The sequence below is a fragment of the Rhinopithecus roxellana genome, chromosome 2 (assembly GCF_007565055.1).
Source record: "Rhinopithecus roxellana isolate Shanxi Qingling chromosome 2, ASM756505v1, whole genome shotgun sequence".
Classification (NCBI taxonomy): Eukaryota; Metazoa; Chordata; class Mammalia; order Primates; family Cercopithecidae; genus Rhinopithecus; species Rhinopithecus roxellana.
This window is the reverse complement of record NC_044550.1, coordinates 105,742,085-105,814,173: the sequence shown is the minus strand read 5'-3', so window position 1 is coordinate 105,814,173 and position 72,089 is coordinate 105,742,085. Positions and strand designations below refer to the sequence as shown.

The following is a 72,089-nucleotide window of genomic DNA, read 5'->3' as shown; positions in this document are numbered from 1 at the left end:
AGAAAAAGTGCTCCCTCCAGATGGATGAGGCTCCTGGATAGATGGTGCTGAAACAGGTCAGGGTCACTGGTCTCATTGTCTAAGGTGTTATCCAAGCTCATCGTCTCACAACCAGAGAATTCAGGAGCGTGGACACAAAGAATGAGGTTGGAGCAAAAGTGTAATGAGGAAAACCAGCAAGCTCTCCACGTGCACAGGCGAGCGTGAGTGGGTTGCCAGTTTTCACAGTTGAGTCCAAAAGCTTTCAGAAGAAACTCCTCTCATCTATGTAGCTGTTTGAGTAACTTCTCTTTGTGAAAAGCTGTCTGCAAACCCTCCCCCTTGTCTATGTAGTTGTGGGTATGACTCTAGGTAAGCACAAAGCGCCGCTTCTCTTGTTTGTAAAACCGTGGGTTTTGTTTTAGGGAAGCCCCCCGCCTCCTCCCTGCACAAGTTCCCACGGAGCCCACCGTGTACATGTCTGAAAAGAAGCGGAAACTTTTCCCTGGGAGCTCACTAATCACACGAAGAACAGAAGGCTTCTGTGCCGGACCTTGCGTGCTAGTCTGTGCAGGTGCAGCCTGAGTTTTCCCCAGGCTGCTCTATTTTTGCCTGTAGCTATGATTTTTCAGGCAGGCTGCTTCTCCGAGGACCAGCCTTAGCTATCTACCTAACTGATTTTTCCTTTTCTTCTCCCTCACTGCTTCACACGAAGGAAAAGATGCCCTTCCTCACAAGTGTACCTGGCCCACAGCTTGAAGAGCAGAGCTTGGGTTGGATTTGTGAAGGGCACAGTTTGACCATCACCAGGGCAGCCCATCTAAAACTCTCCCAGTTGGCTCATACCAACAAGGAAATCTTGTAGAAGATGTTCAGTAAATTAGAGGCAAGTGTTCACAGGAAGCAGTCTTCTTATTTGCTTTTCTAATCCCTCTGGTGGCAAGAGAGCCTGAGTGCCGGGATTCCGGGAGGCGGAGGGGCTGATAGTGGTGCAACGTGGGGCTCCATTTTCCCTCACTGCCTTGGACATCTGGCCCCTGGTGTCTGGTCTTTATACCTGATACGGTGTTTGCATTGTGTTGTGGCTGAGTTATATCCCCTCACCCAAATTTACAGCAGAAGTCTTAATCCACTGGGCATGCTGTCTCACGCCTGTAATCCTGGCACTTTGGGAGGCCAAGGCAGGAGGACTGCTCTCAAGGCCAGCAGTTTGAGACTAGTGAGACCTCATCTCTACCAAAAAAATAAAAATAAATAAAATATTAGCTGAGTGTGGTGGCACGTGCCAGTGGGAGTGTCGCTTGAGTACAGAAGTTTGAAGTTGCAGTGACCCAAGATTGCACCAGGCACTCTGGCCTGGGCAACAGAGATCCTGTCTCCAAAAAAAAAAAAAGAGAGAGAGAGAGAAAAAGAAAGAAGGAAAGAAAGAAAAAGAAAGGAAGGAAGGAAGGAAGGAAGGAAGGAAGGAAGGAAGGAAGGAAGGAAGGAAGGAAGGAAGGAAGGAAGGAAGGAAGGAAGGAAAGAAACTCTAATCCCCAATAACTCAGAATGTGTCTGCATTTCACAATAAGATCTTTAAAGAAGTAATTAAGTTAAAGTTAGCTCATTAGGGTGGTCCCTCACCCAACCTGACTGGCATCCTTATACGAAGAGGAAACAGGGACACAGACACACACAGAAGGAGGACGGAGTGGAGACACACGGAGAACTCGGCCATCTACAGGCCAAGGAGAGAGGCTGGAGAAGGAGCCAACTCTACTGACACCCTGACCTCAGTCTTCCAGCTCCAGCATTGTGAGGAGAAGCTATTGTGTGATTTGAGCCTCCCAAATTACCAACAAATTGGTAATTTGTTATGGCAGCCCCGGGGGGACTGAAACACCTCGTCCACTCGTTTTTACAGAAAAACTCAGAGGTAAACGCTTGTGAGATTATAGGGAAAGGATGCACCATGATTAGACCCACAAAAGGTCCTCTCCACTCCCCGACTTCCCCTCCTCCATGCAAGTCCACCCACGTTGGCAGCAGTGGGCTTGAGTGGAAAGTCAGCAGCAGCAATGGAGCCTTGAAGCTGGCCCATCTGTGTCAGGCGAACTGTTAAAACAGAAGGAACACTGGGAGAAGGCTTTTCCCATTTCTCCAACCACAGCTTCAGAAAATCTCTGATATGCAGAGAGTGATTATTTCTCCTTGCTCTTTCTGGGAGGTTTGAAGGAGAAGGTACCACTCCTCATGCATTTTTCATTCTACAGCCATTTAAGTCCATTGCTGCCAAGAAAATGAGGGACCTAGTAAATGACTTCTAATTAAAAATATAGGAAAGCTTCAAGTGACTTCATAAAGATGTCATGGCAATATAGCGCATTAGTAAATCACTGTAACTCCCGGATCTAGGCAAATAAGCACAGACCTATTTATTCTTGAATTTTTTTTCAGGATATGAGTCCCCTGTCCAAATCCAAAGGTCTACTTGAACACAATTTCAGTTCTTTTATTCTTTCCCAAATAACATCAGTACAATAATTTATGTTCTTTCTCACCAAGAAGAAAACCAAACCCTTCTGATACGATTTCAACAACTCTTATTCCTCCACTCACAGCCTCCCCTCAGGTGAAGTTTTTTTCTCCCTTTCTCCTAGCCTTTGCCTTCCTTCTGCCTCCTTTGTGGCTAAAATTAATGTACTGCCTAGAACCAGACCTGTCACCTTCTGACTCACATTTTCCCATAAAGGTACTGAAAAGCCTTAAGAAGATTCATGAAGCATCATTAGACACTGAATTAAAACTGTAAATATAAAAAAACTGTGGCCTGGCGCAGTGGCTCACACCTGTAATCTCAGCTCTTTGGAAAGCCAGGGCGAGTGGATCACTAGAGGTCGGGAGTTCGAACCAGCCTGGCCAACATGGCGAAACCCCATCTCCACTAAAAATGCAAAAATTAGCCAGGCGTGGTGGTGCACTCCTGTAATGTCAGCTACTCAGGAGACTGAGGCAAGAGAATCGCTTGAACCCAGGAGTCAGAGGTTGCACTGAGCCGAGATCACGCCACTGCACTCCAGCCTGGGTGCCAGAGTGAGATTACATCTTTAAAAAAAAAAAAAAAAAAGTGTTTCATTATCACTATAATCACCTCAGAGAATAGCTTTGTTGTCCTCCATTGTCTATGGAATGCCAAACACTTGTGCTATCTTAGACTCACAGGGCTTGGAACCGGCCCAACTGTCTTATAGAACTGATGTTTATGGTTTCTTTTGAATCCACATGGAAACTGACCTTCCCAGTCTTAAAATTTGAGAGTTACATTTGTCTTTTCTGAGTTCCTTTTTCAAGAAACCAACCATCAGCCTTCCTAGATAGTATCAAGGAGCTGAAACTCATCAGAACACTGCCTCCAGACAATGAGATGCCAGACCTCTTGCCCATCATGACTCTACCTAAACGGCCACCTGCTTCCTGCTGACCTACTCCTTTCTACGTATCCTTTCCTAATTCCTGTTTTCCCACACAGGGTTACGTTCCTTCCCTGCTATATAACCTCTAGTTTTGGTTGCTCAGGGAGATGGATTTGAAGCTGATCTCCCATCTCCTCTGCTGCAGCACCCGATTAAACTTTTTCCTTGGCATACTCATTGTCTCAGTCATTGGCTTTCTGTACAGCGAGCAGCAGGACCTAGACCAAAGCCCTGGGGTTTTGGTAAGATTCAATGTCTCTGCAACCAAGTTGCTTATTTTCACCATGCAGTAAAAATAAGTACCATAGTCCTGGGTGCAGTGGCTCACACCTATAATCCCAGCACTTTGGGAGCCGAGGCGGGCAGATCATGAGGTCAGGAGATCGAGACCATCCTGGCTAACACGGTGAAGCCCCTGTCTCTACTAAAAATACAAAAAATCAGCCAGGCGTGGTGGCAGGTGCCTGTAGTCCCAGCTACTTGGGAGGCTGAGGCAGCAGAACTGGCGTGAACCCGGGAGGTGGAGGTTGCAGTGAGCCAAGATCGTGCCACTGTACTCCAGCCTGGGCAACAGAGCGAGACTCCGTCTCAAAAATACATACATACATACACACCATATAAGCCTTGTTTAGATAACTTATTTCCTTTAACTCACTCTTCAGACACCCCCCACTCTCAGCTTCAGTCTTTGCCCCATACCACTCTCATTACCCACTCTTATTAACAGCCATTCATTTCATCTTTATTGGATCCAGCTTCTCTATCCATAGACATGGTTTCTACCACACAACTCCTGAAACTTAAACGTGCATATGAATTACTTGGGTATTTTATTAAAATTTATATTTACTTCAGCAATTCTGGAGTAAAGTCTGAAATTCTGCATTCCCGCCAAGCTCCCAGGTAATGTCAGTGTTGCTGATCTGAAACTGTCCATTGGTTTAAAATATTCTATTGTAACCCTTTGTAGGGTTTTCAGCCTCCAAACACTGGCTCTGGAAGTTAAATTGTACTGGTAACTTATATATCACTTCTGCCAAATAGTCAAATCAATCCATCAATGAATATTTGTTGAATACCTACTCCAAAGTCCCCTGTAAAATATATTCTTCTTAGTTTGGTAGATAGTTTTGAAAGCATTTACCCTTTCAAGTGTGTGTTTGTTTTTGCAACAGAGTCTCACTCTATTGCCCAGACTAGATTGCAGTGGAATGATCTCAGCTCACTGCAACCTCTGCCTCCTTGGTTCAAGAGGTTCTCTTGCAGCCTCAGTGCCCTGAGTATCTGGGATTACAGGCATGTGCCACCACGCCTAATATTGTATTTTTAGTAGAGATGGGGTTTCACATGTTGGCCATGGCTGGTCTCAAACTCCTGACCTCAGATGATCTACCCGCTTCTGCCTCCCAAAGATTAGAGGTTTGAGCCACTGCATCCAGCCAACATTTCAAGTTCTAAAAGCTCTAATCTTTTCATAGGCAGTCAGTATTCTTCCCCTTTCTCCTTATCTCATCACCAAGGTTTTTTTGTTTTCTTACAACAGAGTTCCAATCTGTCACCCAAGCTGGAGTGCAGTGGCACAATCTTGGCTCACTGCAGCCTCCATGTCTCAGACTGAAGCAATCCCCCCACCTCAGCCTCCCAAGGAGCTGGGAATACAGGCACTGACGACCACATCCAGTCAATTTTTGTATTTTTAGTAGAGACGGGGTTTCACCATGTCGGCCAGACTCATCTTAAACTCCTGGCCTCAAGTGTTCTGCCCCCTTCAGCCGAAAGTGCTGGGACTACAGGCGTCAGCCACTGCCCTGGCCTACTATATTTTAATATAAGATTTATAATTCAATTATTTGAAGATGGGGTTCAGGGCCCAAGAACCTTTGCAGTGTTTTCAAGCTACATTCATTCATTCATTCATTCAATGTTTATTATTAACACACTACATACTTGGCACTGTTTACTGATAAGCATAGAACACAAGACAAGCAAGGTCCCTGTGTGTCTGGAATTGGTGGGTTGTGTCACTGAGTTCAGCAATGAAACCAGGGAACCTCACGGTACGTGTTATAGTTCTTAAACATGGCATGGCCAGGGTTTCCTCCCTCAGACGTTCAGATGTGTCTGGAGCTTCTTCCTTCGGTTGGGTTTGTGGTCTCGCTGTCAGGAGTGAAGCTGCAAACCTCCGTGCTGAGTGTTACAGCTTTTAAAGGCAGTGCGTCTTGAGTGGTTTACTCTTCCCGGAGGGTTAGTGGTCTCGCTGGCTTCAGGAGTGAAGGTGGGTTCGTGGTTTGGCTGGCTTCAGGAGTGAGGCTGCAGACCTTCGCGGTGACTGTGACAGCTCATATAGACACCACAAACTCAAAGGGTGAGCAGCAGCAAGATTTATTACAAAGAGCAACTGAACAAAGCTTCCCCGCTGCGGCAGCTGACAGGAATTGCTGCTGCTGGCTGGCGCGGGCAGCCTGCTTTTATTCCCTTATCTGGCCCCGCCCACATCCTGCTGATTGGTCCATTTTACCGAGAGCTGACTGGTCCGTTTTGACAGAGTGCTGATTGGTGCGTTTACAATCCTTGAGCTAGACACAGTCACTGAGTGCATCCAAGCAGCTGAACAAAATGTACAACTAAGAGTCTCCCATGAAATCACAACCAGTAACTGCAGGTGGACCCTGAGTCACGGCCAAGAAAGATTCTCGCCAAGCCTCAGAGATTCTCTCTGCCCTCTAGAGGCACTCACCGTGCTTGTGGAGATGCTTTCCGCTTCCTAAAACAACAGTATACTCACGCCTGTAATCCCAGCACTTTGGGAGGCCGAGGTGGGTGGATCACCTGAGCTCAAGGAGTTTGAGACCAGCCTAGTCAACATGGTAAAACCCCATCTGTACTAAAAATATAAAAAGTAGCTGGGCATTGTGGTGCGCATCTGTAATCCCAGCTCCTCGGGAGGCTGAGGCAGGAGAATCGCTTGAACCCGGTAGGCGGAGGTTGCAGTGAGCCGAGATCATGCCACTACACTCCAGCCTTGGCAACAGAGACTCCACCTCAAAAAGCGAAAAAAAAAAAAAAAGAAAAGAAAAAAGAAAAAACCAGAACAATGTATCAGAAGGTGGATCCATGTGGATGTGAGATTAGCACTGGGCACTTAAACATGTGACCGCCTCAAAAAGGAGTGGTGGCCAGTGTCGTCTGAGAGCTTCAGCGGCCGACGAGCTGCCTGGTGACAGTTGTAGGAAGCAGAAAGGTCTAGCGTGAGCAATGGGAACACTTACCGTGGAGGTGACACCCATAAAGAGAAAGCAGCCTCCACCCGACCCTGCTTCAGGGGAAGCCACGTCCTCGGGTCGGTTAGGATTAAAAGATGAAGAATTTAAGGATGCAAAATATTTTGCTGATAACTGCCAAGGGGGTCAGAAGACACAGAGGAAGAATTTGGGGGATTCTGCAGGGTTTTGAACCTGGGTCACCCCAGGAAATGTACAGAACCATGTGAGGATGAGACTCCAGCGTAGGAGGATGACCTGGGGGTGTCTCACCACTTTCAGTGATTGTGATAAAATGGAAGAATTGGCTCAATCCTACTGATACATAACAGCAGAATTTTTGCAAAAAGAGCTAGGCCTACTCATAAGATTGAATAGTTCAGAGGTCTGTTAACTTTTTCAGTAAAGGGCCAGATAATAAGTATTTTAGATTTTGTGCCACAATTCCTCAACTCTGCCATTGTAGCAAAAAATCAGATATGAGATACGAGAATGGCGTGAACCCAGGAGGCGGAGCTTGCAGTGAGCCAAGATTGCACCATTGCACTCCAGCCTGGGCAACAGAGCGAGACTCTGCCTCAAAAAAAAAAAAAAAAAAAAAAAAGCAGATATGGCCAGGCACGGTGGCTCACGCCTGTAATCCCAACACTTTGAGAGGCCAAGGCGGGTGGATCACAAAGTCAGGAATTCAAGACCAGCTTGGCCAACGTGGTGAAACCCCGTGTCTACTAAAAAATACAAAAAAATTAGCCAGGCGTGGTGGCGGGCACCTGTAAACCAGCTACTCAGGAGGCTGAGGCAGGAGAATAGCTTGAACCCGGGAGGTGGAGGTTGCAGTAAGACCAGGTTGTGCCAATGCATTCCATCCTGGGTGACGGAGCAAGACTCCATCTAGAAGTAAACAAAAAAAAAGCAGATATATCTCATAGATAAAGGCATGGGCATGGCTCTGTTCAATAACATCTTATTTGTGGTTACTGAACTTTTAATTTTATATAATTTTTAATGTTATGAAATATTATTTTTCTTTTGATTATGTCTTCAAATATTTAAAAATGTAAAAACTTTTCATAGCTCATGGCAGGCCAAGTTTGGAACATCTGCCATAGATTGAAGACCTCTGGCACAGTTTAATATTTAGTGGGTAAAACGGAAAAGGAGATTGGAACCAGATTAGTGTGGTTGCCAAAAGAAGCTAAAGTGTTTGGATGGGGGGTGTCGGTAGGCATGCTTTAGAATCCATTAAAAATCATTATGGGAGGCAAAAGATACGATCTCAATGTTTTAGGAAAATAGGTGGTTGCAGTAAAAATGATGCATTGGAAAGATAAGAAATCAGATGCAAACAGTCAGTTGAGAGACCCTGGCACTTCTAAAGGGGGACACATAAATGCCTAGAGACCCCTTTGCTTGAGAAAGCACAAGCCATTCAATGTTATTAGAAATAAAGTGGTAATATTGAAAATATATGAAATATACAATTTTACTTTCTCTCTGAACACACTGTAAGTCAGAAAACATATTAACGAAAACAACAATCTAATATCCTGAAATAGACCTGTGAAAAGGCTTGCAGGTAAAAGAAACACAAGGAAGACACAGAGACAGAAGGAATAGAATATTTAGGCACATTAAAGGGATTTAAGCCACAGGACTAGGACTCACACAGTAAGAATATGATGCTGGCAAAGAAATGGGGCTTCACACGGGAGAAGAGTTCACAAAAAGGACTCAGGAGTGTGGTCCGAGATGGAACCAGAGCTGAAATTATTTTCTCTTGGAATTTGAGAATTCTTTTCTATGACAATTTCAAACATCACTTTCCCTTCTTGAAATGTATGATTGATCTTTCTGGTTGAAACCCTAGGGGCTGGGGGAAGGAGAATCACCTCCTAGGGGTTATACCCGGGAAGGCACAAGGGAGACCCATTGCAAGTCCTAAAGAGCTCCTGGATTGGGCCAGCAAGACAAACTTTTCGCATCCTTCCATGACAATCATTTCTTGACTCTTGTTTTTTTTTTTCTTGACTCTTACTTAAGGAAAGAATAAAGGTACACCCAGAACCCCGTTGGATACCTACTCCTTGGTCGCATTCATTAGAGAAAGAACTCTCAGCAGTGGTGACGCTTTATCAGTACCCTGCAGAAAATCCGCTGAAACCGAGGTCCCTCCCTGTTAGTTCACCATAGGCATAGTCCTCTGAGCCTGTTTGCCCCTCTCTTGCATTCTGATTTACTGCTCGCTCCTCACTTAACTCCTCCTTTGTCCTTTGCTGTTCACAGACTGCACTTGTAAACTGGGTACTTTGAGTCTGATCCTGGGCTGCGCTCTCTTCTACCTATACTCATCCCCAACAATGGGGCTACTAATACCATCTATAACGAAAAGGGCCACAAAGAAAATAAGCCAGGGGGATATGGTAGAGATTGACTGAGTCAAGTCAGGCACATCAGCCCCGATGTCATGCTTAAGCTGAGATCAGAATGCTTGGAATAATCTGAGGCATAGAATTTCAGACAGAAGAGAAGCAAATGCAAAAACCCTGTTGCCAGTTAGAAAGATGGAGGTAGCTGGAGAAAATTCTGACATAGTTCATTACTGCTCCACTGCATCACCTTCCTGGGGATGCAGCAGCACGGCATAGCTGAAGAGCTGAGGGGCTGCACTAGTTTTTAATATCAACTACATCACCTAAATCAACCTGTTCTAAAGCATATTTGGTGGATTCTTTTAGCTAAGAAAAAAAAAAAGATGAAATATTTAAGTTCCAAATCAAATACTGTTTGAGTCCCTGGTGCTCACATATTTACTCATATTGATCCATTTCTAATTACACACATAAACACATTCTTCAAACCTTTTCACTACCCACTAATTGGTTCCAACTCATAAGGAAAATCATAGATTTAAATCCTAAAATTAAAAAACAAAAACTATACATAACTGTGTGTCCCACAACTGCTTATTTTATACTTTCTTTTTTCTTTGCCCAAATAAGGTGGCACCTGTATTATTTACATGCCAATATCATTTGTTCTCACCATTTCAAACATAATATAAAACAAGAACCAATTGTTCTACCATTTCCCTATTTAGACTATATATAGACCTTGTAAAATCTGGAGGATCCAAGGTGACTCAATGGTATTTTCCTGGACAGATGTGCATTTTAAAGTATTGGTTTAAAATCCACATTATGGATATAAAAGACATCTAAAGGCTGATGATATGATATAAAATACATTCCTAAAAGCCAAGGTAATTCCACGTAGGAAGCGATAACGTTAAAGTTTCCAAAAGAAACGCTTTCTTACAAGTAGCGATTATTGATTTGAGTCTTGTAAACGTTATAAACTTGGAATGGGGGGTGGTAAATTTTATAGAAAGGGTGGTATTAGCGAGGATATCCCAAGGTATAAATTATACTTTCTAGGCTAGAACTGGAATGAGATTGTGCAGTTTGTATCTGTGCATTAACCATGTCCTAAATGCAAAATGGCATCCTGGATCAAATCCTAGAACAAATACAAAGTACATTAGTGGAAAAGCATGGTGAAGACCAAATAAAGTCTGGAGCTTGGTTGATAGGATTGCACCATTGTTGATGCTGTATTTTGATAAATGTGCACTGGTCGTGTAGGATGTTAATATTAGTGGAAGCTGGGTGAAGTATATATGGAAACTCTCTGTACTATCTTTGCAACTCCTCTATAAATCCAAAAGTATGTCAAAATAAGAAGTTAAAAAAAGACCACACCATCTGAGGTTGACTCAAAAGATTGCGAGGGAAAATTTGAGTGATGATCTAAAACAAGACAGAGCAAGCCCAGAAAATTTACTCCAGATAAGCCCAATTTTAGTAGGTTTGTTAGTACAAAGGCAAGGGATGTTTGGGGAAAGGGAGGTTATGGGAATAGTTGTCTTAGTCGGTTCAGGCTGCTATAACAAAATACTTTAATTTAAGTAATTTTTATTTATTTATTTATTTATTTATTTTTGAGATGAAGTTTCCCTCTTGTCACCCAGGCTGGAGTGCAATGGCACAATCTCTGCTCGCTGCAACCTCTGCCTCCCGGGTTCAAGCAATTCTCCTGCCTCAGCCTCCTGAGTAGCTGAGACTCCTGAGTAGCTGAGACTATAGGCACGTACCACCAAGCCCGGCTACTTTTTGTATTGTCAGTAGAGACGGGGTTTTGCCATGTTGGCCAGGCTGGTCTCGAACTCCTGACCTCAGGTGATCCACCTGCCTTGGCATCCCAAAGTGCTAGGATTACAGGCATGAGCCACAGCCTCTAGCCAAGTAGTTTTTAAACAACAGAAATGTATGGCTCATAATTATGGAGGCTCAGAAGTCCGAGATCAAGGTGCCAGCAGATTTGGTGTCTGGCGAGGGCCCCCTCCTCATAGATGGTGACTTATGTGTGTCCTCACAAGGTGGAAGGGAAAAGGGCTCCCCCACACCTCCTTTATAAGGACACAAATTCCATTCATCAGGGCAGAGCCCTCATGACCTAACTGCTTACCAAAGGCCACACCTCTTGCTACCATCACATCGAGGCAGGTTTCAATGCATGACTTTTGGAGGGACACAAACATGTAAACCACAGCAACAGTCCATTCTTAAAAAGAAGAAAAAATCTGGCCTGGCGTGGTGGCTCACACCTGTAAGCCCAACACTTTGGGAGGCCAAGGAGAGGGTATCACCTGACGTCAGAAGTTCGAGACCAGCCTGATCAACATGGAGAAACCCCGTCTCTACTAAAAATACAAAATTAGCTAGGCGTGGTAGTGCATGCCTGTAATCCCAGCTACTCAGGTGGCTGAGGCGGGAGAATCAATTGAACCTGGGAGGCAGAGGTTGCTGTGAGCCGAGCTGGCGCCACTGCACGCCAGCCTGGGCAACAAGAGCGAAACTCCGTCTCAAAAAAAAAAAAGAAGTAAAAATCTTATGAAACTGCCAAACATAGCATTAACAAATCACTGTCAAAGTCTGAAGAGAATCTGGGGTCTAAAAAACAACCTTTAGGCCCTATACTTAGACCCACTGCTAAATTCTCACAGACGATGAAATAAGACAATATTTATATGGTTATAGCTTTCATCTAAACGGCACAAAATTTTTGAAAATATACAACAGTATGATGACGTCTCATTCTTCTCAGTGTGAAGTACCAAAAAGCTTCCATTTAGATTTTAGATTCCACTTAGATTGTTTTTTGAAAAGCAGAGTTAAATATGCCTTTTAAAAATCATACTCTAATAAGATATCAAATTCTAAGTAGAAACATACATGACTGACTGGCGGGTTATTATTTTTTTCCATAGAAACTCTAAAAATATGTTTAACAAGCTCTTTAGGCCAGGCATGGTGGCTCATGCCTGTAATCCCAGCACTTTGGGAGGGCCGAGGCAGGTGGACCACAAGGTCAGGAGATCGAGACCATCCTGACTAACACAGTGAAACCCCGTCTCTACTAAAAATACAAAAAATTAGCCGGGCGTGGTGACGGGCGCCTGTAGTCCCAGCTACTCGGGAGGCTGAGGCAGGAGAATCGCTTGAACCCAGGAGGTGGGGAGGTGGAGGTCGTGGTGAGCTGAGATTGTGCCACTGCACTCCAGCCCGGGCCACAGAGTGAGACTCCGTCAAAAAAAAACACACACACAAGCTCTTTAAACAATTGACTGAACTTGGCAAATTCGCTTTACCTTTACATTTTGTATCAGGATAGCAAGATTTGGGTTCTAAACTCTGCTCCATAAACTAAGACCTAGAGGGCTTTGAATAAGGCACTTGTCCCTACTGACTTCCCATTTCATCCATAAAGTGGATAATAACAATTCCTAAGGTGCTATCAAGATCGAACAAGTACGTAAAAAGGCATTACAAATGACAGCCAATAATAATGGGAGAGTTTTTTTAATGAAAAATACAACTACAGAGTTTACAAAATACCCTAAAATGTAAAATATTATATTAGACCACAGTGACGCATCTCAAAGGAGCAAGAGCAGTTGAGTTCTTTTTGCTGTTGTTTTAGTTTCGTTTTTTCGTTTGTTTTTGGAGACGGAGTCTCGCTCTGTCACCCAGGCTGGAGTGCAGTGGCGCGATCTCGGCTCACTGCAAGTTCCCCCTCCCAGGTTCAAGTGATTCTCCTGCCTCAGCCTCCGAGTAGCTGGGACTACAGGCACCCACCACCATGCCCAGCTTTTTTTTTTTTTTTTTTTTTTTTGTATTTTAGTAGAGATGGGGTTTCACCACGTTGCCCAGGCTGGTCTCCAACTCCTAAGCTTAGGCAATGCGCTGGCCTCGGCCTCCCAAAGTGCTAGGATTACAGGAGTGAGCCACCACGCCCAGCCAACACTTGCGTTCTAATCTGAGTTTAGACACTTATTCCTGAATAAAGTTTCTTTGTGCCTCAGGGTTATTTTAAAATGCAAATGAAATTATAATAATAGTAATAATGACCATTTTAGAAATTTGATTTCAAAATAAAATGAGACTGTGCATGTATTCAATTAATATTAGCTAATCAAGTAGAAATGAACTGAAGCTCTAATAATGAAATAATGTTTTACAAGTTTAGGGTTAATAAGCATTTATCGATAAGGCATGTTTTCTTACAATATTCCGTTCCCAGGGCTCCTGGACTGAGGACTGAAGTTCTTCCCATGGTCTACAGGGTCCCGAAATCTGGGCCTGCCTGGCCTCTCCACACTGGCCTCCACTCATCTCTCAGGTCCTTCCATAACTATTCCCTCTCCTGTCGGGGAGGCTCTGCCCTCCACGCTGACTCCTGCTGATCAGGGAAGGCTTCCCTAACTTCCCGGCTCTCCTATGTGGCTCCCACAGCACCACACACCTCTCCTTCATCGTGCTAATAACAGCTGCATTGTGACATTTACCAGCGTGATTATTTGGCTGGTATCCTCTGACTCTGTCTTTATTATAATGTGGATATTTTGTTCACCATAAATTTTTGCATTGATTTTGATTCCTTTACATGCCAGGTGAAAATATTACTAACACTGAATACCCAGGGTTTGTTTTTATTTTTTTTCCGCACCCCTCAAATTTGCTGCAGACCAGTGAGTTGCTCACCTCAATCTAGTTCTTACCCTGCTGTTCTGACCTGGCCATTCCACATTCAAAACCCCAGGAGGCCAGGAATACTTATCCACTGGGGCCTAGAACCTTTGCCTGTCTAGCGGAAAACTCAAATCTGTATAGAGTGAATTAATGCATACTTAATTGTGAATAAAAGCATTTGCATTTTAAGGGTTTTAAGGAAAATATTGATGTGTAACACAGATAAAATGGTCGAAATACAAGTTTTTTAAGTGACCAGGATGGTACTGGCAGAAGAATCACTATGACTAAAATTCCAGCAATTGACAACATTTTTTTTCTATGCAAACCCTCTTTGTGGTCAATTTCAAAAGACAGCCCACTTCTGTTTCACAGTTTAATTGGTTCTCAAGCTCATTTAGGATACATGAAATTTCTTGGGCTGAGTTCGTATCACAGCAGATGAGTTCTTTCTTTTTGGCTTACTTCTTCAGGCCCACGGAAAGGAAAGCTAAATGATAATGGCAGCAAAATAATCGATGGAAGAGGTGGAGTGTGAAATGTAAAATTAGATTTTCCAAACGTGCTGTCTCTAATTCCCAAACAGAGCCACATCCAAGCGACCAATGGAATCAGTGGTAGGGGAGGGGATGATAAATCAGTCTAGTTTATGGTATGCCCTGTGTGAATGGTTAAGGAGTGATAAAGCAGCGGTTTCTGATAACCCAAAGAAAGGACCCTCTGCTTGCACTAAGTGTATGTGTTTCCATCTAGTGAGGAAAGGGCCTTTCAAGGACATCCCCACTTAAAGCCTTGTAAGCAAGGTTCTGTTCAAGATTCTTCGGTTCATCTAAGTATTTCTTATTGAAACACAAATGTTAACATTTTTATCTCTAAGGGGAAAAAAAAAGTTGGTGGAAACCTGATCTGAGAATTTAGGCGCCATAGAGACAGGAGGAGGGAAGTTGAGGTCGGTCGTTCTGACTGGTAAACGGACCTTCTGACCCTCGTCTGTAAACAATATATTCTAAGGTAAGGAACTAAGGCAGCTTTATTGAAATCGGATTTCAAATAGAGGGGTCCTGCTATGCCTACTAGAAGAGATCAGGGAAAAATAAATATTTCCTTAATTGAAAATTATATTTTATTGGCCATGCACGGTGGCTCAGGCCTGTAATCCCAGCACTTTGGGAGGCCGAGACGGGTGGATCACCTGAGGTCGGAGTTTGAGACCAGCCTGACCAACATGGAGAAACCCCGTCTCCACTAAAAATACAAAATTAGCCGGGCATGGTGGTGCATACCTGTAATCCCAGCTACTCGGGAGGCTGAGGCAGGAGAATCACTTGAACCCAGGAGGCAGAAGTTGCAGTGAGCTGAGACCGTGCCATTGCACTCCAGCGTGGGCGACAAAGACTCCGTCTCAAAAAAGAAAACAAAAACAAAAAGAAAGAAAATTATATTTTATTGGCCAACTTCAAAATTGAAGCTTATTCAGAAATAGACTTAAAAAAAAAAAAAAAACAGTGGAGAACTGCCCCCAGATATATATGCAGAAAAGCTTCAAGTCAACGTTTAGGAGGTTTTTAAATATCGGTCTGGGTTTTGTTCTAATGGTACGGGTGTACTTACCCGAATTATTATATTTCACTAGACTGTAGCCAATGGTGGGCGGTGACTGACCGCTGCGTTCTGAGTGAGTTGTGTTGCCTTTAGCAGTACAGTCACATTAACAGACAGGAAAAGAAAAAAGAAAACAGAGACGCAGTAATACTTTATCTGCGACTGGAGGTAGGACAGGGTGGGAAAGCCTGGGGGTGTACGTTCGAGTCAACCTCTATTTCTGGGGGTAAAAACTGCCTCCTCCGCTTGTTTTTCACTTCCTCGACCTGCAAAAGCGTTAATGTTTTGTTTTGTTCTTTATTGAGACGGAGTCTTGCCCTATCACCCAGGCTGGAGTGCAGTGGCCTGATCTCGGCTCACTGCAACCTCCGCCTCCCGGGTTCAAGCGATTCTCCTGCCTCAGCCTCCCGAATAGCTGGGATTACAGGCGCACACCATCATGTTCGGCTAATTTTTGTATTTTTTGGTAGAGACGGGGTTTCGCTATGTTGGCCAGGCTGGTCTCGAACTCCTGACCTCAGGTGAGCCGCACCCCCCCCCCCCCCCCCCCGCCTAGGCCTCCCAAAGTGCTGGGATGACAGGCGTGAGCCACCGCGTCCGGCCTAAAAGCATAAATGTGATTACACCTACGCGTATTTGTTCAACAGACATTTATTGAGTGTTCATCACGTGCTAACGCCGGGTGTCTGGGCTCGGGAGGCGCTGCCACGTGATGGATGCGCAGTGCCCGGCGGCCGGGCTGAGGGGTGAACGCGGGGACCGGGGGCCCCGGGCTGAGGGTTTGCGTGCGGGCCGGGTGCCTGGGGGCCCCGGGCTGAGAGTGAGCGCGCCGCGCAGGTGCCAGGCGGCTCCCGGCAGAAGGTGAGCGCGCGGGCCAGGGGCCTCCAGGGCGGCGCCCCAGGGCGGGGCGGGCCACGCCCTCCCTAACCCTGGCGGAGCCGAAGGGTTGGCGTAGCCTGATTAGACCGCGTCAGTCCGGAGGGTGGGTCTTGGGAGGGGGCGCAGGGCAGTCCACGTTTCCACTGCAGTTTCTCCTTTGTTTTACGTTTGGAAGGAGGTGGCATTGAAAATAGCAGAGCGCTTCGCGGTAACAGGGGTGAGTCTTGTCTCATGGAACTTCTTTCCAGTGGGGAGAAGGGGGATGTGTAGATCACTACTTGGAATGTGTGCGTCAAAAGGGTTAGAAAGTCACGGAGGGGAAGCGTGTTCTCATCCTGGGACCAGGGGAGCTGGCCTCGCTGGGAGACTTTTAGCCTTCGCCCTATGGTGACCCGTGGCCACTGACCTCAAACTTTGAAAACGGGCAGATGGGGGAAGTAAAGCGAGTGTCTGGAGGTGATTTCCTAAATTGCATTTTTTATTTTGTTTCAAAACTTCATGTAAATATGTTTCTTTACAATATCTGGCTAGGTCTTTTTTATATTAACATGCGTATATTGTGATCAAGACACCAGTCCCTTCCCTTTCTTCTCCACTTATCCCTGGAGATGGCAATACCCTCCACTCAGATTACTCTAGCAAAAAACCTAGGAGACTCTTTTTTTTTTTTTTTTTTTTTTTTTGAGACAGTCTCGCTCTGTCGCCAGGCTGGAGTGCGAGATGGGGTTTCGTCGTATTGGTCAGGCTGGTCTCGAACTCCTGACCTCAGGTGATCCGCCCACCTGCCACCGCGCCCAGCGAGACTCATTCTTGATTCCTGTTTCCCTTCCGCCCTTCATCCAATCCACCAGCGAGCTGGAGAGCGAGGGGGTGGTTCTTTTGTTTTCCCGCTCTCCCTGAATTTCATCTCCTCTGCCACCATCTGCTCCAAACCACTAGCAGCCCTTCCCGGGATTCCCAAATCTAATACGTTTTTCTGTTCTCCCCCAATCCATTCTCCATGCAGCTGCCCGGCCCATCTTTTAACCTAAGAAAGCGTGCAGTTCGCTTGTTGGAAACGCTGTAATGGTTTCCAGGGGTCCTGGAATGAAATGCAAATGGTCCCGGGGCGCACAGTCAGCCCCGCCGCCTGGGCCACGTCCCAGCCCCCACCTTCCTGCCCGCCGTAGCTGTAGGAGCATTGAGCATGGCCTCCTTCCCCTGCAGCCCCCGGGGAGCCGCCGGCAGCCTGGAACCAGCAACCGTCGCTGGTCTCTTCCCACCGCCGGACACGTTTCCTCCTGCCCGCATCTGGCCCCGATGGCCTCCTCTTTGGGGGCCTTTTCCAGACATTCAGGATCAAGATGGCGCGCTCGGTTACTTCCCCTCTCCTACTCTTCCTTTTTATTGAGACGGAGTTTTGCTTGTCGCCCAGGCTGGAGTGCAATGGCGCGAACTCCGCTCACTGCAACCTCCGCCACCTCGCCCGGCTAGTTTTTTTTCTTTTTAGTAGAGACGGGGTTTCACCATTTTGGCCAGGCTGGTCTAGATCTCCTGACCTCATGATCCGCCCCGCCTCGACCTCCCAAAGTGCTGGGATTACAAGCGTGAGCCACCGCACCGCCCCCGCCCCCACCCCGCCCCGCTTTTTAATAGCATTTTTCTCAATCTGAAGTTTTTTTGTTTATTTGACTCTTAATGCCGGTCCCACACCAAATTGTGTGTTAACGAGGAACTTTGCATCTTTTTCCCTAAATTCAGCACCTAGAACAATGTTTGCTACTAAATCTTTGTCAAATGATTGAATAAGTCAAGGATGCGCCCCTGGAGGTACTTGTGCCCCAGTTCGCGAAATAGAAAATTAAGTGTTCATTTAATGTGAAGATTTTGTCCACATCCGCTTTTACCGGTGTGTTTTCCATGTACAGTCAAGTTCCACGTAAGGACGTTTCCGTCAATGGGCAACCCCATGCACTGTGGTCCCGTAAGATTATAATTAAAGAGCTGAACAGTTCCTATGGCCTAGTGACATCTTGATGATCCTGAATTTGTGTAGGTCTAGGCTCCTGTGTGTGTTTGTCTCCTGGTTTTTAACGTAAAAGTTTTTAAAGGCTAAAAAACTTTGAACAGACAAAATCGTATAAAATAACATAAAAAATATTTTTGTACAGCCGAAAAAAAGTGTTTGTGTTTTAAGCTAAGTGTTATTACAAAAGAGTCAGGAAGTTTGCACATTTTAAAGTTTATAAAGTTAAAGAGTCCGGGCGCGGTGGCTCACGCCTGTAATCCCAGCACTTTGGGAGGCCGTGGCGGGCGGATCGCCTGAGGTCGGTAGTTCCAGACCGGCCTGACCAACATGGAGAAACCCCATCTCTACTGAAAATACAAAATTAGCTGGGCGTGGTGCCGGGTGCCTGTAATCCCAGCCACTCAGGAGGCTGAGGCGGGAGAATCGGTTGGACCCGGGAGGCGGAGGTTGCCGTGAGCCAAGATCACACTTGCACTCCAGCCTGGGCAACAAGAGGGAAATTCTGTCTCTAAATAAATAAATAAATAAATAAAATTTAAAAGTTACAGTAAGCTAAGGTTAATTTATTATTCAAGAAAGACACATTTTTAAATAAGTTTTAAATTTGCCTCAGTGTGCAGCGCTTGTAAAGCCTACAGTTGTCTACAGTGGTGGCCCAGGCCCTCATTCACTCAGCACTCACTCACTGACTCACCCAGAGCCGCTGCCAGTGCTGTGAGCTCCGTTATGGGAATGTACCTACACAAGTGTACCATTTTTTATCTTTTGTGCAGTATTTCTTCTAGTTCGATATGTTTATATGCACAAATACTTACTGTTGTGTTACAGTGGCCTGCAGTACTCAGAACTGGAAACTGCTGTGCAGATTTACCGCGTTGGAGCAATGGGCCCTACCGTGTAACCTGGGTGTGTAACCTGGGCGTGTAACCTGGGTGTGTCACAGGCTATGCCATTCAGGTCTGCGCAGCTGCATTCTGATGTTCACAGATGACACAGCAACCTAAAGATACATTTCTCAGAATATATGCCTGTCTTTGAGTGATACATGACTAGTTTTTTCTGCTAACAGAAATTGGCTTGCCATATAAATCGTTTTCTTATAATAAATTAATAAATTACCATTTCAATGTTATATGTCATCCTCACGAGCTTGTATATTGCTATGAGAAATAGCATCATGCTCGGAGATCTGACAAATAAGCATTTAGCTTAGGAAGGGAAGGACCATACGTGAACCTTGGTAAATTCATAAAGTAAACACCTCTCTTAGGAGATGCCTTTTTTTTTTCTAAGACAAGGTCTCATTCTGTCACCCAGGTTGGAGTGCAGTGATGTGATCTCAGCTCACTGCAACCCCTGCCTCCCAGGCTCCAGCGATCCTCCCCCATCAGCCTCCTGAATAACTGGGACCACCAGCGCATTTGGCAAGCCCACCCCACTCACCACCTCCCTTGGGAATTCAGACCTAACCATCACCGAGCTGAAGTGTAGGCGTACTCTGATTAGACTCATGTTTTTTTGTTTGTTTGCTTGTTTTTGTAAAGATGGAGTTTCACCATTTTGCTGAGGCTGGTCGCCAACTCCTGGGCTCAAGGGATCCACCCACCTCAGCCTCCCAAAGTGCTGGGATTATAGGCATGAGCCACCATGCCTGGCCTTAGGAAATTCCTTTCTATGTAACACCTTGCATCATTAATAGCCAGCTTTTTTGAAACTTCTACATAAGTTGCCTAAACTCTCAAATAAATTCCTAGTAAAGTAATTGTATAGAGTTGTTAAATCAGAGATCAACAGCACAGTGACTAATGCATACTCATGATTTCATCTCGCTAGACAAATGTACTGAGGCTGGAGCCTGTGTGAACAGAACAGAACAGAGGAGGCCTTCGCTGTAGTGGAGGTCACAGTCTAGCAGGTAAGACAGACTTTAAGCAAGGGACACCAGAGCTCTGATGAGTGTGAAATAGGGAGCTAGGGGAACACTTAGCTTTGGGACTCAACTGAGCTGAAGAATGCAGGGAAGCCTGCCTGAGGAGGTGATGCTTGCACATCTGAAGTATGGGTGGGAAGCAAGCCTCTGTGTGTGTGTTGGAGGATGGGCAGTATTTTAGTGAGAAGAAAGAACATTTGTAATGGACTGATCTGACGCTTTATTGGAGAAAGTTTATTATGGCTGAATAGTGAAATACAAGAGCTAGAGATGGCAAGAGGTGAACTTGGAGAGAAAAGCAGCAGTCAATTGCAGTTACAGGTTGAATACTTTTTATCCAAAATGCTTGGGACCAGAAGTATTATGGACATCAGATTTTTTTGAATGAGTATTTGCAAAATACCCAACATGAGCATCCCAAGTCCGAAAATTCAAAATCCAAAATGCTCCAGTGAGAATTTCCTTCAAATGTCATGATGACACTCAAAAAGATTTCATACTTTGAACATTTCAGATCTTGGATTTTCAGATTTGAGATGCACAAGCTGTTTTTTAAATGGACTAACTAGGGAGGGCAGCTCTGTGTTTAATCCTAGTAATTACTCTCCAAAGGTGTTAATATTGTGCTTCATAAATATTTTCGAATCTCCCTGGTTAATTTCACCTTTTTATTTTTATTTTATTTTCTTTTTTCTTTTTTTTTTTTTTTTTTAAGAGAGAGTCACCCTATCGTCCAGGCTGGAGCGCAATGGCAGAATCTTGGCTCACTGCCTCCTCCGCCTCCCAGGCTCAAGTGATCTCCTGCCTCAGCCTCCGGAGTAGCTGGGATTACAGGTGTGCACCACCACATCCAGTTAATTTCTTGTATTTTTGGTAGAGACATGGGTTTTGCCATGTTGGCCAGGCTGGTCTTAAACTCCTGACCTCAGGTGATCCGCCAGCCTTGTGCTCCCAAAATGCTGGCATTACAGGCTTGAGCCACTGCACCCAGCCCTAATTTCACCTTTTTAAAGGACATAGGCTGGGCACCATGGCTCACACCTGTAATCCCAGCACTTTGGGAGACTGAGGTGAGCAGATCACCTGAGGTCAGGAGTTCGAGACCAGCCTGGCCAACATGATGAAATCCTGTATCTACTAAAAAATACACAAATTAACTGGCCGTGGTGGTGGGTGCCTGTCTATAATCCTAGCTGCTCGGGAGGCTGAGGCAGGAGAATCACTTGAACCCGGGAGGCGGAGGTTGCAGTGAGCTGCAGTCGCGCCACTGCACTCCAGCCTGGGCAACAAGAGCAAAACTCCATCTCAAAATAAAATAAAATACACAAAAAATAACAACATTAGTAGCATTTAACATATATATATTACATACTTTTAATACATTTTAAGAAATCTTAAACTCTTCCCTTACAGTTGGAACACATTTTGTTTTTATTATATGTATTTGCTTTTTACCAAAAGTAAATGACATGCTTCTGTTGAGGTGTTTTTTTTTTTTTTTTTTTTTTAAGTATTTTCAGGCTGTTAATCGTCATCCGACAACTTTTACCTCTGCCTCTTTTTTAAAAGCATATAATTTTTCTTCCTACAGAAAGACATGAGGACGATAAACAGGGAGATCTTTTATCAGGCACACAGTTGTAACATTATTCAAGAGACTTTCACAATAGAAGCAATAACATATTCATGCTATACCTTTTATAATGTCATTGCTGTTAGATTTTTAAGGAAATGATGGGAAACTCTTCAGGGCCAAGCTACCCTATGCTTTTATTTTGGCATGAATTCCTAAAAGGTGGGAGCACCATGAATTTCATGTGTCTTATTCTCTGGATCTCTGTCTTCTAGAACAATGAGTGGGCACACAATGGCCATGAGCCAATCTCCCTGTTTTATTGGAACACAGCCAACCTCATTCGTTTGTGTGTTATCTGACTGCTTCTGTGCTGTGCTACAGCGGCAAAGCTGAATAGTTTCAGCAGACACCACAAGACCCACAAAGCTAAAATCTGGCCCTTTGCAGAAAAAGTACTGCCCTGGTCTAGAAAGAACCTGGTATGTAGCAGGATCCAACATATTACTTGTAGAATGAATAGAAAGGTAATAAAATAACACAAGCTCACATCGCAGTCAGCATTTGCTGTGCACCATAATCTGCTAAACACTTTGCATGCATTATTTAATTTGAATTTCATAACAGTATTGCATAAGAAAACAAGAATAGGGCCAGGCGCGGTGACTCACGCCTGTAATCCCAGCACTTGGGGAGGCCGAGGCGGGCAGATCATGAGGTCAGGAGTTCGAGACCAGCCTGACTAACATGGTGAAACCCCGTCTCTACTAAAAATAGAAAGGGTAACGAGGTGTGGTGGCATGTGCCTGTAATCCCAGCTACTCAGGAGGCTGAGGCAAGGAGAATCACTTGAACCCGGGAGGTGGAGGTTGCAATGAGCTGAGATCGTGCCACTGCACTCCAGCCTGGGCGACAGAGTGAGACTCCGTCTCAAAAAAAAAAAAGGAAAAGGAAAAGAAAGAAGACAATATTTTTCTCCCTCACCCCCTTCAGGCTTTTAACCAACTGCCACTTACCACCCTAGTGAAGGTTTGCCCAAGTGCCCTATTTAATATTGCAGGCTTCTGTTTCCTACCAGCCCCTTTGCTTACTCTTTCACACTTAGTCACCTTCTAACACGTGGCATACATTGCTTATTTTCTATACTCGTGAGTATGTCTGGTCCATGGAGGCATAGATGTTTGTGTGCCTGTTTACTGATGTATCACAAACTGTGGAGCCTAAAGTAGAGCTAGCACATAGTCCTGACCAATGCATGTCAGGTGAGCAGTTAGATACAGAGCGTTCCGATAACTTGTGGGAACACCCGGATAAGATCTGTTTATGACTCATGTCTTACACAGAGCTCATTCTCGGTCTCTTGGTTAGTTTATCAGAGAAGATGGAAATGTATTATTGGAAATAATGACTCCTAGGTCTTTTTTTTTTTTGAGACGGAGTCTCGCTCTGTCGCCCGGGCTGGAGTGCAGTGGCCGGATCTCAGCTCACTGCAAGCTCCGCCTCCCGGGTTCCCGCCATTCTCCTGCCTCAGCCTCCCGAGTAGCTGGGACTACAGGCGCCCGCCACCTCGCCCGGCTAGTTTTTTGTATTTTTTTTTTGTATTTTTAGTAGAGACGGGGTTTCACCGTGTTAGCCAGGATGGTCTCGATCTCCTGACCTCGTGATCCGCCCGTCTCGGCCTCCCAAAGTGCTGGGATTACAGGCTTGAGCCACCGCGCCCGGCCGTCCTAGGTCATTTTTTGACAGTAGCTCTGATACTGGAATCTATTTTAACTAAAGGTTGTTATCATAAAGCAGGTGTTTGCTGAAGACAACTTACTCAGATCACTGCTCCCTGGAGGTGGTTGATACACCCTGGTGTAAACCTTCAAGAAGGACACAGGCAGGAAAACATGAACCAGCAACTGAAGAAACGGGCAAAGACGAGGCGCCAGAGAGGCCTGGGTGGAAGAGCCCCCGGCGGGGCTAAGCCCGGGCAAGGCAAGGCAAGCCGAGACCTGCAGGCGGACATGGAGCCTGTGGGCACAGCGTGGGCCTTCTGTGACGACCATGTGTGCTATGAGCCTGGCCCTCAGGCTGCTGGAGAGGATGATTTCTCAGACTGTTACATAGAATGCATCATAAGGGGTGAGTTTTCTCAGCCCATCCTGGAAGAGGACTCACTTTTTGAGTCCTTGGAATACCTAAAGAAAGGATCGGAACAAGAGCTTTCTCAAAAGGTTCTCGAAGCAAGCTCCCTTCTTGAATGTTCTTTGCAATACACGAAAAAAGGGGCAAAGAAAGAGCTTCCTCAAAAGATAGTTGGAGAGAATTCGCTTGAGTATTCTGAGTACGTGACAGACAAGAAGCTTTCGCCTGCAGCGATACCTGGCATTGACCTATCAGATCCTCAACAGCTCGCAGAATGTGCTAGAAAGAAGCCCCCCGTAAAGAAAGAAGATGACGGTCTGAGTGCAATCGCTTGTCCTCAGAGTGGCTGCAGTAAGAAGTTGAGGAACAGAGCTGCCCTCAGAAAGCATCTCCTCATTCACGGTCCCCGAGACCACATCTGTGCAGAGTGCGGGAAAGCCTTCGTGGAGAGCTCAAAGCTAAAAAGACATTTCCTGGTTCACACTGGAGAGAGACCGTTTCAGTGCACTTTTGAAGGGTGCGGAAAGCGCTTCTCCCTGGACTTCAATCTGCGTACACATGTGCGCATCCACACGGGGGAGAAACGTTTCGTGTGTCCCTTTGAAGGCTGTACCAGGAGGTTTATCCAGTCAAATAACCTGAAAGCCCACATCCTAACGCATGCAAATACGAGCAAGAATGAACAAGACTGAAAGTCCTCCGGCAGGATAGGCAGAAGAGTGGTTATCGGTGACAAATAGGCCTCTCCTGATGATCATTTCTAGGAAGGAATTTTTAAATCAATATTGCAACCCCAAAAGCGGTTATGATTTGGTGTTACTACGATGCTCCCACACTTTGTGATACCGTTTTGAGAACATGGTGTATTTTTTTTCTTTTTTGTTTTATTTAGAACTTTGTATTCTTAAAATGTGCTTCCCACAGGAAGGTCAGTGATAAATTGACTTCAAAGCATGACCTTTAATATATTATCTGTTGGATTATTAGATATAAGACTTATTTTCATGTACTATAAATATGAAAATAACTTTGATTTTTAATTGTGTAGTTTTCATTTCTTAGTTTTTGCCTTTTAAATAAATACTTCAGCCAGGCATAGTGACTGACGCCTGTTATCTTAACACTTTGTTGGGAGGCCAAAGCGGGAGAATAGCTTGAGGCCAGGAGTTCCAGACCAGCCTGGGTAACATAGTGAGATCCTGTCTCTGCCAAAAAAAAAAAAAAAAAAAAAAAATTGTTTTTATTTGTATTTATTTTTATTTTTATTTTTTAGTAGGCATCTGGGTCTGTCACCCAGGCTGGGGTGCAGTGGCGTGATCTAGGCTCACTGCAACCTCTGCCTCCCGGGTTCAAGGGATTCTCCTGCCTCAGCCTCCTGAGTAGCTGGGACTACAGGCGTATGCCACCATATCTGGCTAATTTTTGTATTTTTTGTAGAGATGGGGTTTCACCATGTTGGCCAGGCTGGTCTTGAACTCCTCACCTCAGGTGATCTGCCCGCTTTGGCCTCCCAAAGTGCTGGGACCATGTTGGCCAGGCTCGTCTCAAACTCCTGACCTCCAGTGATCCGCCCATCTCGGCCTCCCAAAGTGCTGGGATTACAGGTGTGAGCCACTGCGCCCAGCTCCCCCAACACTTTTAAACTTAGCTAGGCCTGGTTGCACACACCTGTGTTCCCAGCTACTCAGGAGGCTGAAGCAGGAGGCTAGTTTGAGGCTACAGTGAGCTGTGATTGCACCACTGGACTCCAGACTGGATAACAGCAAGAGCCCATCTTTTAAAAAAAGTAAAAAATAAAAATATTCTTCATGGTACATGTCATAGTCCTAGAGAATGAAAAATTTGCAGTAGATAGTCAATAAATGAATGAGTCATTAAACATTTTTAAAAGTCATCTCTGTTTCATTCTAATTTTTGTTTTCTTTTTATCACTGTATCAAACCATATGGAAATCATACAGTTAGATGTGAGTGATTATTTGATAGCATTAGAGCATTTGAATCCATTTTAGATATTTTACAACTAAAGAATATGAAACTTCAGAAATATGCCAAGTCTGTATTTTAAAAAATCAAAGAGTCCGCATTGAAAAGAGATACCATTTATTTGTTCTTAAAATTTAGCAAAGCTGAACAGACTGATGTTCGGTATAGGTGAGGTATGGTGGGAGGTTAGGCTTACATGTGGTTGAGGAAGGTATACATTGTCACAGCCAGTTTGGAAATAAATATTGTAAAGTCTGCTATATTCGTTTTTAGAGCTGCCATAGTAGTACCCCCAAGCTAGGTGATTTAGCAGAAATGTATTGTCTCGGTTCCAGAGGCTAGAGGTCCAAAACCCAGGTGTTGGCAGGCTGGTTCCTTCTGAGGCTGGGAGGGAAGGACTGGCCCAGGCTTCCCTTTTTGGCTTTAGGTGACTGTCTCGTGTTCACGTGGCGTTCACCCTGTATCCCTACATCCCTTCCCTCTGTGCCTGTGTCCGAACAAGGATACCAGTCATGTGGGATTATCACCCATGCTGATGACCTCATGTTAACTTGAGGAACTCTGTAAAGACCCTACCTTCAAATAAAGTCACATTCTGAGGTACTAAGGGTTATTTGCACTGATGTACAAAGGGATCTGTTCAAGAACGTTGACTGAGTAGTATTTTTAATAGTAATAAACCCATAACTTAAATGTCCATTAAGGGGACACGGGCTGCATAATTCATGCCACTTTTGTTCAACAGCAAATGTGCAGGTGTCCTTCAGGGAGAGGGCCAGAGCTGGAGGCAAGCCACAGAGTGAGAGGAAGTTTCTTGTGACTAACAGATGAGACGGGATCTGGTGTATTTACTTGCTGTGGAAGGAAATTCAGAGACAGTAGTTACATATGGATAAAGGGAGAAATTGTCTGAAAGTAGATGGTAAAAATAAAATATAATGTAGGGATTAACTCATTTTTATCAGTATTAAGTGAATCCCTGATTGGAATCACCTCATAATGGCCAAAAATATGCAGCCATCAAACTTGAAATGCATTTTTCCCCAGAATTAATGTGATAATCAGGTATAATTAAAATAACCGTAATTATTTGATTTTAAGATTGAAGACGTCACTGGAGGTAATGCTAAGCATACCATTAATTTAATGGCTTTTCAGGCAATAACAATACCACACTAAGTAAATGCATCCAACTTAAGATTAATCTTGATTTTTAAAATGCCAAAGTCTAAAATATGTCTTTAAAACAAGTAAAAAAATCAAAGGCTTACATTTTGACATCGGTATGAGCTAACTGCTACTATGGACTATGGAAATTATTTCTTAATTTAGTCTAGAATTTCTAGTATCATTTTTACAGGAATGTGGGTACTGAGTGAGGAACATTGGGTACGTAATCCATTTGTAAGTGTGGCATTTCCTCCAAGCCAAACGCGTGAGTTTAGAAGTGGGGATGGGAGTTTGGTATTTGGTCAAGACGCCAGAGCATATTCTCAGCTAGTTTTGCTTTGGTAGCATTGTGCTTGATTCGCTCTGCTGTGGGTTTCTACTTCTGAGATGAATTGGGACAGAGCACCTCTGAAGACCAGGCAAAAGGCAGGAGTAAATAGCAGCCCTCAAGACGAGAGGAAGTCGGGGGCAGGGTTTAGGCTGCAAGCTGGAAAGCCGAGATGCAGGGCACGAAGAGGGGTGGATGGAGATATTTCTTCCTGAACCGTGAGCATTTCTAAAAGGTAGACCAGCCTCTCCAGAGCGGGAGCCAGTCTCCATCCCTCTTGCTGTTCTCAGATGGCTGTTCCTGTTTAGCTCTTTTCTAAAGCTGAAGGGTCCAAAACTCCCTGTTAACAACTCTAAGGCTTAACTGTGTAAGAAACAGCAATCCAAGAAAATGCTTGTGTATCTGGATCCCAAGGCTTAGTCAAATCCTGCCTGAGGAACACGATGCTGCTCAGCCAGCTTCCTTCCTGAGGAACACGATGCTGCTCAGCCAGCTTCCTAGCTGTTTCTGTTTTTACTTTTCTTCCGAAAAGGAACCCTAAAACTGCTAAGTAGGTAAGAGGAAGAAAGCGTGCGGATGTAATGGAGAAGAGAAAAAAAGGAAAGGAGGTTAGCTAATGAGGATATATGAGGATGTGTCACCTGAAATCCTTTGTTTATGATTCCGGAAGAAATGTACATAGGCTCTCCACATTTGTATTTCAAATAAGAACGAACGCAAGATACCTGAACACATACCCAGAGAAAACTGAAAAAAGTCTCAGTTCATCTAGCTTTTCACCTTTCCAGACACTGGCATTTGACAAACCCCAAATCCTGATAAGTGAGTAAATATTTTTCTGTTTCCAAGCTGGCATTTGGCTTCACAGCCCGTAAACAACAAACAGAATCTTACATGTATAGGGTTTTTTAAATTTTTTATCATGTTTGTTGAAGATGTATGTGCTGGGCCAGGCACGGTGGTTCATGCCTGTAATCCCAGCACTTTGGGAGGCCAAGGTGGGCAGGTCACCTGAGGTCAGGAGTGAAAGACCAGCCTGGCCAACATGGCAAAACTCCAACTCTACTAAAAAAACAAAAATTAGCCCGGTGTGGTGGTGTGTGCCTGTAATCCCAGCTACTTGGGAGGCTGAGGCAGGAGAATCACTTGAATCTGGGAGTCTGAGGTTACAGTGAGCAGAGATTGCACCACTGCACTCCAGCCCGGGCGACAGTGTGATACTCCATCTCAAAAAAAAAAAAAAAAACCACCATGAACCACCACGCCCGGCAAGTGTTACTCATTTTTATATAAAATATGATTACTCTGAAATGAAACTGAAATTAAAGTGAACAACTTTAATAGACTGATATATTCTCCTTAAAAGAAAAAAATGTGTTTGTGTGTGCATATACATGTAACACATGCACACATCTATTCCTATTTCCCAAAAGTAATCACCACTAAGAGTTCTTAAACTATTTTGTTTGATCATCTTCATTAATAGTGAAAATAATCTTAAATCTCGTTATCATTCTTTTCTGCCTTCCTTCTCTGTAAGAGACAGGGGACTGAGGGTCTGTTCATCTTCCAGCATCTTGAATAATGAAGAACTCACCAGTATGGAGAATTATCGTTATCTACCAAGGCTGTTCGATGGTGATATCACTTATATTCCTACTTCAGATCAGTGTTGTTTGTTTGATACCCTGTGATACGTGCACAGCTCACCCAGTGATATCTGACTTCCGTATTTCACCATAGCTACAATACACATTTGTGGACATAGGATTTACAGAATTCTATCTGAAAGCAAATTTGTCAGGTGGTTATATTGTTGACAAATATTCTTGTTTCTCAGATTGTTTTTTGCTGGCTATATCCATGTGCAGGAATCTGTGTGTGCTTGTGTTGTACTTACCTAATGCACTGGCTCTGACTGAACACATTGCATGATTACATCCTACACTGGACACAGAACAGTGCACGTCATATTAAAAAGCCATTATATTTGCAGCTCTGAGCAAGAGACTATAATTAAAAGGCAGTTGGACGAAATTAGCTTTGAGAGTACAAGAGTTTAAGCAAGATTTGGTAAATGAACATTAATGGTTAACATGTGTTTTTTTTAGGTCCTTTGCTTCTTCTCTCCCTAACCCCGGAGTTGGATTTCTTAGATGTCAGTGGACCAGACATGGGAGGACACCTGTACAAAGCTATACTTTACCATGTGGCTAAAATTACATTCATAAAGCAAGCCAACATAACTTTTGTGACTTTAATAAATCAAAGGAATTAGACTAGAATGATCCCCGGGCATTAATAAACTATTCTTAATGCTCCTAAGATTTTAGTTATATGTTATTAAAAGCTTGCTGTGTGCTCCGTGCAGCTTAAAATGTTTGTCCTAAAATACACATATACAAGTCAAAGAAGTAATAAAACTTGAGGGAATTTTAATTATTCTCACCATTAAATATAAAAAAGTTAAAGTCGTACGCGGTATGTGTAATAGCACCGCGTTCTTATCTGTGTGCAGACTGCTGAGGACTCGGCATGGGAGTGGTATTTTTGTAGAGGGGAAAGCTTTATGGAGTGTGTGTACGTCCTTACTAGATCTTACACTTAGGCAGATTAAAGATGCCTGCAAATTCTTCGCTGCTTCTCTTAGTGAGAGTAGGGGTCTGTTTCCTTCCCCTTGAGTTTGGGCTGGTCTGTGACTGCTTTGATCAGTAGAACACAGTATGACGTAAATGGTGCTATAATGGTTATGCCAGTTCCAGGTTCAGTTTGTAAGAGGCCTTGCTGTCTTGGAAACCAACTGCTAGTTTGCTGCTGTCTTGGAAACCAACTGCCATTTGAGAAGCATGACTACCCTAAGACCACCTTCCTGAGCACAATCCAAGCCAGCCACGGGCAGAGGCCCTGGAGGATAAGAAATCATGTGGAGAGAAAGGCTAAGGAGCAGTGAGGTGCTGGGCTTGTGAGCGAAGAAGACGACTGGAAAAGCCATCTAGCCCTGATCACCCCAGGTGATGCCACAGGAATTGGTCCCTTTCCAAGTTGCTAACTCACAAAATGATGCACAGTACAAAAAGATCGCCTCAAGCCACTTAATTTCGAGTTAGTTTGTTATGCAGCAATAAATAACATAAACCCCACTTCAGGCTTGTTTTTGAATTTTATAGTCCCTGCTTTATATGTGTGTATATGTGCATACATAGATAAACGTATTTTGAGGTAGATTTTGTCATATGACTATATACATACGTCCATATATACATATAGAAATAAATAAGATTTTGTCGTATATCTTGTTCGTGCCCAAGTTCATAAGGAAGTCTTTATATTTCTAAGTTTATATACTAGATTTATTTTCAGCCATATGACAGTGAAGTAGTGAGTTCCCTCTTCCTTGAACATCAAAGACTGATTCTATTTGATGGGTATCTAAGGAAACTGCAGCTGCCTTTAGTTTACTAATACTCAGTCTCTAAAGATTGGTGGAGGGAGAATCTCCACTTGAGAGGAACCGTTTTTCTTCACGGAACCAGTTCTGAGGCTGGTCCTGGTGGCTTATGCCTGTAATCCCAGCTTTTTGGGAGGCCAAGATGGGAGGATTGCTTGAAGCCAGGTTGAGACAAACCTGGACAAAACAGCAAGACCCCATCTCTACAAAAAAATTAAAAAGTAGCCAGGCATAGTCCCAGCTACTCAGGAGGCTGAGGGGGGAGGATCGTGCGAGCTCAGAAGTTCGAGGGGGCATTGAGCTATGATCACATCACTGCAGGCCAGCCTGGATGACAGAGCTGGACCCTGGCTCAGGAACCGGTTCTACCACCTGGGTGGATCACCTTGGAGGAATGTCATTAATTCCTGTCACCACAAGCATTGTCCATAAAGGGCCACACTGCGCTTCGCACTCTGACCCGAGCCTGAGCACCTAGCTCCTTCTTTATTTATTAGTAAAACTGAGATGAGGTTGGAACATTTAAAGGCTCTATTAACGGCAAGAAAATAATACCACTTGGTTTTTCAGGTCACAGGCTTAAGAGAGGTCCACCTGTTTCAGGATCTAGAGTTAAGAGAAGGGGCTCCAAAGGTTCATTTCTATCTGAGAACTGGTTTAGGTTTCTGGCTGGAATCTACCTTACTCAGTATTCTACCTCACCTGGTATGTCTCACTGACCTCTTCATGGAAGTTTATATCCACGCATTGTGTGACTTCACGTTTCACTTCGCATGTTAACAATGTAAATGTCTCAACAGCCTCAAAACGTAGATAAGAAATGAATACGTTATTTATGAACTTTTTCTGTAATTCTGCTAGTGGGATTAAACTATTAGATAGAGTATTTAACTAGAAGACCCCTTTAAAGTTACCCAAGATGGAAATAGAGAATGGACCAGAGAGAGAACTTTGCCCCTGGCAAGGGGCAGTTTTGAAGGCTTTGTAACCCATCGTAAAGGGTTAGACTTTGCCTTGTAGTCAATAAAGGAAGCATAGAAGGGATTACGCAAGTCAGTGACATGATCAAATTCACTTCTTAGAAAGTTTATGTAGGGTGCAGAGTTGGGAGAAGGAAAAGATGAAGTGGTTGCCACACTCCAGAGGCGAGGTGACATGTCTTACTGGACTTAGTTTCCAGCACAGGCACAGAGCACAGTAACTGATTATGGATGTTTGAATATATGCTTGACTAGACAAAACAAAGGATCTCCAAGCAGTAGTAAACATAGAAAAGTGACAGATGCACTAAACTCAAAGTCAGTGACACATGACAACCAAAAGATAAATACACCCGTTTAAAATGGGCATAGGGCTTGAGTAGACATTTCGCCAAAGAAGATAGATAAATGGCCAATAAGCAATGAAAACATACTCAACATTATTCATCACTAGGAAAATGCAAATCAAAACCACCCTCAGATACCATTTCACACTTTCAAGGATACCTGTAATCAAAACAAGAAGTATTAGCCAGATGTGGAGAAATTTGAGCCTTCATTTGCAGATGGTGAGAATGTAAAACAGTTTAATAGTTCCTTAGAATATTAAGCACAGTTACATAAACCAGCAGTTTCACTCCCAGGTGTATACCAAAGAGAAATGAAAAAAATCTGTCCACATAAAAACATGTATGAATGCTCATAACAGCATAATACATAATTGCCATTAAGAAGAAAACATTCAAGTGCTTGCCAACGAAAGAATAAACAAAATGTAGTGTGTCCATACAATGAAAATTTCAGCACTGATACACTAATACGTGTGATAACCTGGATAAGCCTTGAAGACACGCTAAGTGAGAGAAGCCAGACACAAAAGCACCCATATGGTAAAGTAGCATTTACATGAAATGTTTGTTCAGAACGGACAAACCCAAAGGAACTGAAAGAGGTTAGCAGTTGCCGGGACGAGGGCGTGGAGGTGATAGGGAGTGACTGCTAATGGTACTTTTTGTGGCTGTTAAGAATGCGCTGAAATTAGGTAGTGTCAATGGTTGCAGAATTCTAGGAATGCACTAAAAACCAATGAGTTGTATACTTTAAAAGGGCCAATTTTATGGCATGGGAATTGTATCTCAATAAAGCTGTTTTTTAAAAATCATTTATGCAAACTTTTATAGACTTCTTCACTATTTTACAGTCACTTTCATCAGAAGTAATAACGCAAAAATTCAACACCCAGGAAGTTACACATTTGTTAAGAACACAGACTTTGAAATCAAGCAGACTGAGTGGAAACCCAGTTCCATCACACAGAAACTCCTTGACTTTGGACAAATCACATAAGTTCTGTGAACCCTTTAATCATCTCTAAAATGTAAATGATACTTGTCAGACAGGTTATACAGGTTAAATAGACAACAGAGAGAAAAGCCCTAAGCTAAAGCACGGACAACATGAATTGTTATCCACAGTATTGTTATGGTTTGTAGTGGGGTGTACTGTGCCAAGACGATGAGCCAGCCCCTCGAAGGTATTACAATTTTATAGCACATTCTAGGTGGCTGACATAAATTGCCATGTTTATGTGTCCTTAGTGAGCACATATATTAACCTTTGAAAAGTACGTTGAGGCCAAGCACAGTGGCTCAAACCTGTAATCCCAACACTTTGGGAGGTGGCGGTGGGAGCATGGCTTGAAGCCAGGAGTTCAGGACCAGCCTGGGCAATATAGCAACACTCCAGTTACGCTCCAGTTCTACAAAAATAAAAAAATACGCCAGGTGTGCTGGCACACGCCAGTAGTCCCAGCTACTTCGGAGGCTGGCAGAAGGATCGCTTTAGCCCAGGAATTTGTGGCTATGGTGAGCTTTGATTGTGCCACTGCCCTCCCAGCCTGGGCAACAGAGCGAACCTTATCTCAAAAAATAAGGAGGCAGGGCGTGGTGGCTCATGCCTGTAATCCCAACATTTTTAGAGGCTGAGGCAGATGGATCCCCTGAGGTCAGGAGTTTGAGACCAGCCTGGCCAATATGGTGAAACACCGTCTCTACTAAAACTACAAAAATTAGTCAGCTATGGTGGTGTGCACCTGTAGTCCCAGATACTCGGGGGGCTGAGACAGGAGAATCACTTGAATCCAGGAGGCAGAGGTTGCAGTGAGTGGAGACTGTGCCATTGCACTCCAGCCTGGGTGACAGAGCCAGATCCCTGTCTCAAAAAAATAATAAAAAGAAAAAGAAAAAATAAACAAAGAAAAGTATGCTGAAGATGAAAATATTTAAAGTTGTCACTATGTTATAGTTTTGCTTGCTGAAATTAAAATACACACACACACACACACACACACTGGGTTATACAACTGAAGATTTTCCAAAGACATCTTTTGTTTGTTTTGTTTTGTTTTTTGAGATGGAGTCGCACTGTGTCGCCCAGGATGGAGTACAGTGACGCAATCTCAGCTCACTGCAACCTCTGCCACCCAAGTTCAAGCAATTATCCTGCCTGAGCCTTCTGAGTAGCTGGGATTACAGGTGCCTGCCACCACGCCTGGCTAATTTTTTTTTTTTTTTAGTTTTAGTAGAGACAGGTTTCACCATGTTGGCCAGGATGGTCTTGGAGGGGAGGGGAGGGGAGGGGGAGGAGGGGGGAGGGGAGTGAAGGGGGAGGAGGGGGGAGGGGAGGGGAGGGGAGGGGAGAAAAGGGAAGGGAAGGGAAGGGAAGGGAAGGGAAGGGAAAAGAAAGGAAGAAAGAAAGGAGCTTTGGTTTCTCACATTTAGAACCTAAAGGCATTGAAAGCAGAGCTTTAAGATTGTGTATTATTTTTTAAATTGCTCATAAGAACTGAGCTCATTTTCAAGAAATGCATCAAAGTATAAAGCATAAATAAAAAGCATAAGCACCAAAAATTCAAAAGCTCTAAGGAACCATTCTGGTGAATGCATTCTTCAAAAAAGTAGTGCATTTAATCAGACGAGCAGTAAGTTCAGATTTGCATGCTGTATCCGACCCTATTGTGTGGCCCATGGATACAAGCAGATGTGAAGCAGAAAAGAGGAAAAGACTGGAGAATTGTTAGTTTGGAAATAAGAAATATGGAAAGCCTGGAAAAAGCACAGTTGTCAGGATAAGGAGGAGAGAGGAGGAAGGACATGTTTAGGTTAAGTGATCGGGCTGGGACCATATGCGGAGGGAGGGAGGGAGGAGGAGGAGGAGGAGGAGCAGGAGGAGGAGCAGACATGCAGGAGGATCTTGAGGTTTTCAGCTTGGTAGAGTGAATGAATTGAGATGCCATTGAAGGAGATGGGAACTGGGAATGCAGGCAGAGAAGCCAGAAGGTGAGACTGCATGACAATTTGGGTGAAGATAAGAATTATTCTGAAATGGCAATTGTGCATGTTGGAAAAATAAATCACCGTGGAAATGAGCCTGATCCAATTTGACTAGGGAAACTAAGAGTTGCACAGAACTCTCATTCCAAAATGTTACTGAGTCCTTCAGATAACTTAACTCTGTGTTGCAGAATAAGTAGACATAAACAGAGAGGAAAACTGTTGTCACAGGTTACGTGCAAAATGGTTTCATCACATTTTCAGCTCCCCAAATTCACTGGTTTATGACAATATCAAAGCCTGTAGACAGATCAAACCTGTTTTCTCTCCATCAGTCAAGTATTAGCACAGAGGATGGGTATGATCGAGAATGTTCAGCTAAACTTTCAAAATAATTAGGGATTCAAAGTCCTCCTATCTAGAAATTTCTCTAGCCAATAGTTGTATAACAATAGTTATAAAATAGCTGACAAGCTGTGTATTAAAACAGCAGCCGACTAATGCTTCTCCTTGTTTCAAGGTTACATTATAAATCAACTTAGAGGGGCAAAAACCTCATCGGAGGCCTGTAGGAGGATGAATAGAACAATTTACACTATAAAAAAGTCCTAAAGTGCATATCTCACTTACAGAAAGGATGAGATTTAAAAGGATGATAATTAACAGAAATGAACACAGCTGGCATCCAGCAAGTTTCAGTTGCAAAGATCATAGAAATTGATTTATAGTGTTCCCTTGTGACTAATGAAAGGAGACTGGTGACCATATTGTTCTAAATGATTGTATTAGAGAACGCTATTACTTTAGAGAAGGCCACATTAATAATAAGTCATTATAACCAAAGAATAAACAAAATAATAATTTTCAGGATCAATATTTGATATTTTAACCCTCATATTTTATGATTAACTATATCCTTAGAAGTGATTAAAAAGAAAACTATATATTAAAAAAAAATCTGTTCTGCTCCTCATTTTATTTTTCCCTTGGAAGAAAAGGGAAGCTTCAAAACCTTCCTGATGTCAGCACTTAGAAAGGTTCATTATTCACACAGAACAATGACGAGGAAGTACTGGATTTAATTGGACACATGCTTCTCACATTTAAAGATAGGGGAGGAGATAATGGTGTCCCTTTGTGTCCTTCCCAAAGATATACGGGAACTGATAATGCCTCACGTAAGTCTTAAAGGAAGGAAGTGTAGAGCATGCCCTTTTGCAGATCACTCTCTCAGTAACAAACAAGCTCCGAAGAAATGTGGTCTCAATGAAATGCTTCCTTTCCTGGAGCTTAAATATGGCCAAATCTAAGTATCTAAGAAATCAGTAAGTTTGACATCTTTAACCACTGAAGATTAAGAGGAATTTTTTACTTGTAAAGTTTTATCTGGATAAGGGACTTCCTGATCAAGGAACTAGTTGAAAGGAATAAACAAAAACAACTGGAGCACAGAACGTTCCATCCATGAATTATGATCCACATCTGCATAGAAGTGGTGACACTAATACGACTTTGCTCAGAGCAAATAAACTGCACTGCACCCCACATAAAGAGAGAGAAGCTGTACCTTCTGCTTACCTCTGTTTTCCCAATGCCTAGTGTAGTTGTCTAGCACATAGTAAGTAGACAGAAACTATATATGTGTGATAAATGTACATGGGAAAGATCAGTTCTGAAACGTGTATAAAGAAGTAACAGAGGCCGGGCTGCTGGTGGCTCAAGCCTGGAATCCCAGCACTTTGGGAGGCCGAGACGGGCGGATCACGAGGTCAGGAGATCGAAACCATCCTGGCTAACACGGTGAAACCCCGTCTCTACTAAAAAAAATACAAAAAACTAGCCGGGCGAGGTGGCGGGCGCCTGTGGTCCCAGCTACTCGGGAGGCTGAGGCAGGAGAATGGCGGGAACCCGGGAGGCGGAGCTTGCAGTGAGCTGAGATCCGGCCACTGCACTCCAGCCTGGGCGGCAGAGCGAGACTCCGTCTCAAAAAAAAAAAAAAAAAAAAGAAATAACAGATATTCTTAAAACAGTACAAGAACTCATTCATTCATCAAAGTCATTTTAATATATATTCTGTATTGAAATAGTAGAGACAGAAAATATGTCATAAATGCTCTTATATTCCCCTTAGCTGCTTCCAGACTTTACCCTCCCTACCCCAAAAGATAATCTTTCTACTAACCTCTAACGCCATTTTTACTGTTGATGGCAGCTGAGAAGTCTCCAGTTTTCAGCTATTACTAATAGTGCTGTGATGCTTATTTTGTTTGTTTGTTTGTTTTATTTTAGAGGAAGGGTCTCACTGTCACTCAGACTTGGATGCAGTGGCATGATTACAGCTCACTGAAGCCTGCATCTCCTGGGCTTAAGTGATCCTCCCACTTCGGCCTGCCAAGTAGCTGGTACTACAAGCACACACCACCACACCCAGCTAATTTTAAAATATTTTTTAGAGTTGGGGTCTCTCTTGCTATGTTGCCCAAGCACGTCCTGGACTCCTGAGCTCAAATGATCATCCTGCCTCAGCCTCGAAAAGTGCTGGGATTACAGGTGTGAGTCACCATGCCCAGTCTCTTCTGTATGTAACTAGAATTGCCCATTCTTTGGGTGTATATATTATCAGCTTTAAAAGATATTTTTGAACAGTTTTCCAAAGTGAGAGAAGGAATTCCTCCAAAGCATTTTCTGAAGTGATGAATAGGAGTTTTCTAATGTGTTCTTTGCCTTTTTCACAGTGTCCACATTGACATTCATGGTGCAAAAGCAATAATGGATAAACCAGTTGCTGTCTTAGAACAAATCAAGGCAGTGGCACCAAACTGTCTTAGTGGCCATAACGTACCAGTAGCCACTTCCAGGCATCAAAGAAGAGCCAGTTTTATTTTTTAAATGTCTTGATGATGTCAATTTAAAAATAAATAGAAATTTTAAAAATTGAAATGTTTTAATGAAGCACTAAAAAGATCAATTTTATTACATCTCAGCCCTTGAGTTCACATTATTATGAAGTATTTTTTAATATTTTCTCTGGTGAAATGGACATATGCATAAAGCATATCTGTTACATGCCCAAGGACAACAGATGTCTCAAAGAATAGAATCCATGAAATTGGTGGACTTGAGAGCTGACTTAGCTGATTTTTTTCACAGAACATAAATTTTACTTGAAAGAATGACAAAGATGCTGGGTATGGTTATTCAGATTGGGGTGTTTCTCAAAAATATACAGACATACTCTTAGAAACAAGTGAAATGAGCCTGTGATCTCAAAGAAAAAACTATTTTTGGTCAGGGGTAAAATTTGAGTTTTCACAAGAAAACTAGAAATTTAAAAAATGTTAAAAACTTGAATCTATCACTGAACTTCGCAGCCTGCCCCTACTTCAAAATTTTCTGATGAGATTATTATGTTGTTTATGAATATAATTTTTCAACATTATCTACTGAAATATGTCAACATTTGGAAGATCTGCATAACTCAGTGAACCAATATTTTCAGTGCATCATATTACAAAATTATACATGAGGAGAGATCCATTAAAAGTTCAAGAAATGGGCCGGGCGCCGTGGCTCACGCCTATAATCCCAGCACTTTGGGTGTCTGAGGCGGGTGGATCACGAGGTCAGGAGATCGAGACCATCCTGGCTAACACAGTGAAACCCCATCTCTACTAAAAATACGAAAAATTAGCTGGGCACGGTGGCGGGCACCTGTAGTCCCAGCTACTCGGGAGGCTGTGGCAGGAGAATTTCTTGAACCTGGGAGGTGGAGGTTACCATGAGCCAAGTTCCCGCCACTGCACTCCAGCCTGGCAACAAAGTGAGACTCCATCTCAAAAAAAAAAAAAAAACTACACCCGTAAAGGTTTGATGTATCTGAAACAGCTATTAGAATATAGAATACTGTGTGAGGCTGGCTTTTCTTCATATACTTCACTCAATCAACATATCAAAACGGATTGAATACAGAAGCAGATATGAGAATCCAGCTGTCTTCTGTAAATCCTAAGAGACAATTCCATTGTCATAAAAGAGGATACATAGGATAATTTTTCCAGAAACTCCAAGGTCAAAATCTATATTTAAGTGTGCCTAATGTACTTCTAAAGTAAGAGTTCTTACTTTGATTAAACCATAAAAAAATTCATTCAGATTCAAAATAGTATAAATACATACAAATGTTAAAGGCATAGCCAATTATTGATTACAGAAGTGACATGATACAGTGTCCTGAATGATTTGTCACAAAACTCTAGAGTTGTCTGATAGGACTCAGTACTGCAGTTGGAGTGTGGCTGAAAGTAGGATAAAGCAGGTGGATATGTGCAGATGATAGAAATACGGAGATGGTAGCATCAATAATAAAAATATAACAAAACAAACTCCATGATCCTACTTTTGGTGTTACACTTTTGTTGTTGTTGTTGTTGTTGTTGAGACAGAGTCTCACTCTGTCGCCTACGTGTTCTCAGCTCACTGCAACCTTCACCTCTGGGGTTCAAGTGATTCTCCTGCCTCAGCCTCCTAAGTAGCTGGGACTACAGGCGGGCACCACCATGCCCAGCTAATTTTCTGCTAAACTTTTTGAAGTGAGAGGCCCATGGTAAAGTAGATGTCAAGATAAGGCTTATGGAGTGGCTGATTAATTCTAGATTATTATTCTCATTTATTGCCATAAAAACAACTACACATTGCTTTCTATTTGGTTCCTCTGGAGCCCTTACCACCACTGCATGGTTCCTACGTATGCAGTGATTCTTAACCTTTGGAGTCTAAGTAATTACCCCTAAATCCCTCTCTTAAAAATCTTGGGGGACAGGTGCAGTGGCTCACACCTATAATCCCAGCACTTTGGGAGGCCGAGGCAGGTGGATCACCTGAGATCAGGAGTTCAAGACCAGCCTGACCAACATGGAAAAACCTCATCTCTACTGAAAATACAAAATTAGCTGGGCGTGGTGGTCCATGCCTGTAATCCCAGCTACTTAGGAGGCTGAGGCAAGAGAATCGCTTAAACCCCGGAGGCAGAGGTTGCGGTGAGCCGAGATCGCACCTTTATATTCCAGCCCTGGCAACAAGATCGAAACTCCGTCTCAAAAAAAAAAAAAAAATCTTGGATTCTGGCAGGGCATGGTGGCTCATGCCTGTAATCCCAGCTATTCAGGAGGCTGAGGCAGGAAAATCGCTTGAACCGGGGAGGCAGAGATTGCAGTAAGCCAAGATTGTGCCACTGCACTCCAGCCTGGATGACAGAGCGAGACTCTGTCTCAATAAATAAATAAATAAATAAATAAATAAATAAATAAATAAATAATCTTGGGTTCAGAAGAACACATTAAAGAATACCACTGCCAGCCAGATCAACTGTGGAGTGTAGGGTGTGTGAGGGGAGCAAGGATAAGAATTGTACAAGACAACCTGGTTTCTTCAACAAATAAAGAAAAAAGATTATGAAGATTTAATACATGTTGTCAACCAAATGCAATCCATGAAATTTGTTTGGATTTAGATTGAAATGAACAATTCCAGAAAGATATTTCTTTTTTCTTTCTTTTTTTTTTTTTTTTGAGATGGAGTTTCACTTCTGTCGCCCAGGCTGGAGTGCAGTGATGCTACCTCAGCTCTCTGCAGCCTCCGCCTCCAGGTGCAAGCGATTCACCTGCCTCAGCCTCCTGAGGAGCTGGGACTACAGACACACGCCACCACATGCGGCTAATTTTTTGTATTTTTGGTAGAGACAGGGTTTTGCCATGTTGGCCAGGCTGGTCTCAAGCACCTCAGGTGGTACACCCACCTCAGCTTTCCAACATACTGGGATTACAGGCGTCAGCCACCCTGCCTGGCCCAAAAAGATTATTTCTGAGATTATCAGAAAAACATGAATATCTACTATTATCTATTATCTAGATATTTGATAATATTAATAAATTATTAATTGTTCAATGTAAAAAATAATATTGTAGTTAACATTTTAAAAGTCCTTTTCTCTGAATAATACATACTGACTTTTTTTATTTTTTATCTTTTTGAGACAGGATCTTACTCTGTCACCCAGGCTGGGGTGGAGTGGTAGGATCTCAGCTCACTGCAAGCCTCGACCTCTTGAGCTCAAGCAATCCTCCCACCTCAGCCTCCCAGTAGCTGGGACTATAGGTGCATGCCAGCACACCCAGCTAACTTCTGTATTTTTTATAGAGATGAGATTTCACCATGTTGCCCAGGCAGGTCTCAAACTCCTGGGCTCAAGTGATGTGTCCGCCTCGGCCTCCCAAAGTGCTAGGATTACAGGCATAAGCCACCTCTCCTAGCCCATACTGACATTTTTATCGACAAAATTATGATGTCTGGAACTTGCTTTTGAAAAAATCCAGCAGGGGTCAGGCACCGTGGCTCACGCCTATATTCCCAGCACTTTGGGAGGCCGAGGCGGGCAGATCACTTGAGGGCAGAAGTTCATGACCAGCCTGGCCAACATGGTGAAACCCCATCTCTACTAAAAATACGAAAATTAGCCAGGTGTGGTGGTGCATGCCTGTAATCCCAGCTACTCAGGAGGCTGAGGCAGGAGAATCATTTGAACCTGGGAGGCGGAGTCAATGAGCCGAGATTGTGCCATTGCACTCCAGCCTGAGTGATGAGAGAGAATCTCTGTCTCAAAAAAAAAAAAAAGAAAAGAAAAGAAAGAGAAAAAATCCAGCAGGTATCTGGGTAAAGGTGAGTGAAAGGGCAGAGATAAAACCTGATTTGTCATCTGTTGGTAATTTTTGCTTCTGGGTGATAGGTACATTAGGAATGTTATATTATTTTTTTCTACTTTTGTGTATATTTTAAATTTTTCATAGTAAAGATATGTTAAAACAAAACAAAAAAAAGTACTCTTAGGATGAAACAGAAATGCCATTCATGTCTTTGACATTTATAAGCCTTCTGTAATATTTATGGTTGATAGAAAACATAAATGACATCAAATTGCAATGCTATCGTTGTGTGGACCTCAAAGATGTTTGAAACATTCTGTCAGCCAGTACAATGCTTCTGAGCTGAGAGGGCAGAACACTAACAAATGGCAGGCATCACAGGTCTTGTGATAGGATGATTGAGGTTTAGCAGGGCATCACTTACCCGTTGTAACAGTGATTAGCCTGGGCACCATGACAGGCACCCATTACATAGGAATTTTAATAGCTGGATTCTGAGGGAAAAGTGAAGCAAATCTTCAAAATGAGCCCACAGGGCCAGGGCGGTAGAGCAATACATGAGTCAGACACCTGAGCCAGCCCATCCTCCTTCCCCCATGAGGCTGCACAAGCATGCCTGTTTCCCTTTTATTCAAAAGTTCTTTATAAAAATAGTCTCCCCATAGCTGACCTGAACCAAACAAGTTTAAATTCTAAGAACTGGATCAAGCCAGAACACCCTGACATTTTTATAATGAAAAAATAATGTATAATGAACTGCACCTGATGTGCAATTATAAATGATGGTTCTGAATCCATATACACAAGTTATATTAACTTCCATTCAAACTTAAAAATTTGACATTCTATATGCAAATGTACCTAAATTATACTCATAAAGAAGGACATTCAAAGCCATCTAAATTATTTTATTTTGGCTCTGTAGTCAATAGTCTTAAAATATAGCTGCCAACAATTCTTCTCAGCCCTGGGAAGCCACTCCAAGCTCAGATTCCAATTTCTATCTACTTGAGTATGGGCTGTGCTGACTTGCCTCAAATAATAGAATGCCATAAAAGAGACATTCTAGGACTTTAAGTTCCAGCATTAAGAAAATGAGCAACTTTTGGCCGGGTGCGGTGGCTCAAGCCTGTAATCCCAGCACTTTGGGAGGCCGAGACGGGTGGATCACGAGGTCAGGAGATCGAGACCATCCTGGCTAACATGGTGAAACCCCGTCTCTACTAAAAATACAAAAAAACTAGCTGGGCAAGGTGGCGGGCGCCTGTAGTCCCAGCTACTTGGGAGGCTGAGGCAGGAGAATGGCATAAACCCCGGAGGTGGAGCTTGCAGTGAGCTGAGATCCGGCCATCGCACTCCAGCCCGGGCGACAGAGCGAGACTCTGTCTCAAAAAAAAAAAAGAAAATGAGCAATTTTTGCTTTTCCTTCTAGGAGCCACCTTCTATCTGTAAAGAAGCTCAGACTGAACTACTAATGAAAGATATCTTAGGGGAAGAATGCCCATCATGTATGTTCCAGCTCAGCTGAGCTTCCAGCTAAATGCAGCAGAATGAATACCCTCAGCCTATGCACTGAGGAGCAGAAGAACTGTCCAGCTGAACTCAGTCCACCCTCAGGATTACAGAAAAAACAATTTTTGTTTGTTTGTTTTCGATCACTAAGTTGAAATATATTTATTACACAGCAACTGATAGAGGCTCTAACTAATTAACAATTTGCCATTCAACCATTATATTGGAGTGCCTAACATCAAATTGCATAAAGTTTATTTCAGTGGAGGGCATTTTTTAGGTAATGTTTTATTTTGATATAATTTTTAACTCACAGGAAATTTGCAAGAATAGAACAAAGAACTCCCATATATCTTTTACATTTTGTCACTTTTGTCCACATAATCTCTTTCTGTCTTTCTTGGGCAGGCACACTCTCTACCTCTCTGTTACTTTTTGCCTTACCACTTGATAATAAGTTAAAAAATATCCATTACTCATAAATATTTCAATGTTCATTTCCTAAGAACAAGGATATAAATATGGTTGTCAAATTTAATTTTGATTTTTTAAAAACATATTGTCTGATCCATAATCTACATTTCACATTCTGTCCATTTCCTGGTAATGTCCTTTATAGCAACCACCTCCCCTCTCCCCCAGGTTGAGGATCTAATTTAAGATCGTGTATTATATCATATAACAATTGTCATGTCTTTTTAGTACCTTTTAATACAGAAAGTTCCTTGGCCTTCCAGGTGCAGTGGCTCCCGCCTGGAATCCCAGCACTCCGGGAGGCCGAGGCCGGTGGATCACGAAGTCAGGAGATTGAGACCAGTCTGGCCAACATAGTGAAACTCCGTCTCTACTAAAAATACAAAATTAGCTGGGCGTGTCCCCTGTAATCCCAGCTACTGGGGAGGCTGAGACAGGAGAATCGCTTGAACCCGGGAGGCGGAGGTTACAGTGAGCCAAGATTGCACCATTGCACTCCAGCCTGGGCAACAAGTTTTTTTTGAAACTCCATCTCAAAAAAATAAAAAAGAAAGTTCCTTGGCCTTTTCTTGTGTTTCTTGACCTTGACATTTTTGAAGAGTCCAGGCCGGTTATTTTGTCGAATGTCTCCGTTTGGGTTTGTGCGACATTTCCTTGGGATTAGATTCAGGTTGTGCATTGTTGGCAGAAATACAACTACAGTGCTGTTGTCACCTTCACCATGCATCGAATCCAAGGCACCTGATGGCGATTTCATCCAAGGTGATGTTCTCTTTGAGCACTTGGTTAAGGTGGTGTCTGCTTCATTTCTTGACTGGCAAGTTACTGTTTTTCCTTTGTTATTGATAAGCAACTTACGGGAAGATACTTGGAGACTATGCGTATATCCTGTTCTTTACCATACCTTCACCCAGTAGTACCCACTGATGAAAGGAACATATTGTGTATACATGTAATAATAATGAACTATTATCACTGATAGAAGGAACCTATTGTATATACACGTAATAATAATGAACAATTATCACTGATGAAAAGAACATATTGTATATACATGTAATAATAATGAACTGTTGTCACTGATGAAAGGAACATATTGTGTATACATGTAATAAGAATAAACTATTATCACTGATAGAAGGAACCTATTGTGTATACATGTGAATAATGAACTGTTGTCACTGATGAAAGGAACATATTGTGTATACATGTAATAAGAATAAACTATTATCACTGATAGAAGGAACCTATTGTGTATACATGTAATAATAAACTATTATCACTGATAGAAGGAACATGTTGTGTATACATGTAATAAGAATGAACTATTGTCACTGATAGAAGGAACATATTGTGTATACATGTAATAATGAACTATTATCACTGATAGAAGGAACATATGTGTACACATGTAATCATAATGAACTATTATCACTGATAGAAGGAACATATGTGTACACATGTAATGATAATGAACTATTATCACTGATAGAAGGAACATATGTGTACACATGTAATCATAATGAACTATTATCACTGATAGAAGGAACATATGTGTACACATGTAATCATAATGAACTATTATCACTGATAGAAGGAAACATATGTGTACACATGTAATCATAATGAACTTATCACTGATAGAAGGAACATATGTGTACACATGTAATCATAATGAACTATTATCACTGATAGAAGGAACATATGTGTACACATGTAATCATAATGAACTATTATCACTGATAGAAGGAACATATGTGTACACATGTAATCATAATGAACTATTATCACTGATAGAAGGAACATATGTGTACACATGTAATGATAATGAACTATTATCACTGATAGAAGGAACATATGTGTACACATGTAATGATAATGAACTATTATCACTGATAGAAGGAACATATGTGTACACATGTAATCATAATGAACTATTATCACTGATAGAAGAACATATGTGTACACATGTAATCATAATGAACTATTATCACTGATAGAAGGAACATATGTGTACACATGTAATCATAATGAACTATTATCACTGATAGAAGGAACATATGTGTACACATGTAATGATAATGAACTATTATCACTGATAGAAGGAACATATGTGTACACATGTAATGATAATGAACTATTATCACTGATAGAAGGAACATATGTGTACACATGTAATAATAATGAACTATTATCACTGATAGAAGGAACATATGTGTACACATGTAATCATAATGAACTATTATCACTGATAGAAGGAACATATGTGTACACATGTAATCATAATGAACTATTATCACTGATAGAAGGAACATATGTGTACACATGTAATCATAATTGAACTAATTATCACTGATAGAAGGAACATATGTGTACACATGTAATCATAATGAACTATTATCACTGATAGAAGGAACATATGTGTACACATGTAATCATAATGAACTATTATCACTGATAGAAGGAACATATGTGTACACATGTAATCATAATGAACTATTATCACTGATAGAAGGAACATATGTGTACACATGTAATCATAATGAACTGTCATGACTTCCTAAAGCAGGTTGTTCATTGTTTCCTGAGTGTAAATAAATTAGAAATGAATGGCTTAAGTTTTCTGTAAAATATGTTTACTTAGAAAATAATAGAAAATGTGCTTTACAAAATGAGTTCTAGGGTTTTATTGAACAAAATGTGTTTGCAAAAAACTGTGGGTTGAAAAGAGTATGACCCTTACTTCCGCATCATAATGCTCCTTGCTGACACTCCTGTAATAAAAGACAGGTTAACAAGAGAAAAGCATAACATATTTATTGGATCAAAGTTGTTTTACACGACAAAGGAACCTTCAGAAATGAAGCCCAAGAGGCCTCTGGAAAACTATCTGTTTTCATGCTTAGGCTGGGCGAATAGTGGACATCTTTGTAGAAATGGGAGTGAACAAAAGGGGAAGAGCGAATGCTAATAGACCCGAGTGCAGACGCCCAGCAAGGCCTGTCTGTTCGGATTCTTCTGGGCCTCTCCAGTGCAGCGTCCCTTCCTCCTGGGTATGGGGCAGAGCCCTTCGGGAATGAGGGTTTATGACCTACGTGCAGGCAAGATAGACCAGATAATTTCTTTATGGCCAGCTCTCACACAGAAAGGCAGGGGAAGCTTGGAGTAATTATTTTAGGTTTTAAGGCTAGCTTTAGGGGAGAATGGTTCTGGTTTCTATGGACCTACCTTGGGGAAGAGGGATTTTAGTTTCCTTGTTTGTTTGTTTGTTTTTTGAGATGGAGTCTCACTCTGTTGCTCAGGCTGGAGTACAGTGGCACAATCTCAGTTCACTCCAACCTCTGCCTCCCAGGCTTAAGTGAGTCTTCTAGCCTCCACCTCCCGAATAACTGGAATTACAGGTGTGTGCCACCACACCCGGCTAATTTTTGTATTTTTAGTAGAGACCGGGTTTTGCCAAGTTGTATTTTAGTAGAGACTGGGTTTTGCAGGCTGGTCTTGAACTCCTGACCTCAGGTGATCCACCCGCCTCGGCTTCCCACGCTGCTGGGATTACAGGCGTGGGCCGCCGCGCCCGGCCCCAGTTTCCTGGTTTCTATGGTCGGCCTGGGGGAAGAAAGGTTAACAGGAGAAGGAGGACGAGGAGAAGGTCAGAAACTTTGCTTCCAAGGCCCTCCAAGGCCCTTTGCTCCGAGTCCTCAGCAAGCCAGAGAACGGCAGGATCGTCTTCTGAGCCCAAGAGTTTCAGGTATTCAAAAATTAGAAGAGCAATCAGGCACCCAACCAGTACTAAACGGGTGCTTATGTTTTCAGCATATTTTCCGATCCACTGAACAAACAAGCCAACGAACGAAAGAACTGGCGTGTAGAGTGAGAGGAGCCTTAGTGTGTGTAACGTCTGTGGACAGAATCATCGTTTGAATTGAATCTACAGTAAAACTACAAAGCTGTGATATTGTGACTCCCAGAAAGCACAGATCTCATGTTCCAGTAAGATGTATGGAGTGCCCGTTGCCTGCAAAGTATTTGGTACATAAGCATATTCATACACAGCACCTTATTTTATTATCCTGACTCTACAGGGCAATGGTATTATGCTATTCTTCCACTCAAGAGAACATTTCAGAGATTCATTTACTTAACAAATCACGACTGCCACATGCCAGGTGCTTTGTTAAGCGCTGGGAATGCAACTGGGACAACATAGCTCTGGTTCCTCTCACAGTCTAAGCAAGACAGACACGTAAACAGCCCAATTATAACATGTTGTGCCCAATGGTGAGTCAAGAGTAAAATCGAGGTTTAGGCGGTGTGCTAAGAGAGGCATCCAGACCAAACATGTGGGCTCAGGGGAGACTTTGCTGATGAACTTTTAATTCGGCTGGGAAATGGAAGATGACAGGGAGCTGGGTGAGGAGGGGGATGGTGGTGGAGGGAGGACCCAAATAGTCCAGGCAGAGGGAACCTTGTCTCAAAAAAATAGAAATAGAAATAAAAAAGGTTTCAGTTGGGCACGGTGGCTCAAGCCCGTAAAACCGGCACTTTGAAAGGCTGAGGCGGGTGGATCACGAGGTCATGAGATCGAGATCATCCTGGCCAACATGGTGAAACCCCCCCATCTCTACTAAAAGTATGTGGTGGCTCACGCCTGCAATCCCAGTTACTCGGGAGGCTGAGGCAGGAGAATCACTTAAACCCAGGAGGCAGAGTTTGCAGTGAGCTGAGATCACACCACTGCACTCCAGCCTGAAGACAGAGCAAGACTCCATCTCAAAAAAAAAAAAAAAAAAAAAAAAAAATCGCCTCAGGCTGTCCCAGCATTTTCATTCAAAAAGGAGCTTTGACAGTCAGCCAGGTGGCTAGTGACTGACCGAGGCAGAGAGGGCTGCGCCTTTTCCACCACAACTGAACATTGCTCAGAGATTGCGCGTCTAACCTCAGGAAGGTTTTGACATAGTTTACATTGATTTTACTTTGTTCGCTTCGGGATCAAAAGGATGGCAGAGTCTCTGCTACATCTAGGATAGTATGAATCATTAAAATGCTGAAACCACTTTTAGCAGCGTATTCTAGTCCTGGCTGGAAGTCACTAACCTAGCTGAAACATCAAATATTATGGTAATTCAGTCTGAGAATAAATAATAGATTATGTTAATACAGACAGGGACGAGATAATAAGAAACAGGCTTCTTAAGAGGCATATTGAGTGGTTTATTTGTGAATCAAAAAGAAGCAAGGAAATTGCATTAAAAGAAGAACTGGCCCTCAAGTCACTCTTTTAGGTGTTCTTAATATTCTGTAAATTATAAGTCAAGATAAATGAAACAAAATCTCTATATTACAAAAAGTGAAATTATTTTGTAATTCTGACAGAGAACTGAGTATTCTAACATTTTACTGAAGAAAAGCCTGTTGATCATTCTCATTTCCTGCCACAAAACACGTATACCCTTTGCCAACACTTACTGAGTATTTACTCTGTGCAGTTACTAAAGTCTAAAGTCTAATTTTTTTTTTTTTTTCTTTTTGAGGCAAGGTCTCACTCTGTTGCCCAGGCTGGAGTGCAGTGGTGTGATCTCGGCTCACTGCAGCCTCAACCTCCCAGGCTTAAACAATCCTCCTGCCTCTGCCTCCCAAACATCTGGGACCACAGGCACACCATCACACCTGGCTAATTTTTCTACCTGTTTAGCAACAGGGCCTGTCTATGTTGCCTAGGCTCATCGTGAACTCCTAGGCTCAAGCGATCCACCTGCCTCGGCCTCCTCATGTGCAGGGACTACAGATGTCAGTCACCATGCCCAGCCTAAGTCTAACTCTTTACGTCCATGCATATACTAACGTAAACATCTTGGCCATGCGAGAATGTAGATACCACTTGTATAGACTGGGAAACTGAGGCACATGATGGTTTAATAACTTGCCAGAGGAAACAAAGCTGGCAGGCTGAGGGGCTCGAAACTAAAACTTCTCTGACTTCACTTGGTGGCAAAACATATGCAAAGTTTTCTACAATCTTTATATACCCTATTAAGTATGAATACTTATACATTTTCCTGCAGAAATGTGTATAATCATAAAATACTGCCCTACATCCCTCTTAGGAGAACTGATAGACGGTGCATGGATTGTCTTCTGTCTCTAGAAACCATTCTGAGGCTGGGCACGGTGGCTCAGACCTGTAATCCCAGCACTTTGGGAGGCCGAGGTGGGCAGATCACCTGAGGTCAGGAGTTCGAGACCAGCCTGACCAACAAGGAGAAAACCCGTCTCTACTGAAAATACAAAAATTAGCCAGGCATGGTGGTGAGCGCCTATAATCCCAGCTACTCAGGAGGCTGAGGCAGGAGAATCGCTTGAACCCAGGAGGCGGAGGTTGCAGAGAGCTGAGATTGCACCATTGCATTCCAGCCTGGGTGACAGGGCGAAACTCCATCCCAGATAAATAAATAAATAAATAAATAAATAAATAAATAAATAGGCTGGGCACGGTGGTTCACACCTGTAATCTCAGCACTTTGGGAGGCCAAGGCAGGTGGATCACCAGGTCAAGAAACTGAGACCATCCTAGCCAACATGGTGAAACCCCGTCTCTACTAAAAATACAAAAGTTAGCTGGGCGTGGTGGCACACACCTGTAGTCCCAGCTACTTGGGAGGCTGAGGCAGGAGAATCACTTGAACCTGGGAGGCAGAGGTTGCAGTGAGCCGAGATCGCGCCACTGCACTCCAGCCTGGCGACAGAGCAAGACTCTGTCTCAAACAAAACAAAACCAAAAAAACACTCTGAATTCTAAACATCTGACCCCAAGGGTTTTGGAAAAGGCATTTTGGTCCTGTGCAATTTATACACCAACAAATAATGAATTAATATAGCAACATAATAATTTATTTAGTATACCCTTTAAATTTAATACTTGCATTTTCCAGGTATCAACATAAAGAAATTGGCGAACCTCAAATAAAATTCAATTGGCATGTTTCAGAGACAATTATGTTGCTCCTGTGAGCCGCTACCTGAAATCCAGGTGGCTGTCTGCTGGTAGTCTGGAGTTTAGTGTCTCAGGAATGTAAAACACTGAACAAAGCAAGGACATAATGAGAGACCCAGTTTGAATATTTCGTCTGCAGTTTAGTGAACTGTGTGATCCTGAGCAAATTACCAGGTGACTCTGTAACACTGTGATAACAGTTGATGTGTCCGGGTCATTGTGACTGTTGAAAAGATGGTGTGGGTCTTTACACCTGGCCTCTTCATGGGCATGTCGTAAATTGTAGCAATTATTAAGCTAGATAATTATACATAGGGATAATACTTTTCTATTAAAGCAAATAATAGGCACTAGCTAAATGTCTCCATGAAAGCTAAGTATGATAAAATACACAGGAAGCATCTCCAACATGAAAAGCACCCTTAGTGCTTTACAAGATAACAGCTGCCACAGTCATAGAGCTTACCTTTTGGAAAGGCGGGAGTTGAAAAATGACTCTGTTTTTTTTTGAGATGAAGCCTCGCTCTTGTCACCCAGGCAGGAGTGCGATGGTGTGATCTCGGCTCACTGCAACCTCCGCCTCCCGGGTTCAAGCGATTCTCTTGCCTCGGCCTCCTGAGTAGCTGAGATTACAGGCACCTGCCACCACGCCCGGCTAATTTTTTGTATTTTTAGTAGAGACAGCATTTCACCAGTGTTGGCCAGGCTGGTCTCGAACTCCAGACCTCAGGTGATCCACCCGCCTCGAACTCCCAAAGTGCTGGGATTACAGGCATGAGCCACTACGCCCGGCCAAAAAATGACTTTCTATTATGTAGCTTTGAAATGAGTTCAAACACGTAATTTGCTACATGAGTGACTTACATTTTCCTTTGATAAAAACATGGAGTGTAATCTTCCTCCCCACAAGAATGTGGTGGCACACTTTATCAGGCCACATATGTGCTGTTGGCCTCAACCTCGGGACCCCAAACACAGAAAATTTAAGATTTTGACAGACACATTGAAAGGTCAGGCTGTGGCAAGGCTACTGTCTGCCAACCTTCGGCAAGTCTCTGAAGCCGCACCCACCAACACTGGCACCACTGGCATCAGGGACCTTGTGCCATGGTGGATCTCTGTGGCAATGCTGGAATCCACTCTCCAAAGAACCTCTCCTAGAAAGAGACACCTCACACTGAGATTCGACTTTACGGCTACAGAGGCCTGCTTCCGTCCTAACTGGCCAACTAGACTTTAATAAAATTAGAACTCACTTACTCTGTGATTAATGGATCTCCCTCCTCCACGGAGTGGATTTCCTGTGAGAGCTGTTCTCATTATTCTCCCACCTTTGAGCACTGAAATAAACAACAGCGAAAGCTACAAACAACAACAACAACAACAACAAACCCTCTTTATATGGCAACAAACTGTGATTCATGACATTAGACTTTGTTCGTCTCATTTTAATCATAAAAATCACTTTAAAAAGCAAGTTTAAGCCGGGCGCGGTGGCTCAAGCCTGTAATTCCAGCACTTTGGGAGGCCGAGACGGGCGGATCACGAGGTCAGGAGATCGAGACCCTCCTGGCTAACGCGGTGAAACCCCGTCTCTATTAAAATACAAAAAACTAGCCGGGCGAGGTGGCGGCGCCTGTAGTCCCAGCTACTCAGGAGGCTGAGGCAGGAGAATGGCGGGAACCCGGGAGGCGGAGCTTGCAGTGAGCTGAGATCTGGCCACTGCACTCCAGTCCGGGCGACAGAGCGAGACTCCGCCTCAAAAAAAAAAAAAAAAAAAAAAAGCAAGTTTAGCCCGGCAGGGTGGTTCACACCTGTAATCCCAGCACTGCACTTTGGGAGGCCAAGGCAGGCGGATCACCTGAGGTCAAGAGTTCGAGACCAGCCTGAGCAACATGGTGAAACCTCGTTTCTACTAAAAATACAAAATTAGCCGGGCGTGGTGGCGCATGCCTGTAATCCCAGCTACTTGGGGACTGAAGCAGCAGACTCGCTTGAACCCAGGAGGCGGAGGTTGTAGTGAGCAGAGATTGTACCATTGCACTCCAGCCTGGATGACAAGATCGAAGCTCCATCTCAAAACAAACAAATAAATAACAAATAAAAAATAAAAAGCAAGTTTAAATGAATGTGAGAAGATGGTAAGTGCTATGGAGAGAAAAAAAAGTAGAAGTGGCTTGGAATAGGTGTTGAGGGAGCGGGCAGCATGAGTGACCAAGGTGACAGGTGGTAAATACAGGTCTCATTACAAAAGTGAAGTTGGATCTGAGCCTGGAAGAAGTGAGGACCTAGTGAGTGTCGGAAGAAAGCATTCCAGGCAAGGACTGTCCAGGACAAAGGCCCTAAGGCAGGAATTGCCTGCTACATTGAATTACCATCAAAAGCATGCCTGAAGCCCTGAGCTGGGTGGGGAAACGGGGGAGATAGTACAGCAGATGGATTCAGAGACCTGGGAGTGTGGAGATCCAGAGAACCCCAGCAGATACTACCCGCACTTCTGACAGCTTCTATGTTATGTACCTGTGCGTCCATTTGAAATCCTCTAACCCAGGGGTCAGCAAACTTTTTCTATAAAGGGCCAGAACGTAAGTATTTTTAAACGTTATGGTTCATATGATCTCTATTGCAGGTACTGAACTCAGCCAGTACAGTGTGAAAGCCACAGGCAATTATGTAAATGAATGAGCAGGATTCTGTTTCAGGAAACCTTTATTTACAAAAACAGGCAGGAGGCCATGTTTTACCTGCCGGCCATAGTTTGCTGACCCCTGCTTTGGCCTAACCTATAAACCCAGAGATTTTTTGTCTCTGTTTTCTTCTAGCCATTTTATAATCCTATTTATTCTTTTTATATATACGAAGAGATTTATTCTGAGCCAAACATGAGGGACCAATTGCCCATGGCACAGCCCTCGGGGAGAGCCTGAGAACATGTGCCCCTATTTTTTCATTTGGGCCTGTGGTTCATTTTGAGGTTATTTGTGTGTGTGTGTGTGTTAGCTAATGCTTGAGTTTATACAGAAAATATGTGTTATTTATATTTAACATATTTCTGGCCGATGGATATCTAATTGTTCAGCACTATTGGTTGAAATGATTATGTTTTCCTTTTACCTTGACACCTCTGTCAAAAATCAATTGAGTGGGCGCAGTGGCTCACGTCTGTAATCCCAGCACTTTGGGAGACCAAGGCAGGTGGATCACTTGAGGTCAGGAGTTCGAGACCAGCCTGGTCAACATGGTGAAACCCTGTCTTTACTAAAAATACAAAAACTAGCCAGGCGTGGTGGCGCGCACCTGTAGTCCTAGCTGCTCAGGAGGCTGAGGCAGGAGAATCGCTTGAATCTGGGAAGCAGAGGTTTCAGTGAGGTTGCAGGTTGCCCTCCAGCCTGGGCGACAGTCTCCAAAAAACAAAAAAATCAATTGAATATGTGTGCCTAGCGGCCAGGGCGCGGTGGCTCAAGCCTGTAATCCCAGCACTTTGGGAGGCCGAGACGGGTGGATCGCGAGGTCAGGAGATCAAGACCATCTGGCTAACACGGTGAAACCCCGTCTCTACTAAAAAATACAAAAAACTAGCCAGGCGAGGTGGCGGGCGCCTGTAGTCCCAGCTACTGGGGAGGCTGAGGCAGCAGAATGGCGTGAACCCGGGAGGCGGAGCTTGCAGTGAGCTGAGATCTGGCCACTGCACTCCAGCCTGGGCAACAGAGCGAGACTCCGTCTCAAAAAAAAAAAAAAAAAAAGAATATGTAGAATATGTGTGCCTATGTGTGCGCATGTGTGCATGTGTGTGCCTGTGTGTGTGCGCGCGCGCCAGTGTGTGTGCACCTGTGTGTGTGTGCCTGTGTGTGCGTCTGTGTGTGTGCCTCTGTGTGTGCCTGTGTGTGTGCGCGTGCGCCTGTGTGTGCCTGTGTGTGCGCCTGTGTGTGTGCCTGTGTGCGCCTTGTGTGCATGCCTGTGTGTGTGCACCTGTGGTTTGTGAGCCTGTGTGTGCGCCTCTGTGTGTGCCTGTGTGTGCGCCTCTGTGTGCGCCTTGTGTGTGTGCGCCTGTGTGTGCCTGTGTGTGTGCCTGTGTGTGCACCTGTGGTTTGTGCGCCTGTGTGTGCGCCTGTGTGTGTGCCTGTGGTGCATGTGCCCCTGTGTGTGTGCGCCTGTGTGTTTGCACGTGTGTGTGTGCCTCTGTGTGTGTTTTACGTGTGTGTGCCTGTGTGTGTGAGTGCATGTGTGTGTATTTGTCTATTTTGGACTCTCTATTTTACTCTATTGATTTCTATGTTGATTCTTACACAAATACAACACTGTCTTGATTACTGTATCTTTATGGCAAGTCTTTTTTTTTTTTTGGAGTCTTGCACTGTCGCCTGGGCTGAAGTGCAGTGGTGCGATCTTGGCTTACTGCAACCTCCGCCTCCCAGGTTCAAGCGATTCTCTTGCCTCAGCCTCCCAAGTAGGTGGGACTACAGATGCCTACCACCAAGCCCAGCTAATTTTTTGTATTCTTAGCAGAGACGGGGTTTCACTATGTTGGCCAGGCTGGTCTCAAACTCCTGACCTCGTGATCCACCTGCCTCGGCCTCCCAAAGTGCTGGGATTACAGGCGTGAGCCACCGCGCCCAGCCTATGGTAAATCTTGACATCAGGTAATCTAAGTCTTTTAACTTTGTTCTTATTTAAAATTGTTTTGGCTATTCTATACCCTTTCATTTACATATTTGTTTTAGGGCCAGCTTACCAATTTCTACAAAAAAATCTGTTGGGATATTGAACTGGATTATATTGAATCTGTAGATCAATTTGTGAAGAGTTTAGTTCTTAACAAGGATTTATTAGATAGGATAACAAATGTACAAACCATAAAAGAAAAAAATGATGAATTGCACTTCACCACAACTAAAAAGGCACAAATCCAAAACAGCGAACCATAATCTGGAATAAAATATATGCAAAACACAAATCTAATAAAGGACTTGTATCCAAAATACATGAAGCACTTTTATAACTCAATAATAAAATAACAATCAACCTAATTAAAAACTGGGCAAAAGATTTGAATAGACAATTCACGAATGGATATATATAAATGGCAAACGAGTACATATAAAAGCTCAACATCATTAGTTATTGGGAAAATGACATTAAAATTACAGTGAGATACCACTACGCAGCCACTACAATGGCTGAATTTTAAACAGCTGACAGTGCCAAGCTTTGTCAAGGGTACGAGGAAACTGGAACTCTCACAAATTGCTAGAGGGAATGCAATATGACAAGTATGCAGTTTCTTAAAAAGTTCACCCTCCCCTCCTGTATGACCCAGCAAAGCTGCTCCTGGGTACTCACCCAACTGAAATGAAAACATGTTCACACAAAGACATACCCTGAGATCTTCACTGCAGCTTTATTCCAAATTGCCAAGAACTGGAAACAACCCAAAAGTCCATCAACTGGTGAATGGATAAACACATCACCCTATGTGCATACAACGCAATACTCCTGAGCCATCAAAAGAAATAACTCACTACTACATATAACAACCTAAACAGATCTCACAGGCGTTTGCTAAGTGAACGAAGCCGTACACAAAACGGCACATATTCTGTGATGCCATTTGCATAAAAACGGATTCCGGAAAAGGCAAGCCCACAGTTAGAGAAAGCAGATGAGTGGCTGCCAGAGACCAAAGTGGTGGTCATGACAGGAGGACTAACTGGGAAGGGCATGAGGAGAGTTGGAGGGGGATGGCAGACAGACCTGTTCTACATTGTGACTGACTGTTAAATGACGCTTACATGTGTGGAAGCTGTCGAATCACAATAAGCAGGCAAACTTTGATGGAGGTTTGAACCAGGGTGATAGTTAAAGGGAACTCCCAATGAGTCATAGACACAAATGTTAAAATAAAACTAGAAAACATCTAGAAGAAAACAGAAAGAAAAGGCCAGGTGCGGTGGCTCATGCCTGTAATACCAACATTTCAGGAGGCCAAGGCAGGCAGATGATTGAGGTCGGGAGTTCGAGACCAGCCTGGCCAACATGGTGAAACCCCATCTTTACAAAAAATACAATAATTAGCCGGGCATGGTGGTGCACACCTGTAATCCCAGCTACTCAGGAGGCCGAGGCAGGAGAATCGCTTGAACCCGGGAGGCAGGGGTTGCGGTGAGCCCCACCGCACTCCAGCCTGGGTGACAAGAGCGACACTCTGTCTCAAAAAAAAAAAAAAAAAAGACAACAGAAAGAGAAAAACTTTTCTGTTTTTAAGTTAGGCGAAAGCAGGGGTTGGCAAACTACATCCAGCAGGTGAAACGTGGCCTCCTCCCTGTTTTCTGTAAATAAAGTTTTACTGAAACACTGGCTCTGCTTACTCACTTACATAATGCCTGTGACTTTCTTGCTGCAGCACTGAGCTGAGCAGGTGAAAAGTGCTCAGATTCTCTGTTTTGAAGGTAGAGTCGCAGGATCTGATGGCTTGGGTGTAGAACATGAGTTTTGAGGATGACGTGCCATTCTCCTCGCTTCCTGTGGAAAGGACAGCTGTGGCTGAGTGCGGTGGGTGTAGGCCTTGAACCCGGACTGCCGTAGTGTTGTCTGGTTTCTCCACCGTAAGATCCTTTTTCCACACAGGCTCTTGGGAGGAAAGTCAGTCAGTGCAGCCCTGCCTCAGGGAACGGGGAGCTTTGCTCCGGCTCTATCCACTGTGTTTTTAAAACTGAAGATTGTAGACACTCGAAAACAACTACAAACTCTGTTCCATTAACTAATTTTATTTTATTGGTTCCTCCTGAAGTTAGATGATGTTATACATTCATGATCCCAGCCCAGAGCTTCTGATTCAGCCCAGCCAGGGTGAAACTCACCGGATTAACAAATACCCCGTGTGATTCAGATGCAAATAGCCCATCAGCCCACTTCAAAAAGCTCCACTCTGATCACTTACTAATGATAATTACTCTGAACTAGGACCTCTTTACCGAGGCTGAAGCTGTTTTTCTCTTGGTTAAGGTTTTTGTCATTAGTTTCCTGTCAGAGTCGGAGGACACCCCTCTGCCCTGTCTGCCAGCCCAACATTCACACACGTTGAACGAATTTGGCAACCACCTCATTACTATTCATTGCCCATGAGGAGAGTCAAATGCAGCACACAGCTGTATCGCTGCTCCGCTGCAAGAAAAGGTCCCAAGTGTATGGAAATCATTGTATCAACTACTAAAAACGCACTTTAAATGAGTTCCACATCTCCAAGACACCGCCAAACCAAGGCTGTTGTCAAGGATCCTTCTAAAAATATGCCTTAAAAAGAAACGAGAGGAAATATCAGAAGACATTCACCGAGGACAGTGGTTTCCTCAGAAGAGGGGAATGGAAAGCCTGGCAGCTGGGAGAGCTGGGCCCTTGACCATCCTTTCCCTCTAACTCGCCGAGCCATGTAGGGAAATGCACTCGGTTTTTGTGCTTCAACCTCTCATCTGTAAAATATTAATAATAGGCCGGGCGCGGTGGCTCACGCCTGTAATCCCAGCAGTTTGGGAGGCCAAGGCGGGTGGATCGCCTGAGGTCAGGAGTTCAAGACCAGTCTGGCCAACATGGTGAAACCCCGTCTCTACTAAAAATACAAAAATTAGCCGGGCCTGGTGGGAGGCACCTGTAATCCAAGCTACTCTGGAGGCTGAGGCAGGCGAATGACTTGAACCCGGGAAGTGGAGCTTGCAGTGAGCTGAGATCAACCACTGCCCTCCAGCCTGGGTGACAGGAGTGAAACTCCATCTCAAAATACAATATAATAGTAATAGCACCTGATTTTGATTTGCTTAGATGTAGGATAAACTTAGACACTGTGTGACTCTGGGAAATAAAGTTGTCACACACATGTGAAGTTTTTTGTTTTTTTCTAAAACTGTTGTGTTTCAATAAAACTTTATTTACAACAATGGATTTTCTTAATTTCTTTACAAATACTCATGGGATCAAATAATTCAATCTTTAATTTGTAACATCTTCATGATTCTATGCCCAGATCTAGGTTAAGGAAACAAAGTTGAGGAAACAAATTGCCTCTGATGTCACAGTAGATAATGAAGTAGACCAAGATATACGACACATGCAGCTATACACAAAACCTGTAGATTCTAGGAATATTCGTATTCAGTTCTATTTAGTTGCTTAAAGTAATTACCTTAGCATTTTGAAAATCTGTAAACAATATGGCATTTCTGAAGATGTACCATTGGCCTTTTCAAAATGAAGTTCAATTACCATTTCCCCTGAGAAGCTGTAAGCCTGAGAAGGTCTCGGTCCCCAACACTGCAGTTTTCAATCCTGGCTCTGCCGCTTACTGACTGGTGATTGTGAGTTTCTACGCTCTTCAGTTTTCTAACCAGTAAAATAAAGATAAGAACAGCACCAACGCTGTGGCTTATCTGTGAGGAATTCGTGTCCACATGTGCGGAAGTCTTTAGAACAGTGCTGTATGTGTTTGATATTGTTATTTTTATTACTATCAGTTTTTCAGTTTTAAGGAATTAAGCAGCTACTGAAACCAATGAGACTACTCTTTAATACACACACACACACACACACACACACACACACAAACACAAAACCTGGGAAAATGTGCTCAAATAGTTTGTTACTACTTTATATAACAACGGAAAATTCTTTGGATTTAATCAAAATGGCACATTTGAAGTAAAAACACCTACACCTACTCTCTCAAGCATCTTAGATAGAAAATGATACTAGATAGAAAGGAAATTGAATTACCAAAGGACAGTAGGTGACCCCAATTACTTTTGTTTTTAATTATAAAAGAAGCCTGAGCCATAAAATTGTAAAGATCTTCCTGTAATGAAAAATGTAGAGAAGTAGTTTCACAATTTTACATTTTCTTTTTTCTTTCTTTCTTTTTTTTTTTTTTTTGAGATGGAATCTTGCTCTGTAGCCCAGACTGGAGTGCAGTGTGGTGATCTTGGCTCACTGCAACCTCCAACTCCCGGAGTTCAAGCAATTCTCCTGCCTCAGCCTCCCGAGTAGCTGGGACTACAGGCACCTGCCACCACGCCCTGGCTGGTTATTTATTTATTTATTTATTTATTTATTTATTTATGTTTTTAGTACAGGTAAGGTTTCAATATGTTGGCCAGGCTGGTCTCAAACTCCTGACCTCAGGTGATCTGCTCTCCTCAGCCTTCTTAACTGCTGGGATTATAGGATTGAGACATTGCACCCGGCACAATTTTTTTTTTTTTTTTTTTAGACTGAGTCTTACTCTGCCGTCCAGGCTGGAGTGCAATAGCACGATCTTGGCTCACTGCAACCTCCATCTCCTGGGTTCAAGTGATTCTCCTGCCTCAGCCTCCTGAGTAGCTGGGATTACAGGCATGCACCACCACGCCCAGTTAATTTTTGTAATTTTAGTAGAGATGGGGTTTCACCATGTTGGCCAGGCTGGTATCAAACTCCTACCTCAGAGGATCCACCCGCCTCGGCCTCCCAAAGTGCTTGGATTATAGGCGTGAGCCACCTAGCCTGGCACAATTTTACATTTTCTCTTTAACTGACACAAAAGGTCTTCGTCTTACATGATAGTGTATTATGATGGTATGATACACCATTCTATTGACTAATATTTAAAATTGCAAATCACTTATTGAAATCCAGATTTTTAAAGATTAGGTTTAAATCTGAACGCTTCACAAACATCACTTGACTGCCCCTGGAAGAAGTGGGTTCCTCCCTTGGGCTCAGAGGCAGAAGAGGTCTTTGCGATTATGGGAGCCTTCTTACCATTGTTGGCCCATGGCACCTACACCAAGGGCCTGCTATTGTATACTTTTATGTTTTCCCATATTCCATTCAGCACAGATAGAGGGACCTGTTGAAAGGCACACAGGTGAATTCTCTTAAAAGACATTTACGCATATTAAAACTTTAAAGTTTATCTGAGCAAAAAGCTGTTCATAAATTGGGCAGCTCCAGACAGCAAGCAGTTGGGCTCCACCAAGGAGGCGAGTCGGGGGGGCTACTTTTGTAAGATGTTTGCAGAAAGAGGTTGGTTAAGCTTAATTTACTGTTCACACTGAGCACTGTTTCCGTTTGCTGGCATAGGAACTCAAGGGATTGGGGCCAGCTCAACTTAATGGTCTCTCAATTGATTTTTGTTTGTTTGTTTGAGACGGAGTCTTGCCCTGTCGCCCAGGCTGGAGTGAGTGGCGCGATCTCAGCTCACTGCAAGCTCCGCCTCCCGGGTTCACGCCATTCTCCTGCCTCAGCCTCCCAAGTAACTGGAATTACAGGCGCCCGCCACCACGCCCGCCTAATTTTTTTTTGTATTTTTAGTAGAGATGGGATTTCGCCATGTTGGCCAGGCTGGTCTCGAACTCCTGACCTCAGGTGATCCACTCGCCTCAGTCTCCCAAAGTGCTGGGATTACAGGCGTGAGCCACCACTGTCCAGCCAACTTTTCTTAATTTTAGATGGACTTCTATCTCACTGTATAAGTAAAGCTCAAGGCATCATTTATTCTTTTAATATTCACTTCCTCTGACTTCGGCCTCCCAAAGTGCTGGGATTACAGGCGTGAGCCACCGTGCCCGGCCTTCAATTGATTTTCAACAACACCCACCTATGACTAGAACCCAAACCTGACATTATTCCAAATATGCTTTTCTCCACCTTTTTCTTATTTTTATATATGCCAAAGCTGTTCTGAAATTCCATATGGTTGAAAATCCAGTGAGATGCAAATTAGTTTCATAATAATAATAGTTTTCATTTGATCAAATTCATTTATACATGATTACATAATTGTTTTAAAAAATGAGATAATATCTTCCATTTTCAACAATGAAATGTATTCCACAATATAAAATCTACAATTCCTAACCTAGGATTCATTAAAACTTCAAGTATTTAGTTCTACTATGGCCAGCGCCTCTCCTGTTTCTGTGTGTGTGGGTTTCATTTCAGTTTGCTATCAGATCTATTAAGGTGACATTTGGGGGAGAATCTATTTTTGAATGCAGAGATTCTATTCAGGTCCCAATTCTGAGATCCATTGGTGCTGAATTAGTATTCCAGGTCTCAACGATATCCTTCCCTTTATCTTTCACACCTCATTTATGCAATGAACTACTTATGCTGTAAAGGTCGAGTCTACCTGATATCAGAGCTTACTACTACTACCACAGCTGTCTTTATTTAAATATGTGTGCTAGTTGATTTTTGGTATATTTACTTTAAGATATTTATTATTCAAATGCTTTAATTTTAAATTGCTTATGATGTAAAGAAATGCTTGGTTAATATTTTTGTTACAATAGGTGAGCTTTAACCTACTTATCTTATTTGGAGAAGGTTATTTATGTTACACAAAGGTTATCCGACTTTTCAATAATATTTCACTTTTCAAATAATCTTTTTGTAATATAAATTATTTTCTCCAAATAGTCAATCTTTTTTTGATTTTACATTTGTTTTGTTTTTTATTCATTTACTGGACTTTTAAGAATTAGGGGAAATAGTCGATCATTTAGATTTTCATATTACACATTTATATATATATTTTTTCTTTTTTTTGAGACGGAGTCTCACTCTCTCATCCAGGTTGGAATGCAGTAGTGTGATCTTGGCTCACTGCAACTTCCACCTTTCAGGTTCAAGCGATTCTTCTGCCTCAGCCTCCTGAGTAGCTGGGACTACAGGCGCCCGTCGCCACACCTGGCTAATTTTTGAATTTTTAGTAGAGACAGGGTTTCGCCATGTTGGCCAAGCTGGTGTTGAACTCCTGACCTCAGGTGATCCGCCTGCCTCAGCCTCTCAAAGTGCTGGGATTACAGATGTGAGCCACTACGCCCGGCTACACATTTATATTTTCAAGTCATGTATGTGCTTTAGGTGAAGCTCATTTGTTTACACCAACACTAAATGAAGGAAAAAAAGATTTATTTTCTCATAAAGTAGAAACCAAATGTCATAGGAGTTGCTTTGTGTTTACTGTACAAGTTTCAATGCTATCTCATTGCAAGTATGAACACTACCTAGGTTTTGTTTTGCTTAACAAGTCTTTTCTCCAATATAAAGCCAGGGCAAAGCCAGCACCTGTCTCCTGAGGGTAAGCACATGTTTATACCAGGGTGTAGTTATTAATTTGAGAAATGCAACTTTAAGAGAAATGTTCAATGTGTTGAGAAAACAAAATATGCTTGAATCACTTTCTGTTCAGTTCCTAACAAAGTAGTTTGCAAATTTCAGGTTGGTCTTCCTATATTTATGAAACATAAACTTCTACTCAGTTTAAAACTTACATATGTAGAAACCTGCACCACCATTTGCTAAAAATCGATAGGAATATGATACCATTAATTTAGATTTTGTAAAAGAACAAATGATATAAAAGTATACTCTTGCCTTAGCATAGAGTAGGAGAAAAAGTATTATGTTCTCCTTACCCATCATGAGGTTCGTAGCTGACATCTCTACAACAAAGACAGATTCCTGTTGTGCCCGAAGTTGCGAGACCCCAGTAAGTGACCACCAGAGTCCAGAGTCAAAGCCAAATAGCCGGGGTCGCTTTATTACGAGTTCGAACCCGGACCATTCCGCTTTATAAAATGGCAGGTAAAGAGAGAGGCCCCGGCTGCTGTTTTAGGGTTTCTTTTATAGCGAGGTACAAACAAGTCACAGAGAAACAGTAGTTACAAGCTTATTATTGGTTAACATTTAAAGTTGAACATTCGGCAGTTTCTGGTTGGTTCCCGCCTTTTTCACAACCTCAAACGGCTGGGGGTCTTCCAGATAAGTTGTTTGTGTAAGCCCGGGGGGTGGTCACAAGCATGTATGTTTAGAATTTTTCCCTTAGGGGCTTTCTATCTCATTCCCAAGAGAAAAGTGTACATATTTATTTAATATAGGTTTTACATGACCTGGGAGTCTTCAGAATGAAGACCTTAATACCCACAGAAAAGTTGTTTTTTGTTTTGTTTTGTTTGTTTGTTTGTTTGAGACAGGGTCTCATTCTGTCTCCCAGGCTGGAGTGCAATGGCGTGATCTTGGCTCACTGCAAGCTCCACCTCCTGGGTTCAAGTGCTTGTCCTGCCTCAGCCTTCCCAGTAGCTGGGATTACAGGCACGTGCCACCACACCTGACTAATTTTTTGTGTTTTTAGTAGAGATAAGATTTCACCATGGTGACCAGGCTGGTCTCAAACTCCTGACCTCAAGTGATCCACCCACTTCAGCCTCCCAAAGTGCTGGGATTACAGGCTTGAGCCACCATACTCAGCCAGAAAAGTATTTGTATGGACAGTTGTGCAGAATTTAATTAAAGGACAAAAAGAAACTGGGAGGCACTTAGCAAGGTCTTTTTGTGCAGGTTCTTGTTGGCCTCCGGGTATAGGGAGAAGTGGGGTAGATTAGAGAATGTTTGTATGACCTGTTTCAGAGGAGAAAGGCAGGAGGGGATGAGAGAATGGCCTTCCTGCCAGTGTGGTTTTCTCAACTGCCTTAGATTGCTCAGGGTGCCAGGAGGCCATATTTTGCGGGGTGTGTCCTTCACTCACCACCCGGTTCTTCCTACAGTTAAAACCTTACCGATAGAGTAAAATGAGTTTTTAGTGCTTTCTATTACCCATAAGCCCTAAAAATGAACTTTAGCGATTTGAAACCCCATTTGAATATTTGTGTTGTGAGCTTGATGTTTATGTGGCCCCAACCTCATATATGGCAGCCCCAACCCCCCAGTGTGGCTGTGTTTGGAGACAGGACCTCTAGGAACGTAATTAAGGTCAAATGGGTGCGGACCTGGCCCCGTGGGATGAGCCTCTCCCTGCGGGTGCTCACAGAAGAAAAGCCATGTGAGGACACCTCTGGGAGGCGGCTGTCCACCAGCCAGCCAGAGTTCCCACCAGAACCTGAGCTGGCCAGCACCTTCATCGTGTACTAATACTTCCAGCCTCCAGCCTCCAGAGAAAAATACATTTCTGTTGTTTAAGCCACCCTGTCTGTGGTATTTTGTTACGGCAACTTGAGCAGACTAAAACAATTTGAGACCTAAATTTGTGGTCTCTCTGTAAATTCATATCCAGCTTTTAGAGAAAACACTAAGCATATATAATAGCACAAATTTCTTTTTTTTGAGACGGAGTCTCGCTCTGTCGCCCAAGCTGGAGTGCAGTGGCCAGATCTCAGCTCACTGCAAGCTCCGCCTCCCAGGTTCACGCCATTCTCCTGCCTCAGCCTCCCGAGTAGCTGGGACTACAGGCACCCGCCACCTCGCCCGGCTAGTTTTTTGTATTTTTAGTAGAGACGTGGTTTCACCGTGTTAGCCAGGATGGTCTCGATCTCCTGACCTCGTGATCCGCCCTTCTTGGCCTCCCAAAGTGCTGGGATTACAGGCTTGAGCCTACCGCACCCGGCCTCTGAAAATTTTTTTAAATGACATTTTATTATTAAAAGATTCAAGGACTTATATTAGTATCTCATAAGAGATTTGCAATTTCTTGACTGAACAGGTCACATTACAGTTTCTGTACCCATGGATATGAAGGAATAGTGTTTTATGTTTTTTTTTTTTTACCATCTATGCAATGAATATTAATCTCATAAAAGAGCAGTGATCTCTTATGAAAAGCGTATCTTCTAGATTGAGGAAAAGTGAAGAATAAATATTGAAAGAGATTGAAGTAGAGTAAAACTACTAACTCATTTAAGTTTCGATTATTTACTACTCTGGACCATGTGGACATATGGATATCATCACCTCAGGTATAGAAAAATGTGTAAAATTCACGAGAGAGAATATTTTTGAAAAGGAGATTGCAGTATGCTAGGTTTTTATTCTTTCTTGTGTTTGGAAGAGATAATTATACATTAGGCTTGTATTCTCTCATTTATTTATTTATTTATTTATTTATTTATTTATTTATTTATTTATTTTGAGACAGAGTCTTACTCTGTCACCCAGGCTAGAGTGCAGTGGTGCAGTCTCGACTCATTGCAGCCTCCGCCTCCTGGATTCAAGCGATTCTCCTGCCTCAGCCTCCCAAGTAGCTGAGATTGCAGGTGGCCTGCCACCATGCCTGGCTAATTGTTGTCTTTTTAGTAGAGATAGGGTTTTGCCATGTTGGCCAGGCTGGTCTCAAACTCCCAACCTCAGGTGATCCGCCCACCTCAACCTCCCAAAGTGCTGGGATTACAGGCATGAGCCACTGTGTCTGGCCTGTTCATATTTTTCTTTATGTCCTTGTGTCTTCAGAGATCAGAACATTCCTTTATTTGGTGCATACGGAGGGCTCCTCTCATATGAGTGACTTATGATGACCTGCTTCAAGAAAGGATCAGAAAATCCTTCCCAAGTGTTATGGCCTGCTACGGGGGATGAGGGCAGGAGGGAAGTGAGAATGACGTTCCTGCTTCTGCAGTTTTCTTAAATGCAAGGTGCCACATTTTGAACCCCATCACATCTCCACCAGAAACAAATCTGTGAAATAACATTAATTGTTGCAGAGATTAAACCCTTCGTAATAAGTAGCAAAGGTAAAAATAAAAATGGTACATCCTCCTGGCTCCTGGACAATTAGAGTCATCGCATGATACTGATTTTATGAGCCTGTGTGTTGGTCACCGACCTCCAGCAAGTCTGGGCCAACGCAGGCTTCTACCAGCAGTGGATGAGATGCTTGCCTCACAAACATTTCATATCATGTATCTTTTTCTTTAACAATCTTATCAACCAAAAAAACTGAAACTGGAAAGTTACGAAGCTTTCCAAAGCATACTGCAAAGACAAGACTAGAATCTCTGCTGGTGCTGTGTACATCACGACTGCGGATGCCAAAGAGGTCGCCATTCTGTGACACCTTCTCTGTAAATGCCTTGTGATACCAATACTGCTCTTGGCGCCCTTACACGCTCAGAGTGCTGGAACCATGCTGGCTTTTTGCAGAAATGGGAGAGTGTCCTGCTTCTCCGGAAGTTTCTGATTTGGTCCACTCAGCTCCTCTCCAGAGCGTGAAGAACACCTGCCTGCCTCACACCGGGCATGAGGAGTAGCCGTGGTAACGGGGGCCTCAGACAGGGGGCGAGGAGCAGCCGTCTTAACGGGGGACTCATATGGGGGCGAGGAGCAGCCTTGCTAACGGGGGACTCATATGGGGACGAGGAGCAGCCGCGTTAACGGGGGACTCATATGGGGACGAGGAGCAGCCGCGTTAACGGTGGGAGGGAGCACTGCCTCCTTCACATCACGGGACACACAGAGACAAGCTTGAAACCTTGTCTTTTGTTTTTCTAGAGATAGAGTCACTCTGTCGCCCAAGCTGGAGTGCAGCGGTGCCATCATAGCTCCTTGCAGCCTCCAACTCCTGGCCTCAAGAGATCCTCCTGCCTCAGCCTCCAGAGTAGCTGGGACTACAGATGTGAGCCAGGACGCCCAGCCAGCATTCCTTATTTGAGATATATGTGTGGTACTTTGAATTCTCTGTTGAACTGATTGTAATAATTTACAATTTATAGTTCCTTCATAGATTAATAAATAATTCCATGCTTATTTTGTATTGTATTAGAGTCATGATTAGATTCTTTGAAGATTTCTCTTTTGACATATTTCTTAGAATGCACATTTTCTTCAAAAACATTTTTAAACAAAAATAGAATATTGCACAAAAATTTGAAATACTTGAAATATGCTTGTAGTAGCCTTTTTTAAAATAAATTTTCACTGCAAAATATATATACAAACAAACACACAAACATATATATGGTTAAGAAATAAAATGACTTTATAAAATACCTTAGATATAAAATGTAGAAAATATATCAAATAAAAGTATAAAACTAAGAGTTCTAAACTACCTATGTAGCGGCTGGGCACAGTGGCTCACACCTGTAATCCCAGCACTTTGGAAGGGCAAGACCTTGTCTCTACAAAGAATAAAAAAACTAGGCAGGTGTGATGATCTACCTGTAGTCCCAGCTACTTGGGAAGCTGAGGCCAGAGGATCGCTTGAGCCCAGGAGTTCCAGGCTACAGTGAGTTGTAATCATGCCACTGCGCTCCAGCCTGGGCAACAGAGTGAAACCTCATCTTAAATAAATAAACAAACAAATACATAAATAAAATTACTTATGTAGTGCTGCTATAACGAAGCCCAAAGCCAGAGTCCTTTAAGCAGAAAGCATATTGATAAGTAGAATCTGGAAAGGAGCAGATACCACTGAAGGGAAAAACCAGCTGAATTGTTTTGGAGTCCTTGCTGCCTAGCACAGTGGCAATCTGTGTTATGAGAAGTGTATTATCTATTGCTGCATAATCAATCGCACCAAACTTATCAGCTTAAAATAACAGTAATGGCTTATTATCTCCCAGTTCCGTTTGGTCAGGAGTTCACACAGGGCACAATTGTGGCCGCTTGTGTTTGCTACACGTCTGGGGCCTCAGCTGGCAGGCTCAGCCAGGGGCTGATGGAAGCCTTAGAGTGCCTGGCCGAGAAGAGAGGATCTGTTTCCGAGTGGGCCCACTCCGACAGCTTGCAAGTTGGTGCTGGAGAGTGGGTTCCACCACACCTGGGGACCTCTCTCTGGGGCTGATCCATGCCTCATGGCAAGGTGGCTGGCTTCCCCACAGCCACTCAAAAATGACGGCCAAGCACAAGCTCTCCTTTCCATGGCCTACCCCCAGAAGGCACACAGCATTGCTACCACTGTATTCTCTTCACTTTCTAGCGAACGGAACCATGGAGTCTCTAAGTGCAGCCCACATTCAAGCAGAGGGGAACTAGGCTCCACTTTTTGAAAGCAGGGAAATCAAAGAATTGACTGGCCTGTTGTTTTTGTTTTTGTTTTTGTTCTTTGAGATAGGGTCTTGCTCTGTCTTCTAGGCTGGAGTGCAGTGGTGTGATCTAGGCTCACTGCAACCTCTGCCTCCCCAGCTCAAGCAGTCCTCCCACCTCAGCCTCCCAAGTAGCTGAGACCACAGATACGCACCACCATGCCTGGCTAATTTTTGTATTTTTAGCAGAGACAGGGTCTTGCTGTGTTGTCCAGGCTGGTCTTGAACTCCTGGGCTCAATTGATCTATCTGCCTCAGCTTCCCAAAGTGCTGGGATTACAGGTGTGAGCCATGGTGCCCAGCAGGTATGTTTTAAAATCATTACAAAGAAATTGAGCAAATGGTTAAGTCTGCCAACAAACTAAGCTCAGCTGGGAGGTGAGAAAGGAAAAGAAGCCAGCCTTCAGTTTTGTGAAAGCCAGGTCTTCCATTTATTTACCCAACCCCTGCTTGTTGATACATTGATGTTTTACCACCCAAGTATTTTTAAATAAATGTCATGAAAATTATTATAAATGTTTACTGAAAGATTTAGAGTCAATGACATAATGAAAGTAAAATTATAGAAAGATGAATTTGGTAAGAATGAATTGGATTGAAAGAACCTGGAAGTAAAATAGACAATTGCAAAGCTGCATTAGTCCGTTTTCACGCTGCTGATAAAGACATACCAGAGACTGGGCGATTTACACAAGAAAGAGGCGTAATGGACTCACAGTTCCGTGTGGTGGGAGGCCTCGCAATCATGGTGGAAGGTAAAAGGCGCGGCTCACATGGTGGCAGACAAGAGAAGAGAACTTGTGTAGGGAAACTCCCGTTTTTAAAACCATCACATCTCATGAGACTTATTCACTATCACGAGAACAGCACAGGAAAGATCAGCTCCCATGATTCAATCACCTCCCACCAGGTCCCTCCCACAATGTGTGGTAATTGTGGGCGCTACAATTCAAGAGGACATTTGGGTGGGGACACAGACAAAGCATATGAAAGGCTCTTAGTTCAAACGGAAGATGTTTAGGTAAAACTTAATATGACTTAGTGATTCATTAAAAGTTGTAAGATTTTAAAAATTTGATCTTTTTTTTTTTTCTGAGATGGAGTCTTGCTCTGTTGCCCAGGCTGGAGTGCTGTGGCACGACCTTGGCTCACTGCAACCTCTGCCTCCAGGGTTCAAGTGATTCTCCTGCCTCAGCATCCCAAGTAGCTAGGATTATAGACACACGCCACCATGCCGGCTAATTTCTGTATTTTTAGCAGAGACAGAGTTTCGCCATGTTGGCCAGGCTGGCCTCAAACTCCTGACCTCAAGTGATCCACCTACCTCGGCCTCCTAAAGTTCTGGGATTACAGGCGTGAGCCACCTTGCTCAGCTTGAGTTTTAATGCTGAAGACCAGACTGGGTAGTTCTCATTCTTTTGGTTTGCTGAACATTTTTTTGAAACTATATTAAACTAGTTTAAAATTCTTCAGTACAAGTCATTCATTTTCACTGGGCTAAGTGTAGATTACTAAAGAAAAATTTGACTTACTTTATTTACTATGACTTGCTAGAAATTGTAATTATTTTTATTTAGGCAAATTAGAAGAAAATGTTATTATCTAAAAACAAAGCCTGAGTAATAATATTTAACAAATATAAGTGAGATACTATATGAATAATCAAATTCCTTTGGGAAAAAAAGAAAAGACTTGGCAGAAAAATCTATAGTCACAAAAAAATGTTAAAACAGACTCAAAATCCGTGCTATAACAATTCTGCCTTTTTCTTGCATGGGTGGAGTGGATGAAAATGGTTGGGATGTATTTGTTAAGATAACTGATGAGTCTGTTCTCAACTGTGTTTGATTCTAAATTGAATACGGTCATGCATAGGAATCTGAGAAGCAAGGAGCACACTCCAAAGAAAAGGACACGTCTTTCTAGGAAGATGCGAGGAAACGGTTGAAAGATTGTACCGAGTTTTCAACCCAGCTACTGCGTAATCTCCTCCAGCAAGAACTGGAAGAATTACTTTTACTTCAAAAATGTCCTGATAGGTGAGCCTGAAATTTCCCTTTCAAACCCTACTGGGTAATAAGCAAATGGGAGGAGTGGCAAAAACAGAGAAACTGTAAAGAGTTTAATAAAGGGCTGGAAGCCAAATCCATCTTTGGTAAATAATGAGACAAAAACCTATGCCTGGACAGTTGTTTCATTGATGATAATAGTGAAAGCGAGTGCTATAAGAAATCAGCAGTTTCTGGAGCATTATTTTAAAAGAGGAGCCAGGCATGCTGGCTCATGCCTATAATCCCAGCACTTTGGGAGGCTGAGGTGGGAAGATCGCTTGAGCCCAGGAGTTTGAGACCAGCCTGGGCAACATAGTGAGTCCCTGTCTCTACAAAAAATAAACAGATAAAATCAGCTGAGCCCAGTGGTGCTAATGCACCTGCAGTCACTGTAGTCCCAGCTACTAGGGAGGCGGAAGGCGGGACTCACTTGATACCAAGAGTTCCAGGTTGCAGTGAGCTAAGATCATGCCACTGCACTCCAACCTGGAAGACAGCATGAGACTCCATCTCTAAAACAAATAAATAGCAATAATAAATAAAAAGACATTACTAGGATACATAAGTTTGATTTCTTTTTACCTCTCTCTAATTTCATTCCTTTAATTATACTTATTTTTATTTAAATGTGTATCCGTTGATAAACAAAATTGAGTGCCTCTCACTGAAATGGGGCTTGTTTTTTTGGAGATAGGGTCTTGCTCTGTCTCCCAGGCTAGAGTGCAGTGGCCCTATCTGGGCCTCACAGGAACCTCCACCTCCCGGATTCAAGCAATTTTCCTGCCTCAGCCTCCAGAGTAGCTGAGATTACAGGGTCACATCACCTGGCTAATTTTTGCATTTTTTTTTTAGTAGAGACAGGGTTTCGCCATGTTGGCCAGGCTGGTCTCGAACTCCTGACCTCAGGTGATCCACCTGCATCGGCCTCCCAAAGCGCTGGGATTACAGGCGTGAGCCACTGCACCCAGCCCAATGTTTGTCTTATAAACAGGCCTCAGCCAATTTCTTTTTATTATTAAAATTCGTTTATAAAACTGTATAATAATTCATTCATTATACTTCAAAAACCAGAAAATTAATTCTTCCCATTCTTTTGGTTTATGCAAATGCAACATATTGTACTCGGTCATGTGCCAGCTACATGACAGCACTTCAGTCGACGACGGACCACATATGCAATGATGAGTCCATAATACCATATTTTTATTGTACCTTTTTCTTTTTTATTGAGATGGAGTCTTGCTCTGTTGCCCAGGCTGGAGTGCAGTGGCACCATCTTGGCTCACTGCAACCTCTGTCTCCTGGGTTCAAGCGATTCTCTTGCCTCAGCCTCCCGAGTAGCTAAGATTACAGGCGACCACCACCACACCCAGCTAATTTTGTATTTTAGCGGAGAG

At 43.1% G+C, this 72,089-nt stretch overlaps 1 protein-coding gene across 4 annotated transcripts; it reads left to right on the top strand.

Moving 5' to 3' along the window:
* Positions 1-16,407: 16,407 nt before the first annotated feature.
* ZFP42 (ZFP42 zinc finger protein) lies at positions 16,408-24,877 on the top strand. 4 transcript variants are annotated; one of them, XM_030924335.1, is made up of 4 exons: positions 16,442-16,477; positions 19,586-19,755; positions 20,102-20,183; positions 23,566-24,877. In XM_030924335.1, the coding sequence occupies exon 4, from the start codon at positions 23,664-23,666 to the stop codon at positions 24,591-24,593; it is 930 nt and encodes a 309-aa protein (XP_030780195.1). In that variant the 5' UTR covers positions 16,442-16,477; positions 19,586-19,755; positions 20,102-20,183; positions 23,566-23,663; the 3' UTR covers positions 24,594-24,877. The 4 variants fall into 4 exon arrangements, with proteins under 4 accessions (XP_030780200.1, XP_030780188.1, XP_030780195.1 ...); XM_030924340.1 differs by lacking the exon at positions 19,586-19,755 and having other exon boundaries at positions 16,408-16,477; positions 23,569-24,877; XM_030924328.1 differs by lacking the exon at positions 19,586-19,755 and having other exon boundaries at positions 16,427-16,477.
* The last annotated feature ends 47,212 nt before the right edge of the window (positions 24,878-72,089 follow it).

Excerpts from the sequence above, each read along its gene's own strand:
- ZFP42 (XM_030924340.1), top strand. The coding sequence starts at position 23,664 with ATGAACCAGCAACTGAAGAAACGGGCAAAGACGAGGCGCCAGAGAGGC.